The following is a 72,089-nucleotide window of genomic DNA, read 5'->3' as shown; positions in this document are numbered from 1 at the left end:
CGTCCACCGTCTCGCCCATGCCAAGCAACCTCAGGTAGGAACCAGGCAAGAAAGCAACAGTGCACCCAAACACATCATCCTGTGCCTATCCTGTGGCGGACCACACTCGAGAGCTTCGTGCAGATTCAAGGGTGCCACCTGCAACAATTGCCACAAGAAAGGCCACATCGCCAGAGTCTGCCAGGCTGCACACAGCTCAGCACAAAGGGTTCCTTCCTTTTCCTATTCTGGATCCCAAAGTCAAGTACTAAATTGTCACACTTGCTACCATGCTAACCACACCTGTCATTCCATTAGTAAAATCACACTCTCCATTTTATTAGAAGGTAAACCTTGTCGTATGGAGGTTGACACGGGGTCAGCGCTCTCAATCATCTCTTGGAGCACACTCAAGAAGATCCAGCCCAGACTATCCAGAAACCAACTCCAAAAATGCCAGCTCACCTTGAGGGACTATCAAGGGAAGGACATTCCAGTACTCAGCAAAGGCAAGTTCCTTGTTAATTTTAAAACTTTCAAAGGCCACCTGCCTCTAGTGGTAGTTAACGGCAACCTCCCTAGTCTCCTGGGGCTTGATTGGTTCCCCTACCTCGGCCTAGGGGTAACAGGAGTCCATGCTGTCTCAGCTTCTGACACTGACTCCTTATTCACTGACTACTCTGACGTATTCAGCGATGAGTTGGGGTGTTATAACGGTACCCCATCTCATTTGCAGTTGACCCCCAAGCAGTTCCCGTCTGGCTGAAACCACGTAGGGGTACCATTTGCCATTCGGCCTAAACTGGACGCGGAACTGGACAAATTATTAAAGCAAGGGTCATTGAACCCACAGACTTCGCCAAATGGGAGACACCAATTGTCACACCCCTTAAAAGGACGGCAGTCTGAGAATTTGTTCTGATTACAAAACAACAATTGACCGCTTTCACAAGTTAGCGCTACTCCAGTCCCGGTCATTCAACATTTACTGCACACTTTTGAGCCTGGCACCATTTTTGCCAAATTGGACATGTCACAAGCGTATCAACAGTTCCCTGTTGACAACCAAACAGCCGAATTACAAACTATTATGACTCACAGGGGTGCTTTCCGTGCAAGCGCCTCCAATTTGGCGCAAGTGTTGCCCCTGGCATCTTTCAATCCCTAATGGAACGAATACTACAGGGCCTCCCTGGTGTAGTACCCTACTTCGACGACATATTGGTCTCCGCCAGGGACAGACCCCAACTCTTCCAGAGAGTCAGAGCAGTGTTAGACAGGTTCAGACAGCATGGCCTCAAATTAAAAAGGAGAAATGTGCCATTGCCACTAGACAGGTGGACTTTCTGGGCTATAGAATTGACGCATCAGGCATCCACCCCTAGAATCCAAAGTCAAGGCAATCCATGAGGCACCCACGCCAACCACTAAAGCCGAGCTACAAGCCTTTTGGGATTATTAAACTTCTATGCGTCATTCCTACCTCACAAAGCGTCAGTAGCAGAGCCTCTACACAGACTCTTAGATAAAAATCACCTTGGCACTGGGGACACAAGGAAGACACCGCCGCGCAGAGTCAAATCACTGCTCACATCAGACGCAGTCCTTATACAATTTGACCCACGTCTTCCATTAGTACTAGCAGCTGATGCATCCCCTTTGGGATTGGAGCTGTCTTAAGCCACAGACTACCCAACGACTCCGAGGCACCAATCGCTTTTTTTCCAGAACGCCTCAGCAACAGAGCGTAATTACAGCCAAATTGATAAGGAGGCTTTAGCCGCAGTCGCAGCGGTAAAGAAATTTCATGAATTCTTTTTGGCCACAACTTCGAACTGATCACTGACCACAAACCTCTCCTGGGTCTTCTATCCGGAGACAAGCAGACCCCCAAGTGTTGTCTCCCAGGATGACGAGATGGACCTTGTTCCTGCCGGCATACTCGCATACAAGCTCATCCACCGCCCAGGGAAAACGTTAAGCCACGCAGATGCCTCAGCCGCTGCCCCTGCCAGCTCCAGCTGAGGATCCGCCCCTGTCCATGCCATCTTCGATGTCACCGAGCTCGACCTTCCTGTCACCGCCCTCGACATCGCCACCAAATCTAAGGCTGACAAAACAATCGCCCAGGTACTGGACTGGGTGAGGAGGGGGTGGCCGGGCACTAACCTTGCAACCGAGTTCACACCTTTTAAGACCCGGCCAACAGGAACTATCTAGCTTGCAGGGCTGCCTGTTGTGGGGCACCAGAGTCGCCATCCCGGCCTCACTTCGCACGCCAGTCTTAGAGGCACTGCACGAGGCCACCCAGGCATCGTCCGGATGAAGGCGTTAGCTCGTGAGTTACGCCTGGTGGCCTGGCTTGGACGACGACATCGTCAAGTGGGTAAGCTCTTGCCAACCCTGTCAGGAATCCAGACCATCCTCCAGTCACCACCCCCACAAAGTGGGAGAGCGCCAACGCCCTTGGTCAAGACTTCACATTGACTTAGCCGGTCCAATACACGGCAAAACCTTCTTGGTGGTCATGGATTCATACTCTAAATGGATCGATGTGGCCCAGCTATCCACGACCACCACGCAAGTGGTTACCAAGGCCTTGACCCATCTATTCGTGACACACGGTCTACCAGATACTATAGTTTCAGATAATGGCCCCCAGTTTGCCTCAACAGAATTCAGCCGCTTTGCCACCAATCTTGGCATCCGACACATCTTCATGGCCCCCTTTCATCCTGCCAGCAACGGATTGGCAGAGAGAGCCGTTAGGTCCACAAAAGAAGCGTTAGCCAGATTCAGCAAAGAAGACTGGCATCACAGACTCTCCCGTTTCTTACTAAGCCAACACTCAACCCCATGCATGGTCACCAACAAATCCCCAGCTGAACTCCTGATGGGTAGACGCCTAAGAACTGTGTTGGATAGGCTCCACCCTCACTATTGCCCTGACACCCCTCTTGGTTCAATGACGGGGGTCAGAGATTTTGTCTTGCAGGAACATGTCTTTGCAAGGAACTACGCCAGAGACCCACTGTGGATTCCAGGGGAGATTGTAGCCATCACCGGTCCCAGGTCGTACCGAGTCCAGCTGGAAGACGGCCGCATCTGGGGAAGGCACCTGGACCAGCTAAGGAAGCGCCAGGGTACCCTCGCCAGTGCTGGGTCGTGGGCACAGGTCAGCCCCCAGGTGCCACACCAAACTCTCATCGCAGACCATTCCAGAGGCTCTTCGCCACCATCACCCGAGCCAAGGAGCAGGCAGTAGACCGAGACTGCCCGATGGGTCCTCCGCCTGAACCATCTGATGGAGCCACGGCATCGCCGCCAGAAGCACTTCACCGGTACCAGCTCAGACCTCCGAGCAAGTCCGCACTCCATCACCAACCCTACCTGCTTCTTCGAACTCTGAGACACTTGGTAACTCGCCTGAGTTATGACGCTCGGGCGCCAGCACAGACCACCCGCTTATTTAAATGACTATACGTGTTCGCATCTGGGGGGAAGGGGTGTTATGTCCCTGGAACTTGCCAAAGTTCCCACCCAGGTCCGTTCATGCTGCGGGGGCGTTTGCTGCCCCTCATTGGCTGGCTTCCCTCGACAGCTGGCTATAAAAGCCAGCTGCAGGGTTCGGTCAGCCACTGTTCGTTGGAAGCCTGCTCCAGGCAGAGCTAACACGTTCAGTCCTTTATTTCCCAAATAAAGTCTTGTTGCATCTATGCCCTGGTCTAGCCTCTCATTGCTCAATCTACAACAGAATCCATCACAAGATCCCTTCTTTACACAGTAATCTATAGGGATTCTCACGAAGTCAGCCTGCCACATCTGGAGGCCTATTGCTCATTCCACTTAGTGGGGCCTAACCTTGAGATCATTGGAATTGCATCGTCCTTTATAACTAGGGGATCCAAAGTGGGTGTGATGAGAAGCCGGGGCAATTTACAATCATCTTCTAAATTTGTAAAAAGCTTTGCATCAGCTTTCTTGAACTGGTATCTAAGGGGCTGCCATAAAGAAGAGGGGGTCAAAGCACCTGAAGGCAAGACAAGAAGCAACGGATGGAAGCTGATCAAGGGGAGAACCAGCCTAGAACTAAGGAGAAATTTCCTAACAAAACAATTAATCAGTGGAGCAACTTGCTTCCAGAAGTTGTTTTTTGCTCCAACACTAAAGGTTATTAAGAAGAGTTTGGACAACCATTTGTCTGAAATGATAAAGACCCGTTTTAGGAAACCCCACATATAGGGTGTTTCCTGCTTGAGCACAGGGTTGGACTAGAAGACTTCCAAGGCAGAGGTGGTCTTCAGCAGGTTTTGACCAGTTCTGGAGATCCGGTTGCGGAAATTTTGAGTAGTGCAGAGAACCAGCGAATCCCACCTCTGACTGGAGATTTTACAGTATCCTTCCCCTGCCACACCCACCTAGCCACGCCCACAGAACCGGTAGTAAAAAAAAAATTGAATCCCACCACTGTTCCAAGGTACCTTCCAATTCTGTTATTTTGTTATTCTGGTAAATATCTGATGTGATGGTAATCATCTCCTGTAATTCCCAATGAGCATTACAGATTCTTTTCTATGGTATTGCGGTACCCTGATCCAGTAAGTAGTTTGTATCAGTAATAAGATTATTGCAATAAAATATAAGGGAAGGAGGCTAAAACTGATTCAGAGAGGGCCTAAGCAATCGGTAGAGTCATCCCTGTAAAGAGAGCTACTATTTTTAGAAGTTGGTAATTTACTTTGCAACATGATAGCTTTCCGAGTTTTGTTTTTAAATTAAGGGGGTTTTAAAGAATAAAATAAATCAGCTAGAGATATAGAACAAGTTGAGAGCCAGACATTATACTGGCTGCAGGCTTTACCTTACTTACTATTTGTCCGTTGTTTTAAGACTAAGGCCTGGCCTTTGAAATGTAAAAGGTCCAGCTTTTTCTCCAGGACCAAAATAACACTACATTCTGCAGCTACATTTAAAGCAGTGGTCGTCAACTAGTGGGCCGGGAACCACTGGTGGTCTGCGAGAAAATTTTGGTGGTCCGTAGAGAAATGTCACCCCCAAAGCACCCCCCCAAAGCAATTAATCCAGGCTGCAAAGGAACACAAGGCTGCGCTGCCCATATGGCCCACAGGAACACAAGGCTTGCATCGCTTGCATTGCGAACAACACGAAGTAGTGAAGGGAGTGGGGGAGGAACTTGCCCGATGCGCCTCGCCTGGCCCACTGGGCTGCTTCTTTCCACTTCTCTCTTCTTCTTTTGGCAAGGAAAGCAGCACTAGTCTTTCTTTCTCTCCCCAAACTCCGCCAGAAATGAGTCTTTGGGACCCTGCAAGACTCATTTCTGGTAGAGTTTGGGGGAGGGAAAGAAAGACTTCTGCTGCTTCTGGGCCTTTCCTTGCACGAAGCCAAATCTCTCTCTCTCTCTCTCTCTCTCTCTCTCTCTCTCTCCCCCTGAGAATGGAGTTGGAGATGGTATCCTGCAATCCCAAATAAAGAATGATCAATTGATAGGAAAACGGGGTGGGGAATTTTCCTGCAGACTTTTTTGGGGGATTTTCCCTGGGTCTCTGGTCCGTGGGATTTAAAAGTATAAGTTTGGTGGTCCCTGAGGTCCAAAAGGTTGGTGACCCCTGATTTAAAGGACTAATTTCAAATCTGGAAAGAAAATTGAAATAGTTACTGAAGCAAATATCGAGGAAACAAAGTCCAGGTCAGACATTGCTAGAATGAAAGCCAGCCCCAAAGGTCTAACTGTGATGTCTCCCCAGGATAGCCTTGGTAAATTATTGCTGCAGCAGCTGAGATGCCAAAGGCTTGTGAAGGTAATAAGCTTTCTTGCTGCAGGGGCTATAAAAATATATACTAGGTTGAGGAACTGAAGCAGAGAATCATGGGAAGAAACACAAAAAGCAACTTTTTTAAGGTGGGGGGAATGATGACAAGCAAACATGTTTCCAGAAAGAGCTATCATGCTCTTTGGGTGCATAGCTTCTTTAATTGGGCCCAGGGCCAAGTTAATAAGTTCTAAGCATTCTTTTCCAACGATGCCAAGGATCTGTCCCTTGAACACTTAGACCAGGGAATTGTCTGAGAATTCTGGGAGTTGAAATTCACAAGTCTTAATGTTGCCCAGGTTGGACACCCTTGGTTTAGATCAGTGGGATGGGGGGTAGGTAAAGACAACAGAATCCTGGATGACATTCCTATTTTCAGAGATTCAACCAGAGCACTTAATTAGATATTTAGCTGAAGATATGGAGGCCAAACAATGGAAAGGCTCTTCAGAAGCTCATGTATCTCATCTTAATCATTTAATGATGTGTGTGTGTGTAAGAGGAAGATGTTTTTGTTAACAAATAGCAATATACTGGAAGAAAGGATTGTAGCTAGGTGATTTAACACAACAACTTCCACCTCTAAATGGTGTACAGGTAGTCCTCAACTTAGAACCCCAATTGAGACCAGAATTCATGTTGCTAGGTGAGAAATTTATTAAGTGAGTTTTGCCCAATTTTATGACTTTTCTTGCCACATTTATTGAGTGATTAAATCCCTGCCCTTGTTCAATTAGTAACACGGTTGTGTTGGAAGAAATAGCCATCTGGTTCAGTTCCTAGCTGGGAGAAAGACACTGGAAATATGGAGGCTGACTGGAAAGATGGTTTAATGATGAAGCAGAAGCACCAAGTACATGGTCCTGGTGCTGCTGACCACATGGAGTTGAGAGTGAGCTGTTTTTATACCTTTCCTTGGGCTTTGCACTTGAGCTTCCTGTTCCTGTGAAAGAACGTGTATTCTAGTGGCTGTTGTCAGACTCCCATGGGGCCACGTAGGGGTCATAGCTGGCTTTGTAGGTTGCCTGAGAAATTTGGTTGAAGTTTCTGAGGATGATGCAATGTCCTTAAGAGATTGTACAATGCAGTGAGCTCTGTGTCTTAGTGGCTTAATCTTATTATTTCCTGAAGTTTTAATCCCTTCACCATGTAGGTGAAGGTCTTTTCTTTTGTAGAAAGGCTGGCCCAGTCTTTCTTAATGGGCACAGAATATCTGCTGGGGGCAGGGAGCTGGGAGTTTCTTTCTCCCTTAAGATTTGTTATTTCTCTTTTAGGGGAAATATAATATTCTGCCTTTTTAATATTCCCTAAAACGTTTCATTCTTCTAGGAGAGGAGTGGGTGCTAACTTTCTACAGTTGTTAAGTGAATTGGGCTTCCCCATTGACTTTGCTTGTCAGAACATTGCAAAAAATAATCACATGACCCCAGGATACGGCAACCATCATAAATATGAACCAGTGGTCAAGCATCTGACTGTAATTCATGTGACTGTGGGGGATGTTGCAATGGTCATAAGTGTGAAAAATAGTCATAAGTTCAGTGCCATTGTAACTTTGAATGGTCGATAAATGAACTGTTGTAAGTCAAAGACTACTTGTAATACCCCCAGCTGAGAGTTGTGGCTGTAGAACCAGGGGTGGGATTCTACCAGTTTGGACCGGTTTGGGCGAACTGGTAGTTCCGGTGAGTATTTGGCCCCACCCACCCACTCCTACTGTTTCCTGTGCTTTATTTCATTGTTTTAGAGCACAGCTGATTCACGTGGCTCAGCTGTTTTATTCACAAGGGCTGCAGTAGAAGGTAAGTATTAGAGCTGAAAATGAGCTTTTCAAATGGGAAGCACGCATGCAAAGCATGCGGTTGGTGAGCAAAGCACACTCTCACCAAACCAGTTGTTACACCGGTTGAATCGCACCACTGTGTAGAACCCCAGCAGCAGAACTCTGTATGCAAAGTAGGATCTTCAGCAGGGATCCAGAAAGATTGTTTGCATAAATGAGTGACCCTGCTTGAGTTGTGGTTCTTGAGCCATCTTCAACTTCTGTTAGAGTTCTTTTTCAGCAGCTGTCCAAAGGGACCAAAAATCATTCAAAGCAGGAGACGGTGGTTGCATTAGAAAAAGGAACTGGAACAACAACTATTTTTTAGTGTTCAATCAGGCTGAAAAAAGCCTGTTGTGATTTCTTGCAATCCACAGAAGTTTAGTCTACCTCAGGGGTGTCAAACTCGCGGCTCACGGGCTGGATGCATCACGTGCTGGCCCTACCCCTCACCCGGTTTAGCGAAGGGGAAAAAATGTCCTGAGACATCATGTGACGATGCTGTGATGATGCGAGTTTGACATCCCCGGTCTACCTCCTAGTGCAGATAGAGCTGAATTGAAATGATGCTGGTAACTGTCACGGGCACTAAATAAAAGGATGTATTTGCTGTACTGTAACCTTATTAGGTAGGCAGCTACTCACACACAGCAACTGAAACAAAAAGTAGATATGGCCAGATTAAGATAGATTCATTCATCATACAATGCACATTTTTCATCTTATATAGCAAGGAAAATCCATACTTGCAAATAACGCCAAAACAGAACTGCATGCATAAATGGGTAGAGAGATGGATAGGTGCGCGATTGATAAATACATTGATTTTTTTTTAAAAAAAAGAACAAATTGCCCATTTTATGGTTGCATAGTCTTGCAGACAAAATATATCAGCAGCAGAGGTAAGTGAAAGGTGGTCAACCAAGGCAAGGCAAGGATTTAAAAAAATGCCTCAGACACTACCATTGATGGTTCCAAGTGCTAGAATGAATTAGGAAAATTCATGTAACAAGAGAAGAAGGGAGTAGCCATACTTCTATTGAACGACCTTGATTATTCTTCAAAAGAGTCCTCAGAGATTTTCTAGTGGCCCTTTATGGGAGTGGAATTTTTTTTTTTGAGGGTGGGAGAGTTTATTTAACTATGATATGTCTCAGTGGTGGGATTCAATTTTTTTTTACTACCGGTTCTGTGGGCGTGGCTTGGTGGGCCTGGCAGGGGAAGGATACTGTAAAATCTCCAGTCAGAGGTGGGATTTGCCATTTCTCCGAACTACTCAAAATTTCCTCTACTGGATCTCCGGAACTGGTCAGAACCTGCTGAATACCACCTCTGATATGTCTGCTTCATGAATCAATACTTTCTTTGTTTCCCCAACAGAAATGGGAATATTTAGTTTTCAACAAACTTGCTGAGAAAGATTTCTACAGGTTACAAAACATAGAATCAGGGGTTGCACCTGGTTCTAAGTCCACAAGTTGCCTATGTCTAGATTAAAGGTAGTTCCCCCACCTTAACAGTACATCAGCATTCAGGCAGTGACGTCCATTTAAAAGGCACTATGGTTAGGAAAGACTATATTTTGAAGCCAACTAAATGACCATCTTAAAAGTAAGATAAGATCCGTAAGATAGTTGTTTTCTTCTGAAAGCAGTGCCAACATTGTTTAAAAGGCCGTCACCTGATTTTGCAGACTTCTACAGAACGGGTGGAGTTTCCAAATAAACAATAACAAATATACATATTTTGACCACGAATTTCCTGAAGAAATCTTTTCATCTCTTGAGGAAGAAGTTTGAGTATTGTCCTTTTCATAGTTTTCTGCTGCTGAAGGTTGTAGATCATGATAGTACCCAAGATGTCCCTCACTTGAGGCATCCTTGGTGGAAAGCTGACCCTATGAGCATTCTCCAACATTCCCACAATTAAGTGTAGAATGTTTTTGTGGGGAGGGAATATATCTGTATAGGTCTGATGTTAGTCAAGATACCACATAGAGCCAAGGTTTTCTATGCATAAAGCAATAGGCTTGATGCTGTACAGAGGTGCCTCTTTTGACCTGACACAAGGCAGCTGTTTGTTGTCATTATGGTTTAATGGCCCAAATGGGATCAGTTTACAGATGGAGATAATTAATTTCCACCACTCAAGAAGGGCAGGCACAAGGGAGAACAGTGTATATAGCAGAAGGCAGTTTGTGCCGGAGCTGGGTCTGAAAAGGAGACAGACACCTTGTTTTTCTGATCTCAAAGAAAAGCGGGGATTATATCAAACATTGTCTTGGTGATGAAAGGAAGCAGGAACAGGATTTGAGGGTCAAAGTTTAAAGTGTGTGCATGTGTGTGTGTGTGTGTGTTATCCTTTGAGTCAGTCTTGACTCCTGCAACTGCCTGGGTGAGTCTTTGAAGTTTACGTGACAAGATTTCAGAAGTGGGTTACACTTGCCATCTTTTAGGACTGAAAGAAGAACTGGCCCAAAGCCACCCAGCTGCCTAAAGCAGGACTAAATGTCACATTTCTGAGCTTCTAACCTGGTGCCTTAACCATCCCATCATGAATCTGGCTTCCCCATTGACTGGTTGTCCAGTGGGCAAACAAAGAGCCTCAATTCAAATGTAAGCTGTTATAAGAACATGAAGAAAGTCATATTCTGTTTGGTGGCATGTTGGTCTAGACCTAGAAAATCTAGAACTACACTGCCTTCGGTCTGATCTAAGTATAGTATATAAAATCATACATTGCAATGTCCTACCTGTCAATGAATACTTCAGCTTCAATCATAACAATACAAGCACACACAATAGATACAAACTCAAGGTAAACCACACCAAACTTGATTGCAGGAAATACGACTTCAGCAACAGAGTGGTCAATGTCTGTAATACTCTACCTCAGGGGTCCCCAACCACCAGGCCGCAGACCGGTACCAGTCCGTGGGACATTTCCTACCGGGCCACCGGTTTGCTGGGCGCTGCCATCTTGTTTGATGAGAAAGTGCTTCCGGGTGAGCTTTTCTGGTTGGAAAGCGGTGTTTGGGTCCTGAAGGAATCCTCGTGCCTTAGTTTCATCGAAAGGGGGGGGGGGCTTCGAATGTAACTAAGGCAAAAGGATTCTTTCTGCACCCAAGGCAAGGCGAGCCGAGTGACCGTCCCGAAGCGAAGCCCATTGACAAAGGTACAAAGGAGGAGTTGAAGGTGGCGGGGAGAAGCGGGGGATGGCTGGATGGCTGGTCACTCAGCTCGCCTTGCCTTGTCATGTGTGCTGATGCTGGTACCGGGCCGTGCATCTTTTTGTGATGCTGGTACCGGGCCGTGGCACAAAAAAGGTTGGGGGCCACTGCTCTACCTGACCTTGTGGTTTCTTCCCCAAACCCCCAAAACTTTAACCTTAGACTATCTACTATTAACCTCACCCCTTTCCTAAGAGGTCTGTAGGGGGCGTGCATAAGCGCACCAACATGCCTACCGTCCCTGTCCTATTGTTTCTTTTTATTTTTCTTATTCGTATCCATTTCATGTATTCATAACTATGTTATACTTATACCTATTATCTTGTAAGCGATTGACAAATCAAATCAAATAAAAATAAATAAATAAATAAATAAATTTACTATTAATCATTGAATGATAAATGGATATTAATTTCCGTGTGTCTTAATTGAATCCAAGTAGATTGTAATACATTCTTCAGCTTAATAGACTCACATACTTACACACATAGCATGCTTACATACTACTACTACTACCCAATATAACCTCCAAACATCTGGAGCACCATGTGAATACTATCGGCATTGACAAAATCACCATCAGTGAATTGCAAAATACTTCTTTGCTTGGAATAATATGACGGTACATTTAGCACCATCAAACATAAACATCTGCCTATCCCAGGTCGTTGGGAAGGACTTGATAGGTAGATAAAAGTTCCCAATCCAGCCTGAAGATCTGGCTGACTGTGTGATGAATAATAATACCCAACAAAGGTCGTGTCCTCAGAAGAGGAGGGGAAAGATAAAGTAAACAAGGTAAAACAATTCTTGCTATGTTTCTATCATGCTCACTTTTGAGAAGCAGGCTATTCAGGAAGACACAGTTGATGATACAAGAACTGATAACTGAGACTATGGTGGGTCTTGAGCTCTTCCTCACAAGTTAGTTACTGATGGCTGCTGAAAGGAAGATGAGCTCCTGCCCAAAAAGGCACTGAAGCAAACCGAGATTACACCCCTTAAGAGGTTTATTATAAAAGAAAAGCAAACAAAAACTGTACTGTAAAAAATGGTGGTACGGAACTGGACTGGACAGCCATGATAGTTCAGAGTCTCTTAAGTGAAGACTCAGTCTGTCAAACGTTCACCAAGATTTGATAGATAAACTCATATCCATTTTCTCCTTCAGCGTTTGGCTAATATGATCTACTATAAAAAGAAAAAACTCCTATTTAAAACGGGCCAGAGCCAAAGTTCTTCATTAGCCAGTACCAAATATCTTACATTTAACAATATTACTAAAGCCTATATCATTATTTTTGAAGTCAACACTCTAGATACATTTTTAATTTCTAAAACAACAACAATACAGCGAAATATTCATGCCAGGTTTGTAAATTCACAATTTGAGGAGTTAACATGCTGTGCCTAAATATCAGAATGTACTTGCTTTCCTTCCTTTCTCCGAACCCAATTTGTGCCAGGAAGCCAAGGAACTATATGACTCTTGCCAAATAGTTGGGGTCACAGTCTCCTCTGAGAATATTGCCTTCTTAATGCTACCCACTGTCATTTGGGCATATTATTTTCATCTAAATTGTTTGTTATTTTAAGAATGTCAAGCTCAAAACAGCCCAGAGGTGCAGGAAGGTTATTTTCAATTTGGTCCTTCTTGGGTTGTTTGAGTTCTTTGATGGTTCCTAAGAGAAATAGCCTTTGCTTATGAATTATGTAAGAGCAATAATGTTTTGCTTGATCAAACTAAGGTCTACCTAGTCAGGGATCTTTTCTAAAGGCAACAAAATGTATCTAGAAAGACAGAAAGGGGTGGAAATAGAGAATATTCTATGTATCATTTAATGAGCAATTAACTGTCATGATTATTTATCATGATTAATATTTCCAATTAATTTGGAGATGAAGAACTAGATTTGATTGGATCTAGCCCCCATTTGCTCAAGAAGTCTAGATAATGTTAATGAACAAGGCTTGTGGAAAGCTGTGAAAGCAAATAGATGACACCATCTGTTTCTTCATTAGAGATAGGAAGCTATTGCTTCCTGTCTTGTCCTATCTGCAAGGCTGGTTCTGACCAATCTCAAGCATTTTGTCTTTCCCCTAACAATCTCCAGGACAAAAAGGCACTTGTGGACCCTTGAGCAGAATGGGTCTGTATGTTAGTGGTAGTGACCTTGGGTTCTTTGTATTTCCTTTAAGAAAGATGTAGAAGGATTGATTCAAGATGGACATCTCTCACTGCCGATGTGATTCTAAAGATGTTGGCTATCTTAATTTCCTCTTTGGGGAAAAATGACCACCATTACAGCTGAAAGGAAGTAGATTGAGAGACAAAACTTTGTGGCGAAAAGGAAGTCTCAGTTGAGATTATATAGACCAGATTGGCCAGCCTGAGGCACCACATCTGTTTATCATGTCAATATATCTCCTGCCTATAGGGAACTGATTAGGGGTGCAGGCTGAAGGTTTTCCATTAGTGTATTTATGAATCTATGTAGAATCACAATGGATATTGACATTATATAATTAGTTAGTGACATTCAGCTTCCACAAATCTGGGGAAACTCAGATTTCTGATTTTGTTTGTTAGATGGCAATAAAGTAGTTCTCTTACTTGGGACCAGCAGAATTTTGTAAACTTTCATCATATTCTTTAACATTTCATGGTTGAAAATAGGAACTCTTCTATACAGGTGAATCAGGAAAATAAGAGAATCATTTCACTGAATTTCTTCACTGAGCCCAAAGCCCACTCTATGTGAGTTAGGACTTGAAAAGTAGCTTATAATATATAAACCCCAGCTCCATGTTTTTGCTCTCCTGATAAAGTAGTGGAAACAGAATGGAGTCTTCTTTGCGTTGTGTGCAGTTAGAAGGTTGTAAGTGTCTCAGGCCCAGGTTAAATCCTAGTTTGACCAAAAATGGCCAGGACGGAAGGAAGGAGAGCTGAATTTCAATCACTCACCACAGCCCATGCCCACGTTGTGTTTCTCAGGCAACACAGACACTTGAGCTGTGGGCGGCAGTTAGCAACTGCAATTGTTTCTAAGAAACCAGAAAAAAAAAAACCCACCCTGAGATTAGCAGAGATTTGTGACTATACTTAAGACAAGCTGGTGGACAAGCTGGCTGTTTGAAAAGCAACATTTTAAAAAATGGTGAGGGAACGTTGGGAGAGTCTGTTGGTCTGGAGCTGAACTGCAGTGTAGTGGTTAAAATGTTGGACTACCAACGAAGAACGAAGTCTGGATTTGATCCACCACTCTTCAGCTCTGGAAGTTTAGCTGACTTTGAGGCAGTCACTTTCTTTCAATCTAACCTACCCCACAGGGTGTTTTTGATCTATGATGTCTTGAGTTCCCGAAGGACAGTTGGGATGGAACTATAAGTTAAGTAAGTAAGTAAGTAAGTAAGTAAGTAAGTAAGTAAGTAATACCAGTAATACCGGTAGTTAGAAATTCTGTTTTATATAAAGCACTACAGAGCAAACAAAGAGGAAGAAAAAGGACAAGAAGAAGAATAAGAAACAGGAAACACAACTAAGAAACTCAGAAATGGGACTATTATAGGAGTAGTTGTTGAGTGGGAATGTTGGAATACATGTTAGAATCAGGAGTAGGATTCTACAGGTTTGCACCTATTCACTAGAACCGGTTGTTAACATTCTAAGCAATTCGGGGAACCAGTTGTTAGAAGAACTTACTGGTCTAATCCTGTAAGGAAGGCAGGAAGGAAACATTCTGGTGTTGCTTACAGAAATTGCCTCTCCGTTAACCCTTATTACATTCTTGGCAGGACTAGACTTCCTGTCTCAGGAATGTCTCTGGAGTTTTTTCCCCCTCCTTTGCTGGTTCTTTGCTTGTGTGGAGTGACCATTCAAAGTTACAATGGCACTGAAAAAAGTGACTTATGACCATTTTTCACACTTACGACTGTTGCAGCATCCCCACAGTCACGAGAGGCCAGGTAAGGAGATGCGTGCCTCGATGTGAGTGATGTTGAGTTGGCCACGCCCAACCAGTGACATTACCACCAAGCCACACCCACCAACTAAGCCACGCCCACAGAACCTGTTGTTAATAAAATTGAACCCCACCTCTGGTTAGAATGTATTCCAACATAAACAAATAAACAAACAAAAACATACACACACAATACACACATAATACATACATACATAACATTTCTGGTGAAAGGAAACTTTGTAGCAGGGTGAGCTCTCATCCTCGTGGGGCCTGGCATCTTTTGACAGTTATTTTGTTATATGGCTTTGCATATAATACTATTTTTCTGCTTTCTCCTGCCCCAGAATAAGGTGATTATCCTGGTTGCTGTTACAATGAACTGTGTGAAGTTTGATTAATGATCTGACGTATAAACCTTGAGGCTGATCTAAAAGCAGGGACTCCATTGCACTGCAATCATTCTGGATGCAGGCCATGCTGTTTCAACCAGCTGGCGAGAAATGAATTATTATTTTTTGGTAAGCTTCAAGCTAATTAGCAAAAACTCTGGCAGAGATTATTTACATCCTTCCTTTCTCCACCTTCATCCACCACATTGGCTTGATTTTTAAAATTATTATTAATTGAAGGGGAAGAAAAGCAATATGTGCTTGAAATTCCAGGAGGGAGGTCAAAAACTAGAGTTGTTCTGGAGTTAGAATTTGCTCAATCTAGTAAATAAAAAACCGAGTTAAGAATTAGCTACAAGAACTGAGAAGCCCCACTTAAAGCAAGCCAGGGAAAATGCTTTGGATTAAGAATGAGGAGGATGAAGATAGTTATGGAGACCTCTTATGTTAGCTTAGTAAATGTAGAATAAAATGTAAAGCAAAAAAAATTTGCGGAACAGGTTTTGACACCTTGGCTTCCTCTTCCTCCATCTTGGCAACTGGCATGTATTTATGAAGGTTGCAGTGTCCTGGGGTTATGCAATTACCTTTTGTGATCTTCTGACCAGCAAAGTTCTTGTGGAATCCAGATTCACTTAACTCTGTTACTAACTTAATTACAGTGATTCACTTAATGACTGTGGCAAGGAAGATTATAAAATGGAGCAAAACTCACAATAACTATCTTATTTAGCAACGGAATTTCTGGGCTCAATTGTCATCATAAGTCAAAGATTACCTGCGGTAGATGATGCATCAGAGTTAACAGTTGCATAAAAGCCTGAGAATTAAAGTGTTAAAGAAAGGCATGGGCTTTCTTTGAAGTGGCCTCATTTGCACAGCGTAGTATCTGTTTTCCAGACAGGGAAAACAACAGCTGCTTTTAACTGAAACTGGATTGTGTAGTATGTATGTATGCTAAGCCTGAATTTCTTGGAATATATGATATAAAAGCTCTGGCTTTAGCATTCTAGAAAAAAAGCAAAACAATCCATGATGTTTAAGTCTAGATCAAAACAATAATGCATTAGATAGGGAACAATAATTGGCACACATAAGAATGGAAATCGTAGAAGGGATGAGAAGATCCTACAGAGAGAACCTGATTTTTTTTTAGAACTGCCAGTGATTAATCCGTAGCAACGAACAATAGCATTAAACTCTTCTTCAATCAAAGGAGAGAGATGGTTTGGAATACAGAATACAGAAATGTATTCTTGATGAAAATAAGCTTGCTGTTTATGTAATGTTTATATTGTACATTATGTCCATTATGTAAGGCATGGGCAATTTAGTGACAGTGTTGGATTTGTTGTTGTGGGAAGCACCCCCCCTCCAAGAATGAAATGTTTTGGGAAATATTAAAAAAGGCAGAATAAAAATATTTCCCTTAAAGGAGAAATGAACAAAAAAAAAATCTTAAGGGAAGCATAAACCAGCCCCAGTTTCCCTGCCCCAAGCAGAAACCGAGGAGGCCAGCTTTTAGAAATGCAGATTTGGTAATTCATTCAGAATGACTGAGACAAGACAGAAACTCAGATAAGCAACACACAAAAGGTTGACAAAATTAGCTCAGTCAAGCACCTCCTATGATTTGCATTTCCTCTTTTGCCTGTAGAATCAGCTGTGACCTCTATATAAACCCTACATGACCCCAGAGGAATCCAGAAAGTATAAAAACCCACCAACTCCATTTTGTCAGCTGTTCAGAATCACATGTGGTTGGTGGTTCTGTTTCATCAATAAAGAGAACCTTTCTTTTCAATCAGCCTCCATTTTGTTTCCAGTGTCTTTCTCCTGGCTTGGACCTATACCTGGATATTTCTTCCAACTTGTTAAGATCTTGGGATTTAAGAGCTGACCAGCACTAATAGCTGCCAGATGTGGCTGATGAAATGAAGGTGATTCACATAGCATGGGTATTTCCCTTTAAGACTGGGGGTGTGTTCTATCTCTTTGAGAGATGTTTATATAAGAGACAGACATTAGAGGGCATGTCCTCTCTCCTTGTGTTCAGTATTCATTGCAGAGTTCTCCTTGTAAGAGTTAAGAAGTTGTGCTTGCTTGTAAGTTACTTTGCCTACCACGTATATTTCTGTATATAATTGTTGTAGATAAACCATTGTTAACTGTCTAAGTCTCTGTGTGCTGTGTTTTGCTCCTGGGTTTTTCTCATAATGGTAGTCACACTGTAAATGCTCTGACACAACATTGTTATGATTCTATCACTCACCACTCAATGGATGTTTATTATGCACTCCTAAACTCATTTGATGGACTTTGAAGAGCAAGATGGAAAGAATATTGATGCTTTTGAACTTTGGTGTTGGAAAACATTCCTGAGAATACCATGGACAGTCAAGAAACAAACCAATGGATCATTGAGCAAATCAACGCAGAATTATCACTCAAAGCACAAATTACCAGGCATTACTTAGAAAATGTTATGCAAGACCTAGCTCTGTGCTGGAAAAGCTGAAAGGAAAGAGAAGATGACAATCGGGAGCAAGAAAATTACAGTGGTGATTAGTGCACCATTGGAAGATCTAAAAAACCATATTAGAGCTAGATCGTCATAAGACAAAATCTGTATGGTTTCTAGGCGACAGAAACAACATAAATACACAATCAAACAAAGTCATTTGAATAGTAATATTGTTATTCACATGTCCATTCTATCAGTGTTGCTTATTGCAAGCCAAAGGAGTGGGTGGGGGAGAATTTGATATCTCAAAGAAAGAACAAAGATAATATTTCACAGAAAACCACAATGTTTCAAGAGCGAAATTTTCAAGAATGAATTCCTTGAGGATAGTGAAATGAATAGGACTATAGTTATGACATTTTCACAATTCCTATGAATAAATCTGTGAATAAATAAAGTGGTGCTAGGCAAATGAACTCATGCTGGTGACATTTGACATGTGTTTTGCCCCAAATATTTGACCCATGCTGTTTTTATATGAATGTCATCCTTTCTCCTGTTGTTAAATTTGCATGAAAAAAAAACCACATCTATATAATTAATAAAACTTCCAAAGCAGGCATTTTAAAATGCAATGCGAAAGTTTTCTGAGTAGAACTGTGTCATAGCATTCAAACGCTGGTGGATAATTAGGTGCTGATCTGTACATCAGGTCAGGTAATCTACATCACTTCCATTCATAAGAGTTTGTAATGACTGCATTGCTTTTTTCAAAGCTAGTTCAGGCTGAGCAAATCTAGAAAGCAAATCCCACCACAAATAATAGCCAGTTCTGTTCTTCACTCAAAATAAGCAGCAGGTACGTGGAGTCTTCTCCCACCAGCTGCACAATTCTGGTTGTTCCCCTTTGCTAATTGCATCCTAGCAACAAAGTCCTTGCCCTATCCCTATCTAGGTAGATAAGTGCTTGCCCAATAGTAACCAACTGGTCTTTAATCATCCGTTAAATAGTTTGCTCATCTTGAGAGGATAGGGTGTCTTGTGATTCTATAACATACAAAGCATATGTATACAAGACATATACCTGTCAATGACTACTTCAACTGCAATAATAGACGGGCAAACAATAGATACAAACTCAAAGTAAACCACTCCAAACTCAATTGCAAAAAATACGACTTCAGCAACAGAGTGGTCAATGTCTGGAATACTCTACCTGACTCTGCGGTTTTTTCCCCACACCCCAAAACCTTGAACCTTAGACTGTCTACTATTGACCTCACCCCTTTCCTAAGAGGTCTGTAGGGGGCCTACATAAGCGCACCAGCATGCCCACCATCCCTGTCTTACTGTTCCCATTTATCCATTTATTCGTACTCATTTATTATGTATATGCGTATACCTGTTTATACTGATATGTTTATATAGTATGTTCATACTTAAACTTGTTTTCTCATACATGCTTGACAAACAAACAAAATAAATAAGTATACAAAAAGAGAAGGCCAATTAACACGAGACAGACAGACACAGAAGAAGGTGGAGAGACATCAAAAATTCACTACAACAGCATCAAATAACAATGGTTGAGGCTGCCAGAAGAGCAAAAGCCAGAACTTGTTCCATACTAAGCAGGCTTGTAGACCTGCAATCTGATTGGTCCGTGAAACCCAGGCCGCGATTGGATGATATGAACATCTCTGATTGGTTTGTACAGGGCTTGCCATGATTGGTTGAAACCAAGCGCAGCAAGCTTGAAAGACTGTCATAGGCTGCCTAGCCGCAGCCGGCTCTATATAAAGGGCTGCCGCGGCTGGGTTTGCCGTCTCAGAATCTGCCTCCTGAATAAAGAGCTGTTGTTCACTACTCAAGCCTCATATCTTAATGGGACCCACCGACTGTACTTAACAAGAACATTGTATCTTGAGGAAGAGGAGGAGGAGGAGAAGGAGGAGGATTTTCTATTAATTTGAAATTGAGAACTAGATTTGATTGAATCTAGCCCGTATTTGCCCAGGAAGTCTCAAAAACATTGATCAGCAAAAGCAAATAAATGACACCATCTAAGCCAATAGGAAAAAAGTCTAACATGTAGATTAAAACTAAGAGGAAAAGGAACATGAATTTGGAGTCCAGCATGATCTATTCCAAACAATTATTACTTTGTGATATAAAATAATCCATTGTGTGTGATATTTCTAAAATTTTTTAAAACTTCTCAGCATTATCCAAAGAAGTATTCAGCTACTTTCTGAATACACACACACACACACACCACTCATTTGTGTGTGTATTCTTGTCAAGAATCCTTTCTTGGGATGAAGGGATAATTACATCTGCTTGTTCTCCGATGATTATTGCTATATTCGTTTGCTCAGAACATATTTGACCATGCATCAACCACGTTGCCTCTAAGACTGTTGGGAATTGAGATTTCAAATTCTAAAATACATAAATGTTCAACCATTAAACCCCACCTTCTGCCCATCAGTGATTGTTCAAACAGCCTAAGTAGCTATTAATATCTCAGCAGGGCACAGCAAATGTTTAGTTTGATTTTTTTAAAAGCGTGTTCAAAACAGCAGGACTTATATTTATTATTGTTGACACTTTCTGAGGCCTAAAAGCAGATTACAGCTCTTTTTGACCCAACAAGAAACTCAGTATTTTTTTTACAGTAGATGAGAATATTTGTCTATCTTGCACACCATTGTTAATTTTGATTGGAAGAGGACCCTAGATAGGAATTTTTCCATGATTAGTTGATATTCTTTTTTTATATAAATATTTTTACTGTAGGCCTAAAAGCAGATTACAGCTCTTCTTGACCCAACAAGAAACTCAGTATTTTTTTTACAGTAGATGAGAATATTTGTCTATCTTGCACACCATTGTTAATTTTGATTGGAAGAGGATCCTAGATAGGAGCTTTTCCACAATTAGTTGATATTCTTTTTTTAAGAATATTTAAAATATTTTTAAAATATTTTTACTGTACTTTTTTCCTTTTACAAATCTCAATCATCTTTAACAGTACTGAGGCATCGTTGTTACATACACACATTTCCATACATTTCTAATTATTCATATACATTTCTATATCTTCTTCTAGTCTCTACAATTCTTATTCCTATTGTCCATCCATTGATACCAATTTTCCCAAACCGTATAATATTCAGAGTCTTCCTTTCCTTTTAACTTTAGAGTGAGTTTATCCATTTCCACACAATCTAAGATCTTTTGGATTACTAGACCTTCTGGCTATGATATAATATCCTTTTTCCAACACTGTGCTAGTGCGATTCTCACTGCTGTGGTTATATGCAAGATCATGTATTTTATCTTTTTATTATATTTCCCCTTAATTATTTCTAAAAGGAACAATTCCACTTCAATTCTATTTGACATTTTGCAATTTTGTACAACCATTATTGTATTTTAATCCAATACTTTTTAACTTCGGGGCATAGCCACCATGAGTGAAAGAAGATATTTCCAACAACTTGGGTTCAGATTTGGGCACATCTGATTAGCTGATATTAGGGCAACAGGCTAAAGTCAGTCAGGTGCCTGTGAGTTCTAGTCTCCCCTCAAACATGAAACCCAACTTGATGATTTGGGACCAGTCATTCTCTCAGTCTAACTCACCTGACAGGGTGGTGGTTGTGGAGAAAATAGGAAGATGAAGTATTGTGTTTTTTATCAGGCTATTTATAAAAATAATAAAGGTGGCATATACAATTAAGCAATATTAAAACTGGGAATTTCTGTAGGCAAATTTGGAACCCGCTCTAAACTTCAATCTCTTCCTGAAATCTTAACAAGCCTACATCTTTCCCAAGATGTAGGCTTGCTAACAATAATTGTGATCGCTTGTAAATTTTGCACATGCATATACAGAGAGCAGTTCTCTCTCTTTTTCAATTGGAAAGAGTGTGGGATGAAATTGAAGTCCCCTTTCAACTGGCAAATAGAACGAGAGGCAGCATGCCATGCCTGTCTGCTTTGAGGACCTAATGTTAGTCAAAAGCTCTGCACGAAGAGATGGCATTTTAAATAATGTATTGATGTGGGAGAAGCAGACTAGAATTTTGAGGGGCCTTTTCATTTGATGGGGAATTGCTGGGGAAGTTTTGAGATCAGTCCTTTTTTTGTGCTAAGTGGGAGAGACATTGTGAGGCAGAGATGGGACCAGACATTCAAGAAAATCAGCAACGTGGCTAGGAAAGACATGATGTTCTTGATTGCATAAGTTGCCAGATGGCAGGTTGGCCTCAAATACTACTTAGGTTTGCACTGTGAAGGCATTTGGAAATTATTAGGTAGAAGATGGTGAAAGGCTGGCTGCTTGCTCATAATTAATGTTTTCTTTTTATGTCATAGGTGTGCCCCCTTCCCCTGCCATGTTTCCTTCCAAGGCAAACTTCATTTCTTCCTTTCTTTCTGAGAAGTGGTGATGTTTAGTCAAGACACCTAAACCCTTTGATCTCCTCCTTTGAGAAGGAGCAGAAAAAAAAGACACTGAGCTGGTGAAATATGAGCAATGGCTGTTACTCCTGCACAAGTGCTTTGCATATTTTAGACAGATGAGTTGATCGGTCCTCCGTATTAATTTGACTTGGTAAGCAGGCATGAAACATTTAGGCTCTGTATGAAATATTCAGGTTCCTCCGTTACAGTTTTTGAAAGGCTTCATGCATAATTAAAAGATTAATGTAATAACACCAATACCATTAAAAGTAGAAGTGCCTAGGCTAACGGCAGATGAAGGAAGAAAGTAGGGAGAACTGGAACGATTAAAAAAGATGCTTAGATGTTTGGTTTTTAAAAAGCCTCTCAGATAGATGGAGATAGATGGTGGACCAAGATCTTAAATCCATTCAACATTTTCAAGCCAAATGAGATCAGCTAGATCAATTATTTTCAGCCAACTGCTGGACATTGTTTTTTACTATATTATACAGGTAATCCTTGACTTACAACCACAATTGAGCCCAAAATTTCTGTTGCTAGGTGACATAGTTGTTAAGAGGATTTTGCTCCATTTAAAGACTTTTCTTGCCACAGTTGTTAAGTTAATCACTGCAGTTTATCACTAGTAACATGTTGTTAAGTGAATGTCCATTGTCCATGTTGTTAAGTGAATGTCCATTGTCCATTGATTTTGCTGGTCAGAAAGTTTAAAAAAAAAAGAGGATCACATGCCAGCAACCCTCATAAATATGAACCAGTTGCCAAACACCTGGATTTTGATCACATAACCATGGGGATGCTGCAACGGTCATAAGTATGAAAAATGGTCATAGGTCATTTTTTTTCAATGCCATTCTAATTTTAAAGGGTCACTAAATAAATGGCTGTAAATGGAGGACCACTTGTAATTTAATTTGTTCTTTTCCCTCCAAGACTTCCAAGCATCAGACATGGTATCATCTCTCTTTATCTTCAACTACCTTATGTGAAGTGATTTGAAAAGTTGAGAGATGTCAGATGACCCTCAAACTTTGCAACTAATGAACACAGACATATGGTTTTATTTTGTTAGTCAAACTTCTTTCTTTAAAGGCAGGATTAATAACCATGACAGGGAATGTGGTATAAGCACAAAAAAAATGGAAAAATGGTTGAATTCTACTAATTGTTTTTTGGGGGGGATAACTGCATATAACTCACTGCCAGTTAGTAAACAACACACTAGGTGTAACAATAATAGAAAAGAATACTTTTTGTAGATGTGGCAATACCTAGAGACAGCAGAACTGAAGGAAAAGAATAGGGAAGAATTACAAAATATAGAGGTGTACTGATTAAAATGGATAGATTATATTTAAAATATTGGAAAATTATTCTTATCAGTACATTAGGTAGAATATCAAATAGATCAAACACATTTTTACAAGAACTAAATATATTGCCTTTATCAACACTGGATTTACATCTTGCTTTACATCATTGGGTATGATGTTACCCAAATTATTCTTAGATTCCTGGCTGGGAATCAGATTCCCAAACAACACTAATTAAAAACATGTGTTCTTGCATTATGTTATTCCTTGATAAATAAAAACATAATTGTCATCATAATCACCATAAAAAGGGCACAACAAATTTGATTAGCGAGTTTGGTTAGCAGTAAATTTCACAGAAGATCACTTTGAGGTCACCTTCTAACAAGGCCATCATTAAACCCCAGGGTCAAATTAACCAGCCCTTGATCCATATTGCACAAATAATATGTAGCAAACAAAAATGTCTGTATTTTTTCCAAGAGAGTGGACCAATTATTCATGCAGAGTTGAGGAAAATGGAATTCAAATGCTTTATTTCTGTGCAGAAGCAGAGGGCACCTCTGTTGACAATTTCAATAAACTTCAACAAAAGGAAAGTGAACCAAGAGTCAGGTTTATATCACATTTTTAATACCATTTGCATAAAGAAGCACAAGTTTGCATTTTCATTCATTGGCTATTTACCACTCCCTCGGGCGTTCTGGCTGCGCACACACTTAATGTAGCATGTGAAGACCAAGGACTAAAAGTACTGGGCCTTCATTTTGCCATGTTTATTTCTCCTCAAGTTTCCTTATTCCTCATTTATTTAGTGTACAACATAAAATACCTGGACAGCAACAGTAGAGATATATGAAAAAATGCATAATCATATGATACACATAAGATGGAGATTTATGGTCGATTCTGTAAGGTATAATAAAAGATTCAAGAAGTTTTATATTAAGTTACAAATTACATTTTAAAATACACTGCTTTAAATTAAAACAATTTTAACATTGAGTTTTAACAGTTTTAAAACAATCATCCTCATTAAATTGTTCTTATTCAGGAGCATGAAAGGTAGAAGCAGAAGAAACAACAGCATTTTTCCAAAGCATTGAGTTCTGTAGCGAAACTTCTTAATGCTTCAACCATTGATTCCCATGGTCAAAATAGCATTAAGATGGGCTGTGCTGGAAAGCAACATGAAGCAAACTCCAAGGGGTTGAATGAGCTCCATTGCTGATCTGGAATTTGAACCAGTGCCAACTTTCTAACCAGTAACTGACCTTGATGGTGAGAGATAACTGCCAACTCTTACAAGCCAAACTGGTGAGCATTGGAAATGGGGCAGAGCCCACAACACTCTAGGTTAAAGTTGGGAAATGATGTCCCAATATTTTGGGACATGTCTCATAGCAAATGTTTTCAATTCACTTCTGAATGATGAATACTTTAAACAGTGCAAACATACACTATAGCAGCAATGGAGAGACAGAAGGGAGAAATGGTTGGGCCTAATCTTTTTGCCTGAAATAGGAATGAAAGGAGAGACAGGCTAGGATTTTTTTTTTCTATGGTTGGGTACAACTCAAGTCAAGTATCAGTCTTCATGGCTAGTTGCAAACCTAGCAACAGACAAGCAACTGAGCCAAGAATGCCACCTTTGCTTTTCCCCCAGGTTTCTGATTGGCCAAACCAAGGCAAGAACTGGACATTTTCCATGAATATTTCACTCCCTGTAATGGGAAGTGAACTCCAATGACATTAAGGCCTCAACATCATCATTAGCTCTGGTGACCTTGTTCTTGTCATAACATTCAGCCAAGAAAAGCAGATTCTCTCTTCAACAGACTGCCTAGTAGATGCTTAAACATCCCACTCATGGGAGGATGTGACCTTCACAAAGGATGAGACAGCCATATTAGTGAAGCATATGCAGAAATGCTGCGTTTGATTGGATTCCCCCTCCCAATAGTTGTAGGTTTAATAAGACGCCAGAAGCATCTGTTGCCATTCAGAGTCACTTGCTGATCTAGTCTTCCCCAATCTGGCATCTACTAGATATGATGGACTACAATTCCCCAGAATTCTTAGAGGGTAATGTTGCCTGGATTTTCCGGGAATGGCATTTCTCATACAGGAAAACATCAAACATGTTTCAAAATCTGCAGTGCCTTCATTTGTCACAGATACCTGTTTTGAAACTGTCTCCAAAGATGGGAAAATAATGTGCTGTCTAATGTACATGCAGGATTTCCATCCTGAGATTGGCATGTAATCTTTAAAAGTATAAATTGGGAAATTTTTGTTCAAATTTTCCTTCTTGGGATATAAAGTATGTTATCATCTATTCAGCTGCCTTGTTTTTCTAGTATGCCAGGCGCTTATAATTCTGGCCCATTCTACAGAGTTGTTGTAAGGATGAGAGAGAGAATGGAGGAGGGAGAGTCAGTCACCGCATATAAAAAAGATGTTGAGACTCTGGAAAGAGTTCAGAGAAGAGCAACAAGAATAACTAGGAGGCTGGAAGCTAAAATATGAAGAAAGGCTGCAGAAACTGAGTTTGTCTAATGAAAAGAAGAACTAGGGGAGACATGTATTTAGTATTCATTTGATTTGTCAATCGCTTACAAGATAGAGGTATAAGAACAAATATAGTTTTGAATACATGAGATAGATACTTATAAGAAAAAAAAAAAAAACCAATAGGACAGGGACTGGGTGAGGTTAATAGTAGACTGTCTAAGGTTAAAGTTTTTGGGGTTTGGGGAAGAAACCATAGAGTCAGGTAGAGTATTCCAGACATTGATCACTCTGTTGCTGAAGTCGTGTTTTCTGCAGTCAAGTTTGGTGCAGTTAACCTTGAGTTTGTATCTATTGTGTGCTCTTGTATTGTTATGATTAAAGCTGAAGTATTCATTTGCAGATAAGACATTGCAATGTATGATTTTATATACTATATTTAGATCGGACCGGAGGCGGCGTAGTTCTAGGTTTTCTAGGTCTAGAGTTTCAAGTCTGGTGGCATAAGGTATTCTGCAATGAGTAGAGAAGTGGAGAACTCTTCTTGTGAAATATTTCTGGACTTTTTCAATTGTGTTAATATCAGATACATGATATTCAGACTGATGTTCCAGACTGATGAGCTGTATTCAAGTATAGGTCTAGCAAATGTTTTGTATGTGCTAGTTAGTAGTGTGATATTACCAGAGAAGAAGCTACGTAGATTAGATTAACAACTCTTAATGCCTTTTTGGCTATGTAGTTACAGTGGGCTCTAGCAATTAGATCATTTGAGATGAGTACTCCAAGGTCCTTGACAAAGTTTGGATCCTCAACAAATCTTGACTATTTAGCTTGTATTTTATTTTCTGATTTTTTCTGCCAATATGTAAGACAGAGCATTTATTTGTTGAGATTTGAAGTTGCCATTTGATTGACCATTCTGATACATAGTCAAGGTCTTTTTTGAGGGTAGTAGTATTGTCTGTGGTGTTGAATAGCTTTACATCATCAGTGAAGAGAACGCAGTTGCTTTTAATATGATCACAGAGGTCATTTATGTAGAGTATGAAGAGAGTTGGTCCTAAAACACTGCCTTGGGGGGACACCACTGTTGACAGGTACAGAATTTGATAGGATGCTCCCAATTTTGACCATTTGTTGTTTGTTTGACAGGAATGCTTCTATCCAGTTATGTAGGTGTCCAGAGATACTATAAGACTTTAGTTTTAAGAGTAGTTTGTTGTGTACCACTGAATCAAAGGCTTTACAGAAGTCTATGTAGATTGCGTCTATTGCTTTGCCCTGATCGAGTTGTGTAGTCCATATGTTTTTGCAGTGTAAGAGTTGCAGATTCCTGAAACCAAATTGTTTATTAGAGAGTAGGTTGTTTGTCTCTAAGTGGAGGATAATGGATTGGTTAATAATTGATTCCATGACTTTATAGGTAACACAGCATAAAGAGATTGCTCTGTAATTTTCAGCTAGCCTGGGGTCTCCCTTTTTGAATATGGGGATGATCGTGGCTTGTGACCATAGTTTTGGCAAGGAGCTGGTCCTGAAAGATTTTTCAAAGATTATGCTTAGAGGCTCGGCTATGGCAGTGGGTAGCTTTTTAAAGAAGAAGGCACATATTCCGTCCGGTCCAATAGATAGAGACAGTTTTAGATTGCACAGTGCTTTTTCAACAATGTCTTCTGTAAAATTGATATGTATTAGATCATTGTAGTTGTCTGTGGTTCGACTAGGAAATACTGGGCATGATCCATTGCTGTTTACAAATACTGAGCCAAAGAATGTGTTAAAGAGATTGGCTTTAATGGTGTCATCGTTGCAGTCTTTACCATTTGGTTCTTTTAGGGTTGGGGTGGACTTTGAGTCTTTTAGTTTGTTGTTTACAAAATTGTAGAAAGCACGGGTGGAATTGGTGTGTAGAAGGTTTTCCTCTTGTTTAATGTGATAATTAGTGCATTCAGTTTTTATCTGGCGGCATAGATTTTTGTATTGGCTTTTGAAGTTGGCAACGTGACCAGATTTGATGACAAGCAGTGTTCTAATATTTGAGGGGTTGCTACAAAGAGGAAGGGGTCAAACTATTTCCCAAAGCATCAAAAGGCTAGACAAGAAACCATGGAGAGAAGCAACCTACAAGTAAGGAGAAATTTCCTAACGGTGAGAGCAATCAACCAATGGAACAGCTTGTCTTTAGAAGTTGTGGGTGCTCCATCAATGGAGACCGGACAGCCATTTATCTGAAATGGTATAGGGTCTCTTGCTCGAGCAGGGGGTTGGACTAGAAGACCTCCAAGGTCGCTTCCAATTCTATTAGTCTATGTTCTATTACCAGCAATGCTTTTCCTTCAGTGATAATCTCCTCTCAGGAAGAAGTAGGGAGGGAGAAAGAAGAGGGATGTGCAATGCTGTGACTAGACAGAAAACAATATTGTACAGAAAACTTGTTCTGTTGATGCCAGAGGTTTTGACAGAGGTCTCTTTTAGCCCATCTTCTCAAAGGCATCCGTTTTATTTTTGTAAGATTTTATAGCGGTATTGCTTAAAAATGCAGATCATATACCAAAGGAAAAAAATGGTTTACAATGTGTCATTTCTGCTCCATCTTTTAGCTGCCAGAAATGAAATGAACTGGAACTTAATGGGGACTGGGGACTGCAATACCCATCTGTCCAATCTGATGTCTGCAAAATTCATCAGCCTGAACTTTACTGTGCTTTTTTGGGGGGGTTGTTGGACTAAAACTGATAGCTGAGGGAGGGAGAGAAACAGAGGCGTATACATTTAACACTGGTATGGAAATAGGCAAAGAAAAGGCTTTAATAGAGACTTCATTATACATTCAAAATTAAACTTGCTATGATCCTACGTGGGTTCCCTGATGCAATTTGCAAGAATTATGCAAACATTTTTTCCAGCCAATGACTAATATATGGATTAGTAAGCTATCATAGTTGTCTTTATGTGGCAGACAACCTTTAAATCAGATAACAACAAGCAAGTTACACTGAGAGAGGCCTGCCACCTTATGAAAGAACTACATTATTTGTTAGGCATTAACCACAAAAGTCTTAACTTATTATCCATATGTCATAAATACGCACAAAACTGGCATAGTGTATATAGATTTAAAAAAAAAAAAACTTGAGGGACACGGGATTAACTTTGCACTCCAGATTGTCCATAGGATTTTCTGGAACCAGTTTATAAATTGGAATTTAAGTTGCAACTATATATGTGATAATAATAATATTGGACCTTCTTTCAGTGCGACCATTTAAGCATGACTAAGGCCCTGTATATAAAGCCTTAAATGTGTTAGATAAGTGCTAAGTGAGCGTCATAATGTGTACCACATTATGTACTCCCATAATTACAATATTCAACACTTGCACAGTTCAAGAGCTTGCTTCCAGAAATTGTACATGCAAGGCGACTTGGGTTAATCAAGCTTTAAAGAACCACAGGAATCCTGGCCTGCTTTTCTTTTCTTTTTTTAAATTTCATCAGTGTTTCTGCAGCATTTTGGAGGCCCTGAAGCTAGTGCCGGCTATTATGTCCCCCTAAGTATGTGTGTGCGGTGGCATTGTTCCACAGCTTGGAATGAGAAGAATAGGGCTGTCACTTTTTATTATCCAAAAACCCTACCACCACTATTAAAAAAAAACCCTACACAAAAACCTTGTACTTTCTCTTTGAATGTACAATGCTTTCCTTTGGGAAGAACAGCGCTTGAACCCAGAGACCACACAGACACATTCCACAATGCAGCCTTTCCTATCAGCCTTTAACTTTGAGAAACAGCAACTTTTATTTTTTAAAAAAGAACAATATAACCAAAGTTAGGTGCCTTGAAATATAACCCCAAGCCCCCTCCCCCTATTCCCATATTTTAAGACAACCATTCTATATAGGGTTCCAGCTGGAAGATTTTATTTTATTTACAAGTGTGTGTTTAGCAGGGAGGATATTTTAGGGTGCTGCAGCATGCAGGGAGGAACAGTTAATTAACCCTCCCTTCTCGCTGCCATTTCCCTTGAACAATTCAAGCTAAGCTTTCCAAGAGTATTCCTGGCAGTGCTTTTGAAATGGCCATAGGGAGAAATATATTACAAAATACGATTGCCTTCATAGAAAGCGGGGTGGGGGATACTCTTTCTTCTGCATCTGTGTCCCCATAATTTTTTTCCTCCTACATCAGCTAAACTTAAATAATATTTTCCTTGGGTCTAGGACAACTTGCCATGGCCAACTTGCCACAGCCAACTTACCACAGTCAATTTGTTGTGGCAAACTTGCTGTAAGACAACTCGCCACAGCCAACTCGCTGCAGGACAAGAGTTACACTGATATCAAAGAAGGGGTGGAATAGAATCATTAAAGAAAAGATGCAAAAGGAGGGACAAAATGAAATGAGAATGACAAAAAATAAATATTCTGATTATTTTAAATATTTGAATTGTTGAATTGCCCCCCAGTGAGTTGTCCCACAATGGGGTTGGCTGTGGTGAGTTGGCTATAGCAAATTGACTGCCCCAAATTGTCCCATTCTGACCTTCTCTTACTACTATTATAATAAGCCCATCTGACCCATAGGAGAAGAGGATTCTGGAGATTGTAGTTTATGGGGGAAAGGAATGCTTAACTCTTTCTTCTACAGCTTCAATTCTCACTGAAAAGCACAGAACCTAAAAAATGAGTAAAGTAGGCCCAGTTTGCCTTTAGTCAGTAAGATGGGACAGTTCAATTCTGCACAATAATAGAACCAAGACAAGTCTATTGTCCTATGCCCAGCTACTCTCTGAGGAAGAGAAAGAGAGCATTTTTAGCTCTGTGTTTCTTGTTCTGACTCAAGGGTATCCCACTTCGGTAACTATAAAACTTGCAGACTTCAATTCCCAGAATGCCCCTGGCTGAGTATGTCTGAGAGTTGAAGTTTACAAGTCTTAAAGTTGCCAAGGTTGGACACCCCTGGTCTGACACTTTCCTTGATTTCTCTATGGTGCAGAGGGATTTACTCTTGGCCCTTCAACTGGCAGAAGACACTTGAAACAAAGGGACTCTTGAAACAATTCTTCCAATGAGGAAGAACAAAAGAAGGGAGACATATTTGGCTTCACGGTTTTTCCCATGGCAATTTAATTCAAGTGCTTTCAGTCCAGAGGAACATGTATCCAGGTGGAAAGATGCTAAAGGACAAATGGCTGAGCAACCCACTCAGGAAATTTCATATCAATGGCGCAAGCATCTTTTTCTTTAATATTTTGAAAGAAATCACAATTAAAAAAATATTTGTGGATGCGTCACACTTCTGTCCTGGGAGTGGGGTGGTGGCCATTTATTTATTTGTAAGACAATGTAGGATTCCCTTGCAGAAACTTTTAAAGCTTTTTTAAAATCTCATCTTTATTATTATTTATATATATATGTGAGCATGCCTAATATCCTTCCTTTTCCTATTTTCTCCACAAAAACTACCTTGTGAGAAGGGTAGCTGAGAGGCAGCGACTGGCTCAAAGTCACCCAGCTGGCTTTCATGCCTAAGGCAGGACTAAAAGTCACAATCTCCTAGTTTCTAGTCTGGTACCTTAACCATTAGATTGAACTGGTTCTCAATATTAATCTTTATATAAGGCTGCAGCATTTTTGCCTAACATTTTGCAGTGGTTTTTTTTCAGGCAACAGGTAGATTATTTCCATAAGGACTGTACGCCTTAATACTGTATACTTAGGCATTAAGTTTAAATATTCACCTTTATTATAATTGCTTGCATCTGATGAAGAGTAGCCTTGGGAATAGCCTAATCATGTGCAAAGTCCTGGCTAAATTGAAATGGCAACCAGAAATTTCCTTGGTTGCTCTTTGATGCACTGGCTGAAGTCTCAAGTTTTACTGGGCAAGTAAATATAATTCAAGCGATAATAGATAGATGAGATCATGGATTAAATCAGAATCTAATGGCTTCTGTAGTGGTGATGGGGATCTGGGATAATGACAAGATGGGGAGAAGGTGAAGATGGAAAGCAAAACAACTGAGTTGGAAGGCTGCTCTTGATCCTTTTCCAGATTGCTAAAGGCATTCCAGTCTGGAGCTCAGAAGTTTAAAAAAAAGAATAAAAATATGTCAGTATACCTAATATTGGAATTGGATTGGCCTTGGATTGACCCTTCTCAGCAAGGGAAGATGCTAGCTAGAGATTATGAATGTATTCTGTTTCTTGTCGAGCTGTCTGCTGGTGGCATGTCCCATGATTTGTAAATATGGACTAATTTCCTGCAAAATGCCCAAGGTCAAGGCTACACTTGAACCTAATCCAACCTGTAGCGACCTCATGGACATAGACTTGCAATTTTCTTGGCTAGTGTTAGGGGAGTGATTTGTCATTGTTTTCTTCTGGAGTATTTTATTTTCAACTTTCCAATTTACTCAACAACCTTGGAATTCCTAGATGCTTCCAATTCCAATTGCTGAACTGAGCCAACTTTGGTTAACTTTTGAGAACAAATGTGCTAATTTGTTGCTGTTGGCATGATGCACAAATGTCCTTCTCAAATCAACTTCCCCAACATAGTATTTCCCAGTTATATTGGATCAAACTTCTTGGAAAGGATGAGAGCTGCAGCCTTTGGAAAGAGCCCACATGCTGGTTAACTCAGCAAAATAGAGCATCATCAGTAGCCCAGTATCACCAGTTAGACTGAAGGAAAGAAAGTCTCTTGCTTTTTTTTTAAAAAAAAAATAGCATTCAACTAATTTGTCATTCCCTTTATTCCACCTAAAAATAGTGCAACCAGAATGTAGCAAAGGCATAGCAATTATGAGCATCCACAGAAGAGGCAAATGAAGACAAATGTGTGATGACCACACACAATTGGGCCAAGGGTATAAAGGCAGTGTTTGTGTGATGAGGTCACTGCCTGTGTGTCATCATCTTGGTGCCAGCAGCTTTCTGCAGATGCCACTCTGTAATGTGTCACAAAGGGAATTGCAAGGGAGGAAAGTTTTGGCAAATGAACAGAGCCTGGTTCAAAAACCCCACTGCACAATGGGAATGCTATATAGAGGAGAGTTCTCTACGTGACATTTGACACCAAAGTCTTTTCCATTTCCATACAATGAGAGATATCCTTGGGCATCCTCTCTAGCCAGACATCCCTCTCCTTCTCCTTCATCTGCCAGGCTACCAACTCTGAGCACATTCTCTAGCATTATAAAGACCTGCATATCTGCTGTGAATTTAATTGCTTGGGATTTGTTTAAAAAAATGTTGGCAAAACATTAAGGACATTATCAACCGGTCAATCATCTGGACAGCGGGTCAGGGAGTTGTCACTGTAGTCATCCAGAAGCATTCCGAAACTTTACAGAGAAATCAAAGTAGGAATTATAATTAAGTGTCCTTCAGGAAATTTTCCAAAGCTTCAGCTTTCCTTCTTTTCCACTCGGGGTTGCTACATTGGCTAAATTCTGGTAACATTCAGACCCACAGCCTGCAAAAAGTAGAGAATGTTTTAGTACAGTGACATCCAAGGGTCAAACTTTCCCTCCTGGTTGTAATGGTTTGAGTAGGTATATATAGTAGGTATACAGTAGGTAATAGTAGGTAGTTGTAGTAGAGAAACTGTATAGGAAGGCTTCCCCATATAAATGGGAGAAAGCAACCTGAATACAATTTTGTATGTGGTCAAAGACTCTGCTTGAGGAAATTGGTGGTGTGGGAGACTGTGACTTGTTAGGTCCTGCTAAACTACAACCTCCATCAACCCAAAGCACCCAATCAGAGGTGAGAATGTAGTTTAGCATCACAGGAAAAGCCACAAGTTCTCCACACCTCATTTAACTAGGGGGGCAATGTGTCAGATGGTTGGGAGTTAATCTGGCAAGACATAGTGAGAGTAGCAGTTGAAGCTGAAAGCAATAAATTGCTATTTCTGCTCTCGTCACAAGACCCTCCCAGCAAAGACAAAGATCCACAGGAAATAACTATAGGTTTGCTTTTGCCAACCTCACAAAACACCGTGGTCAAGGCAACAGGGGATGATGGGAATTCAACACCTCTAGAGAGTGTTTCCTAACTATTAGGTTCATGCTTTGTCTGAAGTCTGCTGTCTTGTCTTCTTCCTTCGGATTAAAGCTCATTTTTGACTTACCCCTCCCTGCGGCAAACAAAAGGCATTTACAGGTCAATTTACATCTACACGAGGATTTCTCTGGCTAAAATATAAAGGCTTACTGTGCAAAATGGCTGTGGCAATGGTCTTAATCAATATCTGGCTGATGGATGGCTTGCCAAGACTCTTTCAAGCACATCAATTTGACTGCTAGATTTTCTGCTTGCTCGTGGCTTAACAAAATAAATAGAGATGAATCAAGGCATTTAAACACTGAGCTCCAGCTCAGGGTTTTGGCTGTTCAAAATGCATTGCAGCTCCTGGAGGTTCCTATAAAGAAGATTAAGCTCTGGGTTGTTGTTGTTATTTTAAAAAAATCCCTCTCTGTGTCCCTGTGTGTGCGCTCAGCACAGAACTACAGTACAACCTAAATATAAGTCTGCTTGGGTAGTAAACCACTTATAGAAAAAGGAAATTGGTTCTGCTGTTTGAAAGAAACTATTTTCAAAGGTTTTGCTTTTCAAAGGAAAGCTGTTCCTGTAAGATTCACGAGCCCTGGTTTCTTATACTAATAAAAGCCAGAGGAAGGCATGGGAGGAAGTGAGAGAGGTGGAGAGGAAGGAGGGGGCAGGTACAAATCCACCAACTTAATCTCATTCTGCCATTGTCCTATTTCATGGTGGTGTGGGAAGAAATATCCATCTGGTCCAGTTCCAAACTGGGAGAAAAACACTGGAAACATGGAGGATGATTGGAAAAAAGGTTTAATGATGAACAGAACCACCAAGCACATGATTCTGGTGCAGCTGACAAAATGGAGTTGAGAGACTTTTTTAAAAAATAGCTTCTTTAAGCTTTGCACTTGAGCTTCCTGTTCCTGTGCAAGAACATGTATTCTATTGGCTGTTGTCAGATTCCTACGGGGTCATGTAGGGGTTATATAGGGGTCATAGCTGGTTCCATAGGCAAAAGAGGAAATGAAAATCCTAGGTGCTTGTCTGAGCTAAGTATGGTTGAAGTTTGGACTGCTCTGAGGGTGATGCAATGAAGGCTTGTGTTCTGAAAGGGTCTTGGGTAATTCCTATTGTGGCTTAATGGCTTTTGTCCTGTTTTGGCTCTTGGATGAGTGTTAATCCCATCACTCTACCTTTGTTCAGACTTTGCTGCAGAGAATTTCAAAATATCCTGTCTTGAATGGATTTCTGCCTGCAATATTTGCTTTGCCTATGAATAGAGATATCTAGTTCTCAATAAGTTCTTTATCTCTTAAGTGCTGATATCTGCTGTGAGCTATTAAGGAAAGTGGGGGGTACTTTCTGCCTCTAAAAACATGTTTCTCCATTTCTCCCTTTGGGAAATACAATATTCCACCTTTTAAAATATTCCTCAAAATATTTTTCTTCTTGGGGAGTGGCTTCCCACAATGGAAATTGGTCCTCCTTGTGTCACATTCCTCTGGAGTGCAGCAGTTATGTGGTAGCACCCATCAGATCTTCAGCAATTAAGCAGGTCAGATCAAGTTAATTCTTGGATTGGAGACCACTTGGAAATCTCAGAACTCTTATGTAAATGAGGAAGTGAGAAAATTCACTCCCATGTTGTTACTTGGAAAACAACTCAAGTTGAGCTAAGCTTAACAGTCTCTTTTTCCCTTGGGGAAGGCAGGAAAATGCTGGAACTGCAGTCACTGGCCCTTAAGGCAACTGCAAACCTAAGCATAATAGCAATAGCATTTAGACTTATATGCTGCTTCACAGCTCTCTCTAAGCGGTTTATAGAATCAGCATATTGCCTCCAACAATCTGGGTCCTCATTTCCCCCCCTGGAAGGATGAAAGGCTGAGTCAACCTTGAGCCACTCAAAATCAAACTCCTTGACTGAGCAATGAGTTAGCCTGCAGTACTGCACTCTAACCGCTGTGCCACCATATTATTTCTGCATTGTAATCCATGTTTGAACTTTAGTATGGTAGCCACCATATATATTAAACCAGAAAGAGATGTCAATCTATGTTAAAATAAATAGCTATTCCATTCTGAGGAGGAGGCTTGCCCAAATGAGTGCCATATTAATTCACCTGTCCCTGATCAGAACATTTGTCTTCTATTGGAAGATTATCCCTCCGTCCACCATCCATGGGTGAGTTTATCAACCCTAAACTATGCAAACTATCCATACTCCAATTCTAAAATTCTGAAGACAAGAGCAACAAAGAAGGTGGAAGGCCTTGTGGGTGAAATTCTATGAAGAACAGTTAAAAAACTAGATATGTTTAGCCTCAAGAAGAGAAGGCTGAGGGGAGGCAAGAAAACATTTTTGTTTTAGTATTTGAAGGACTTTTACAAACAGGAGGATGTGAATTGCATATCCAAAATTCCTATGAGTAGGAAAAGAATTAATGGATAGAAGCTTTCAGAGGGAAATTGAAATTTGAAATGAGGAATTTTGTTACCTAAGCCCCTAAAAGACCTACTGTTAACTCATCTCAGCTGATCTACTCTGCAGAATCCATAGTGCTATGGAGAAGAGTATGGAGGAGATTACAAGAGGAGAAGGCTAGTTTTAGGCAAATAGTTTTGAGGGGTTGTCACAAAGAAGAGGGGTGTGTGTGTGTCAACCTAATCTCCAAAGCACCTGAAAGCAAGACAAGGAGCAACTAACGGAAACTATTCAAGGAGAGAAGCAACCTAGGACTAAGGATAAATTTCATAACAGAGCAGCTTGCCTTCCCAAGTTGTGGGTGCTCCATCACTAGAAATTTTTGAGAAGAGATTGAACAATTTGTTTGAAATGGTATAGGGTCTCTTGCCTGAGCAGGAAGTTTGACTAAGAGACCTCCAGGTTCCTTCCAACTTTGTTATTTTATTATTCTATCCACAAATTGTGAGTTTCCTAAAAAAAAAAAATATTTTCCCTCTGGCCTTGACACCTTTAGGTCTACACCAATAGGAACAACAATCCTGCAAGCCATACAATCCACTGATCCTGATCCTGACAGGTTAACCAAAGTAGAATAGCAGGAGCCTAAGTGTCTTAGATTTAAAGAGAGTTTGATTTGTTGGGATGCAGCCTCAAATAACACATATGCAATATGTTTTTGTATATAAGTGGATGAAGCTTCAATGTGAACATTTTAAAATGTCAATTTATTTCAGAAGAAAAGATTATGCTATCTTTTAGAGTAGGGCTTGACGTGCCACAAACCCTAAAGCATGTCCTTAGGGCTCCTGAACTTTTAGAGAGGATATTGTCCTCCTGCTACACAAACCCAGAGTTCGGTCTATTTCACCGCCTCCATTACAACCACTTATGTGTTTCCAACTTGCTGTTCATTCCTCAGGGGAAGTTTCTACAAATTAATAGCCCTCACTCATAAAAGGCCACTGGCACTCATTTATAGTTTGGTTGTAAGCAAATTCGAATCAATTCCACGGAGTTAATCCATGCACAAAAGCGCCATCTCAGTGAAAAATGTTTGACTTGCCAGGGCCTGATTGCCTTTTGCTATTGAAACGCATTGAGAAAATGCCAGCTCTTCATTTTTGTTGGCGGTAGCACAACCATGTCGTTCTATCAATAAATTCTAATGGAATCTCCTCCGGGTTGTAGTGAATTCCTAGGCTAGGAGGAAAAGGTCATGAAAGGCACAGATGCAGAGGTGTGTTGCTTTTTCCATCAAGAACAGGAGAAAAGGAGCTCCCGAACCCACCCTGAAATAACTAGGGGCAGTGACACCTAGTAAGTAGGCAATAGTGGCAAATATCTCTATTGACACCAAACAGCACCAGTTCAGTTGGAGCAACATAAAAATCACCAGCCATGTTACCACCCGCCATGCTTGTGAGTCCATTGAAGCCTGGCACTCTGCAAGCAATTCCACCAACAGACACATTGACCTACAACCAGCCCACGAACCCCTCAGATTTACAGTGGTGGGATTCAATTTTTTTTACTACTGGTTCTGTGGGTGTGGCTTGGTGGACATGGCAGGGGCAGGATACTGTTAAAACTCCAGTCAGAGGCGGTATTTGCTGGTTCTCCAAACTACTCAAAATTTCCACTACCGGTTCTCCAGAACTGGTCAGAACCTGCTGAATACGCCCTCTGCCTCAGAATCCAAACTAACCAGACAGCCAACCAGAGACATTAGCAGCCCCTAAAGTCCACTGAAGATGTTACCTAGTTTGGTAATGAAACGTTTGGAAACCAACCCACAAGTTCGGAGAACAAAACTTCACCCTCACCTAGTAAGAAGCCATGTTATATTATCCTTCTGTTGCAGAATGTTAAGAAGGGTGGGGCATGATGGATTAAGAAGAATGAGGCTATAAAAAGTTTTTCTTTAGAATAAAATAGTTTCATAACCAGAGTTTCTCCATGCAACAAAATATAGATAGTCTCTGACTTACAACAGTTCATTGAGTGACTGTTCAAAGTTAAAACAGCACTGAAAAAAGTGACTTATGACCATTTTTCATATTTATGACCATTGCTGGATCCCCATGATCATGTGATCAAAATTCGGATGCTTGGCAACTGGTTCGTATTTATGATCGTTGCAGTGTCCTGGGGTCATGTGATCCCCTTTTGCGGCCTTCTGACAAGCAAAGTCAATGGGGAAGCCAGATTCATTTAACAACTATGTAATTAATTTAACAACAGCAGTGATTCACTTAACAAATGTGGCAAGAAAAATGGTAAAATGGGGCAAAATGTTACTTAACATTTGTCACTTAACAAATGTTTCACTTAGCAACATAAATATTGGGCTCAATTGTGGTTGTAAGTTGAGGACTACCGATAAAAGTAAGTTCTCAAGAGATAGACAACTGTAGATTGCTAGTGGTATATGCTAGCTTTTTGAAATATTGGCTTTAGGAAGCAGGGATTTTTAAAAATGTATTACTTTTATCAGCCTTCTATTATTTTAACTCAATAACTCAAGCCAATGAACATTTTTGTTCTGGTGAACTGTCATTAATTTATTTGTAAGACAATGTGTCAGTGATGGGATTCAAATTTTTTTACTACCGGTTCTGTGGGCATGGCTTGGTGAGGAAGGATATTGTAAAATCTCCAGTCAGAGGTGGTATTTGCTGGTTCTCCGAACTACTCAAAATTTCCGTTACCGGTTTTCCAGAACTGGTCAGAACCTACTGAATACCACCACTGCAACTTATGGTTTCCTTGCAGAGTATTTTTTAAAATCTTCTAAAAAATTTCTTTATTATTTTTATAAACATACCTAACACACCTTCCCCCTCCTATTTCCCCTATAACAACAACCCTTTGAGGAGGGTTGAACTGAGAGAGAGTGACTGGCTCAAAGCCACCCAGCTGGCTTTCATGACTAAGGCAGGAACAGATCTCCACAATTTCTTGGTTTTCTAGCCTGATGCCTTAACTGGAATTTTGGTAGTGAAATGTCCCAGAATAGCACTGTGAGCATTGGATTGGAAGATCCCTTCTTCTGAATTGGCAATTATTTTTGAATAATGGGATTTTGGATCACTTTTCCAGACATTGGGAAGAGGACTTGAAATTACACCAGGAACTGAATGAATGAATGAATGAACGGGGGAATGGTTTCATTCCATTTATATTCTGCCTTTTCTCTGGGAGTTTCCTGAGGTAATTTTTGTAAATTTATTACTATTCAATGTCTGATTACCAGCATTCCACAAAGTTCTTTTATTCAATAAAATAAAATTTATTGAAACAAAGTCTAGTGCTAAGAGTAGCACAAACTGATGGGTGTTTTATTTTTTCTCAAGGCATACCACATCTGAGTAGCTAAGATCCAGACAACCACTAGATGTCCTGAAGAAATTAAAATGTTCAGCATCTCTTTGCTGCCATCTGGAGGTCATTTGACATTTTGCATCCCAGGTGTAATATTCCTTTTTAAAAACTTCAAGTCATGTGATTATTTCTCTCGCTCTTGTTAATTCCTTGCATCAGGGAATCAATATCTTTACGGGAAATGGGCAAACAGAAGGCAGGAGAATTATTTTTAAATTAGTCAAAATGCTTTAGGAACACCAGTGCTTTCCTTGGTGTATTTTTTCTTTTGTCCTATGGCTGATGTTGATCAAAATAAAGAAAAATCTATCAAGTTTGTTTGATCGGAAGAAACAATCAAACAAGATGATTAGGGGAATGGAGGCTAAAACATATGAAGAGTGATTGCAGGAACTGGATATGTCTAGTTTAATGAAAAGAAGGACTAGAGGTGACATGATATCAGCCTTCAAATATCTAAGGGGCTGCCACAAAGATGGGGATCAACTTATTCCCAAGGCATCTGTAGGCAGGACAACAAGTAACAGATGGAAACTAATCAAGGAGAAGAGCAACGCAGAACTAAGGAGATATTTCCTGACAGTGAAAACAATTAATCAGTGGAATGGCTTCTCTCCGGAAGTTGTGGGTTCTCCATCACACGAGGTTTCTAAGAAGAGATAGGACAGCCATTTGTCTGGAATAGTATAGGATCTCCTGCATGAGCAAGGGATTGGAATAGAAAACCTCCAAGGTCCCTTCCAACTCTGTTATTTTGTTAAGAGTGTTGATATTGTGTTACTCAGCATCCTTTCAGCAATCTGAAAAAAATTCACCCCCTCCAAGAGCTTAATGTGAATTCTTCTCTGTATTGATTTCCCTGGCAATCAAGCCAATTCCTCTTGACTCGTTTTCTCCTTTAATATGCACAAATCAACCTTTGTGATTACTTGGGCTAGATCCTTTAATATGCACCAATCACAATTTCCTCAGTGGATTGTCTAGCCTTCCCATTCAGAGAATAATGATATTCTTGCCAGCTGCAAATAGCTCTTATACAACAGCAAGGCCATAATTTTACAAGGCATTTTTCACATTCTGTGCAAAACCACAAGCTAAATAAATCAATGGATTGCTTTCTTGTTTAGCCTGCTTCTCAAGGGAAGTGGCTTCTACATGATCATTTGTTTTAAATCCCTTTTTAGATCTGTTTGGCCTTTTGTGAGAAGGACTAGCGCGAGTCATGATAGAAGACTTATAACTGAGGAACTGTTTCAGAGAAGAGGGAGTTAACCTGTTCTCCAAAGCACTTGAAAGCAGAGCAAGAAGTAACGGTGGAGGATCATTAAAGGGACATCTAACCTAGAAGATAAATTTCCTGACAACCAGTGGAATGGCTTGCCTCCAGAAGTTGTAGGGATTTTCAAAAGGAGACCTGACAGCCATTTTCTGCAGAATGGCATAGGATCTCCTGTCATGGACAGGGGGTTAGACTAGAAGATCTCGAAGGCTCCTTCCAAACCTATTATTCCACGGACCCAAATGCACCATCCTCTAAGTTAAAGCCTCTACAATGAAACTATTGACTCTCTTGCTTTTAGAGAAAGTGATTTGGGAATGTTTTTGTTGGTTCTTCTCCGTGCATGCAGAACATCAATCTCCATATCACAGACAAGCAACTGGCAGTCCTTCATATATTATTAGATTTTAGCTCTTATCACCACAGAGATTGTTCATGTTGACTGCGGGGAAATGGAGTCAGCAACTGCACATGATAATTTCTGAATCAAAAGATTTCAAAAGGGAGAGTAGAAAATATTGTGGTTGAGAAGTGCCAATTTTTTTCCCCCCAGGAGGACTGAGGGAGATTGGAGAATGGATTTATTATAATTAACTGGAAATCACTTCTATTTGCAAATTGTGGGGAAGATAGACCTACTGTGGAGACTGAATTTATTGTATCTAATTAGATAACAATTGATAAGAGATGCCATTAAAAAACGAACATGGATATCTGATCCAGGATGAAATACAGTGCATTTAACATTTAGGACATTTGAGATAGAAAAGATGCCATGGCAAATTTTCTATAAGTTGATTACAATAAACAGTTGGTTAACACAGGGTTTTGAAATTTTAACCTTGTCTATTTTTATTATTATCGTTGTTGTTGTTGTTGCTATCACAGTCAGCCAGATGGGTTTGGCATTTTGTCTACTATGGAGTCCTTACCAAGGACCTGGGATAGGCAAATCTGGATGTTTGATGGTGTTACAGATATCGCCGCAGGATGGAAGCTGTGCCAAGTAAAGCTGCCTTCTGCAATTGACTTATGGCAAATTTGTCAATGCTTATGGTGTTCAAGCGGTGCTCCAGTTGTTTTGGGACTGCACCCAAGGCACCTATTACTATTGGTACTACCGTTGGTTGCCTTTGCCATAGCTGTTCTATTTCTATTTGTAGGTCTCTGTATTTTGTTATCTTCTCCAGTTATTTCTCTTCTCTTCTGCTGTCTCCAGGCACTGCCACATCCACTATCCAGAATTTTTGGTCTTTCTTATCAACAACTGTTAAGTTTGGGGTGTTATGTGGCAGGTGCCTGTCTGTCTGGATTCTGAAGTCCCAGAACAATTTAACATTTTCATTTTCTATGACTTTTTCTATTTTATGGTCCCACCAATTTTTGCTTACATGCAAATGATATTTCTTGCAGATCTTCCAATGCACCATTGTTGCTACTTTGTCATGCCGCTGCTTGTAGTCAGTTGTGCAATCTTCTTGCAGCAGCTTACCAGGTGGTCCACTGTTTCTTCAGCTTCTTTCCATAGGCGTCATTTACTGTCTGTCCTTAAGGCTTGGTCTTGCACAGCCAGAATTAATCTCTCAGTCTCTTTCTTTAACTTTCCTGCTCTTAGCCATTGCCAGGTCTTGTTATTATCTGCTTTCCCTGCTATTTTTTAATGTACTGGCCATGTAGTGCCTCCATTCTGTTCTTCATTTAGTCTTGCTTGTAGACCAGTTTGGTCTCTCTGGAAGTCAGCAACCCTTCCTGGCATATTAACTTCAGTGCATCTTCTTCATTGTCCTTCAGATATTCTTCCAAAGCCTTTTTTTCTTCTTCAACTATCTGATGTACTTGCAACATTCCATGCCCACCTATTTGCCTTGGTAGGTAAGAGTCTGTCAATGTCGCTGCGAGGATGAGGAGCATTGTTGTTGTTGTTGTTGTTGTTGTTGTTATTATTATTATTATTATTCCTGGTAACTATTTTGTCATTAATACAATGTACTTTTTAATGTCTTGATTGTTTTGTGTGTGTTTTTTGAGTTTTGTATTTTACCTTCCCTTTGAATAAAATAAAAGAATAGAGAAAGGAAAATCAACAGCCGTTTGTTCTTTCCATCATAAGTGAAGATTTCTGTTTGAGGTTATTTACTGAAGAATCTGAATCCAATCAAGAGATAATTAATCCAACATGGAGTATTGATCTCAGAATTGGCTTTTAATCATTGAGAATTCTGTTATGCATTGATCCTGTACACAGCCATCAATAGTCTTATTTATTCTTTTATAGGGAGAATCTAAGAACCTGGATCTCCATTGATTCACGTCTTCCACCCTGATAGTCAGATAATCAATATAAATCAGATTGAGAGACAAATGGCAGGTCAGTGGACCAAGATGAAGTGGCTCCTAGAATGACAAATGAGGCAAGTGCAGAGAAATGCTCTAGAGTAGGCCATTAAGAGTACAACTGGCAGGAGTGTCAGTTTCTTTCAATGAAATAGGAGAAGGGATATTTTCTTATCTTTTACAGCAAGCATTCAAATATTGTACTTGGCTGACCTCGAGTCATGGTTTTTGATCTTCTTAGTTCTTCAAACTCACTAATCAAGAAAACTTGGCAGGCCATTAATTCTCCAGTGTCAGCAACTCCACTAAAAAGAGGTAGAGCAAAGGAAAGGGCAGCATCCTGGCTGTATTGTAGAAAGATGGAGCAAGACAAAGAACTTTTATTAACTATAGAGCTATAAAATCCCTACTTACATAGGCTCCAGTTTTTAAAGGCTTCCAGGCCAATTATATTGTGAATACTGTCCCTGATTCAATCTCCCATAACTCAAAAGGATAAGAGAGTTGGAAGGGACTTTGGTAATCTTCTAGTCCAAAGATGGGGAACTGTGGCCCCTTATGACTTCTGGACTTCAGCTCCCAGAATTCCTGAATCAGCATGACTAGCTCAAGAATTCTGGGAGTTGAAGTCCAGAAGTCATAAAAGGGCCATAGTTCACCAGCCCTATTCTAGCTCAATGCCTGCTCAAGTAGGAAACCCTATACAATTTCAGTCCAATCTCTTCTTAAAAACTTCCACTGTTGGAGCATTTACAACTTCTGGAGGCAAGTTGTTCCACTGATTAATTGTTCTACCTATCAGGAAATTTCTCCTTAGTTCTAGGTTGCTTCTCTCTTTAATGATCTTCTACCTGTTATTTCTTATTCTGCCTTCAGGTGCTTTGGAGAATAGGTTGACTCCCCTCTTCTCTGTGACAGCCCCTCAAAACAATTTAATATTTTGACGTTAAATTTACCGGTTTGGAATTATGTACATTAAAGACTACTGCATCTGGAGAGTGTCAGGTAAGAAAAAAATACTCCTAATTTCGTTGGGATTCCATTGTTGGATGTTTTTCCTCTTTGTTTTAAACTGATATTAGATCAGGAATGCTCAACACAGCGTCAAAGACATGTGTAGGGATCATTTGCCTATATGCTAAGTGACAATGTTGACGTAGATATGCTGGTGTCTTCATAGGTTGTTTATCTTGGTTTATTTCATTTTTCAAGCAAGTTGCCTATATCAATTATGACACAGAAAAGCAGGGAAAATAAATAGAGAAAAATAAGAAACGAGAGAAGCAAACTTGTTGTTTCTGCACATCTCCAGTTTTCTCCATTGGAATTTCCAAACTTTCAACTATCAAAATTAGCCTTGTGTATAATATGGAACTGAGTAGCTGCTGGCTTCAAAATCTTGCTCTCTTTGAAATGTGTTGGGCAGTGATTCCTATCATTTTAACATGGGAGTTTTAATCCAATATACTTGGAATACACCATATCATAGCTGTTGCCAACCTGGGGGAGACCTCTCTAGGCTTGAACAATGAAGAAATAACACTCTTCACTGAAGCCATAGAGGTAATTCCATATAGACCCAAAGCTGATCTTGCTGGTGTCTGAATGGGTAACTTGCCCCTCGTAATGTGGACAGTTCAGTGACTGAACCTTCAAGCGATGCCTACCAAACATTAGGCAGAAGATAATAATTGCAGTAGCATCATCGGCATATTCCTCTCTGCAATCCTGGTTACATTTTGGGTGGGGGAATCTACTGGATGCTGAGACCAGTGTCCTACTCTTCGCATACCTTCACCTATAGAAACTAAAATAAAGGGAGAGGAGTGGAGGGATATGTGGGCTTCTCCATAGATTGCTGTACAACTCCAATAGCGAGGAATATCTGCAGTGTGAGAAGTTCTCCACCCCTGCTCTGTGGAAAAATTTGCTCCTGGTGCTGTTTATTTCTCCTGACTTAATGAACCGTTCTGCAATGAGATCTCTTTGGTACTGGGAAAGGTACAGAGACTTTCTTTTCAGCCAAGTGTCTTTCATCATGCGAATGTTTCGCCATTATTTCTTGTATTCTAAGGAATAGACTCGATAAGGGAGGCCTTCTACATTCCCCATGTGGCTTGCTAAATTCTCAGATTTCTTCCCAGCATACTCAAGAGTCATCTTATTTATTTTCTCACTTATCTTGATTTCTATTCTGTTCTATTTTAGTCCCAGGAGCCTCAAGAAAACATAATAAAGAACAAGAAAAAGGGAGGAAATAAAAAAGGCAGAACACTACTTTATTTCATGTGGAAAAAAAAATAATGCTGACGCAGTTGAAATTATGCATTTCGTGAAAGGCTATTTTGCTGGCAAAAACGTTCACTTGCCATAACCATTCCATTGTCAGAAAAAAGAGTGTGTGCGTTTGTATATTTTCTCTTCCTCTCTCTTTTCTTACTTATAGTATATAGTATTAATTCAAAAATACCTTTTCTCATTAGCAAGGCATTATACAAAATATCCTTTGGAGAATATGCTCTTTCTCTCCAAAGCCTTTCATAGCGCTCAATCCTCATTTTGATATTCCCCAATATTTTCTCCAGCGTTGCAAACCATCTCAAAGGAGATGCAAAAGGGCTCTTTGGAGAGGTTTTAAGAAGAGAAAATGACGAGAGCATGAGTGAGAAAAAGATCATCCCTCGACTTCTTTCTTAGCTCCAACGGGTGCATTAAAGATTGCAAAGCTCACTCTTTTAATGCTGAGGTCATAAGGCCTTCTTCCCACATGGACCCTTAACAAGGCCAGAATTAATTCTGGTGGGCAGCCAAAGAAACGGATGATGCAACTGAACTGCAATCATCCCAAACATTGAATTTTTAGAATAAGAGGACTGTTGTAAAGTAAGCAGCAGCAATCACAAGAAGCTTTGGACATGGGATAAGAGATGACAGAGATTAGCAGATTTGAGATTTCAAATGCCAAATGTTCATGGGACGGAGGCCGTTGTCTTTTCAGATCAATCTGTAAACATCCTACTTATTGTTTTTTAAAATCCACATTATTACATTTACCAAACCGACTCACGTCATCTTGGGGTTTCCCCCCCTATCTTTCTGAAATAATCTTATTACCTTTTTTTCTGGGATTATTTCTGGTACAGGTGATGAATTGTTCTATCTCATAATAAGATTGAAGAATTTCAGAAACAAGGGGAAGTATAAGCACTATAATGTGCCTAAACTAATGAATATCCTTTAGATACATATTTAAAACATGAAAACCTTGCCATTTCATCATTATCACAATGCCCAAGGAGGTGTATAAGGAGTTAAAAACAGTATCCAAGTACATGATTAAAAATGACAGAGATATAAAAGGAGCAAACAATAATTCGAATTTCAGGGAGAAAAAATTGAATAGTTTCAGTGGAAAATAATTCAGTAATGTAGCAACAGATTTCTAGACTACTGAAGGAAAAAGTACAATCCAATGGTCATATATATAGTGGTATCTGCAGATTTTTTTAAACAAGGTATCTGTGTGGTGCATGCAACACATATTACATAGTAGGAATAAGGAAACACACAAAAAGAATCCAGCATACAGGGGTGGGATTCTACCTGGTCAGTCCAGTTCTATAGATTAGAACTGTTAGAATCATGTTATGATTCATGTTAGAATCAAATCATGTTATTTGCTCGGAAAACCAGCAAATCGCGCCACTGGCTGGCCCCGCCCCACCCCATCCTGCCTATTCACTCCTTACCTGGCATATGTGCCCCATTAAACTTGCCTGCGTTTGGTAAGTTGCTATGTTTCCTCCCCCCCAACCCAGCAATTAGCTGTTCTGCTGTGGCAGGAGATTTAGATTAGCTAGAAAGTAGGAAATCATTGGATTTCTTGCTTTCTAACTAATCTAAAAGCAGAGCTGAACCTTCCTTAGGACTGAAGTTTCTATTTTTTAGTGCAGACTCAGGTAGCAGATTGCAGAAACATAGATCTCTAAGCGAATCCGTGATTCTGTGAGCAACTCAATCTGTCTGCCTACTTTGGCTGATTTGGGGTAAAAGTTGCTCTTTTTTAAATAAAAAAATTCAGTATTTACATAAATATTTATAATATTTACATACTAGCCATGCCCAACCAGTCACATGACCACCAAGCCACACCCACAAATTAGGCCACGCCCACAGAACAGGTTGTTAAGAAATTTGAATCCCACCCCTGCCAGCATACGATAATACATTGCCACTTAATCTGGAAACCCTAGTGAATTTCAGTCTGATATGACGTAATGGAATGTCTGAATGCTCTTGGAGAAAGAGGGGAAGAGATACAACCTAAGAAACAATTAGACAAGAGAACCAGGAGCCCCCAATGGCTTAGGAGTCAGAGAAAGAAACTTAGAAAGGACCCACCAGAATGTAAGAAAGTGGGGGTGGAAATGTGTGCCTCCAGACTTACAGGGTTCTATTGATATAGCCTTACAATAAAGTAGAATCAGTTCATCTAGTTGTGTTTCCTGTCTCACTTATCTGGGAGGCCTCACACCATCACAGTAGTACTTGTGCTGTTTGAGAAGAACCTATTGGGTCATAGCTATAACAGCCTATCAAAAGACACATGCCTCACCCAACAAACTAATGGACGAATTAAACATTTGCAAAATCCATTATTATTATTATTATTTTATTATTATTATTGATTGCCATTAGAAGAAATTTGAATGAGGCTTGCAGTTTTTCATTTAGAAACCAAACCAGATAAAATGGTAGCCGAAAGGCTGAAAGGAGAATGTACATCAGTAGCAGAAAAGTCTTCTTTCTGCAGATGTATTGGATACATTAGATGGGATTGCTCAGCTGCCTCTGTACATGAAGGAACGCATCCAAAAATCTCTGAAATTGAAAATGGTTGAGTGCACTGTTTTTCAGCATGACGAAGATAAATATTAGAACATATTCAGTGCAATGAGTATTTCAGAAATTCAATTGCAAACAAATGTGTTGCTAAAGTTCAGTCAGTTGTCATTGTCAACTTCTGGCTTCCGGCAATGGCTTTTCTATTTATATAAGAGAACCCGAGCTGAGTGAAGATGTAGCCTTGTCTAAAATTTGTCCGGTTGGGCAGTAACTCTTGACGAATCACAGTGTCAAGGTCCATATGGAATTTTCATAGTAACGCAGAGCATTGCCCCAGAAGTGAGGGATTCTAAGTGCTTTTGCTTGAAACTGGACCACTGCTGGAGTGCTAACTCCCAACTGCCCAGCATTGACCCTCCAATGGTCCCTTCATTGGAATTTATTGTATTAATCAAAATTTGTTTTACAGTAATTAAATTGTTTTATATCCTATGATTTGCCACCTAGAGTCTTTCCTAAACTACCCTGTTTCTCATATAATAAGGCCGGGTCTTTTTTGTTTTTGAGCCCCGAAAAAATGGCTAGACTGTCTTTTCGGGGGTGACTTAATTCCCCTCCCTTGCATCTTAGGGTGGGCAGCGACGGCTTGGATGTTGACCTTGGCGTTGGTGGGGCACTTTGTATCAGGGTCAACACAGGCAGCACCATATCCAGGTGTGCAACAAAAGTACTTCCTAACAGCAAGCACCCCCACCATTTCCCCCCCATTTTGCATGTTTTAATATAGGCCTTAATTTGGGGGGGAGGGGCTTAATTTCATTTCATGCCTATAAAACATGCTGGGGGAGGCCGTATTGTTGGAGAAACAGGGTATAAAGCAGAGAGAAGGGGGAATAGATGGGAAGTGGGTAGATGGATGGAAGATATAGATGATCTCACCCTCTTTTTCTCTTTCTCTCTCTCTTTCTTTCACTATCACTATCTCTCACTATCTCTATCTCCAGGTAGATAAGCAAGTAGGTAGGTAGTTATTTAGGTAGATAGATAAATTGGTAAGTAGATAGGAAGATTCATAGATAGATTGATAGGTAGACAGATAGCCATCAGTATGACATTTGAAGCAAGGACAACTCAAAACATTTTGCTATCCTACATTCTTCCCATCAAGACCATTCAGGTCAAATTTGTCTATGAAGAACATCGCAGAAGTACTTATCTCTATTCTTCAAGAAAAACACAATCACTATCACCAGTGTCTAAAAACGTCCATGATTTCCCACATATGATACCCGAAGAAGCCCCTTCATTTTATCTCCATGAAGACCTGGTTCTGTTCTGAAGAGAATCACTTTGTTTTGAAGGAAAAAGATGAGTGGCAGATATGCCATTTCTCCAAGACAGAGAAATGTTTGTTTGTCCTTTCTGTTTATTAATCATTTATTCCAATTGCTTTGTGAGGCCAACCTGAAATGCCTTATACAAAAGCATCCCATGAAAACTAAACATAATTTATGCCACCAGATAAAAACTGAATGCACCAATTATCACATTAAACAAGAAGAAAACCTTCTGTGCACCAATTCCACCCGTGCTTTCTACAATTTTGTAAACAACAAACTAAAAGACTCCAGGTCCATCCCACCCCTGAAAGGACCTAATGGTAAAGACTGCAACGATGACACCATTAAAGCCAACCTCTTTAACACATTCTTTGGCTCAGTATTTGTAAACAGCAATGGATCATGCCCAGTATTTCCTAGTCGAACCACAGACAACTACAATGATCTAATACATATCGATTTTACAGAAGACAATGTTGAAAAAGCACTACGCAGTCTAAAACCATCTCTACCTATTGGACCGGATGGAATATGTGCCTACTTCTTAAAAAAGCTATCCACTGCCATAGTCGAGCCTCTAAGCATAATCTTTGAAAAATCTTTCAGGACCAGCTCCTTGCCAAAACTATGGTCACAAGCCACGATCATCCCCATATTCAAAAAGGGAGACCCCAGCCTAGTTGAAAATTACAGACCAATCTCTTTATGTTGCGTCACCTGTAAAGTCATGGAATCAATTATTAACCAATCCATCCTCCTCCACTTAGAAACAAACAACTACTCTCTAATAAACAATTTGGTTTTAGGAAAAAACTATTCTGTAATCTGCAACTCTTACACTGCAAAAACATATGGACTACACAACTCGATCAGGGCAAAGCAATAGACGCAATCTACATAGACTTCTGTAAAGCCTTTGAGTCAATGGTACACGACAAACTATTCCTAAAACTAAAATCTTATGGTATCTCTGGACACCTGCATAACTGGATAGAAGCATTCCTGTCAAACAAACAACAAATGGTCAAAATTGGGAGCATCCTATCAAATTCTGTACCTGTCAACAGTGGTGTTCCCCAAGGCAGTGTTTTAGGACCAACTCTTTTCATACTCTTCATAAATGACCTCTGTGATCATATCAAGAGCAACTGTGTTCTCTTCACTGATGATGTAAATCTATTCAACACCACAGACAATACTGCTACCCTTCAAAAAGACCTTGGCTATGTATCAGAATGGTCAAACAAATGGCAACTTCAAATCTCAACAAATAAATGCTCTGTCCTACAATTTGCCAAAAAAATCAGAAAATAAAATACAGGCTGAATAGTCAAGACCTTGTTAATTATCCAAACTCTGTCAAGGATCTTGGAGTACACATCTCAAATGACCTAAGTTCTAGAGCCCACTGTAACTCCATAGGCAAAAAGGCGTTAAGAGTTGTTAACCTAATCTTACGTAGCTTTTTCTCTGGTAATATTACACTAATAACTGGAGCATACAAAACATTTGCTAGATGAATATTCATAGTATGGAACCCACATTACGTATCTGATATTAACACAGCTGAGAAAGTCCAGAAATATTTCACAAGAAGAGTTCTCTGCTCTTCTACTCGTTGTAGAATACCTTATGCCACCAGACTTGAAATTCTAGACCTAGAAAGCCTAGAACTACGCCTCCTTCGGTCCAATCTATGTATAGTATATAAAATCATACATTGCAATGTCCTACCGGTCAATGAATACTTCAGTTTCAACCATAACAATACATTAGCACAAAATATATACAAACTCAAGGTTAACCATACCAAAATTGATTGCAGGAAATATGACAGAGTGGTCAATGTCTGGAATACTCTACCTGTCTCTGTGGTTTTTTTTCCCCAAACCCCAAAAACTTTAATCTTAGACTGTCTACTATTGACCTCACCCCTTTCCTAAGAGGTCTGTGGGGGGCGTGCATAAGCACACCAACATGCCTACCGTCCCTGTCCTATTGTTTCTTTTATATATTTTTTATTTTTCTTATTTGTATCCATGTATTCATAACTATGTTTTTACTTATACCTATTATCTTGTAAGCAATTTACAAATAAAAATAAAATAAATACATAAAAAAGAAAAAAATATATCCCGTAAAGTCTTTTTCAGTGAAGCAATTGCTTTTGCAGGCTCCTTTCTGGAGCAGATATAGTCCAGACACCGGCTGTGACTTAGATGAACTTCTTTTGTTTAATAGTGTTAGTTTGCGTTGGCTGTGTCTGTGTGATGATCTGATTGAGAGATCCCACTCAAAGACAATTGGATTGAATCTCCAAATCAAATTGGCTTTTGGAACTGACAATCTGATCTCCGTGCAAGCTCTTTCCCACCAATGCAATCAACCTGATGATTTGATTCAGAAAACAGTTCGGCTTCTAAAATCAATAAGATTTTAATAGAATTGTTCAATTTTATTCAGTTCAATTTTTGTTCAAGAAGTAAGTTTGCCTTTCTGAAGCAACCTGAGGATTCTGTAAGAGTTAGTTTAAATGGGATCAAACCTGCTCCACAGAGATTATGCTAAATACACCTCTTCAGCCAAGAAACATGTTGAATGTCAGGGCTTAAACCAAGAAATTGATGAAGAGGCCCATTGAGGTATGAATCAGGTTGCATTCACTTGTCAATATTTCATCAGATACTGATGACATACAGTATATAAGTTAGGGATTTATTTGGGGCCCTTTCTTTGCCTATTTTGGGGTCTTATCTTGGCTCAAAAGATCCCAAATCATTTTCTTTTGTTTCACTTCCCTGGCCTATACATCCATGTATATACACATATGCATGTTTTGACTATTCTTGTAGGAGCCAGGTTTCCCTTTTCCCTATCATGTGTTTCTTTAAATACATCTCCCTTCTGTTCTCGTTATCAAATCTGCTTCTTTAAGCATTGCTGAGGCCAGATTCCTGCTCTTAGAAATGATGACATGGACAGGCAAAGGGCTTTAATCTTCAACAGGGAGGTTAGAACTTAATCTGGGAAGTGTTTAATTTCTGAGGAGAACAAAGATCCATTCTGGAATTCTCCTGGAAGAAGGAAGGGCAGGGGCCATACTTCAGTTCTGCTTCTTGCTCTGGGTGATTTGCTTGCATTGCTCAGGAGTGCTTTGCATTCTGGGCTCCGCTCATCAGATTTTTAGAATGTTGCAAGCAGAACTTCCAGTTCCATCTTGTGAAGAGGTCAAGGACAGGAAAAAAATGAGGCCGGTAGGATAACCACATGTGTGCAGCAATGGCACTGCACAGTTCCATTCCTCAGCAATCTCAGCAGGACATAGTCGAAAAAGTCAAGGTGTAGTGGTGCAATCAACATTTCAACTGGTTTTTTTTTTTAACACGCTGTGGCATGATCACACCATTTATAGCTGCCATTCTGACTTCTTTGACTACACCCAGTAGACACCCCTGCCATCTTCTGCTCCAGTTTTGTGTGGCGAGGGCTCAGAGATGAGTAGCTTGAGAAGCAGGATGACACCTCTTAGCAGATTCCTAACTTTTAATGACGTTGTCTGGCTAACAGAATCCCTTCTTCACCATCCCGAATGGGGTAGACTTCCTTTCTCTGCTGGAGAAGTATAAATTTTTTTAAAAAGTAGCACTTTAGATTTTGGACCTCAAGGGGAGGCATGAAGTTGGCAACCCAGCCAAAAATATTGGAGGAGGGAGATGCAAATCCTCATATTTCAGTTTCTGTATGCCTTATTGAGTGCTTTCTAGATTAGTCTCTGGCTCAGAGTAGGGCAGCATTCAGCTCACATCCTGCATCTCTGCCTGTAATGGTGGGATTTATGCAAATATAGTGTGAGAGGCAATCTTCAACTAGGCTGATTTAATTTCTTTTATCTGCAGAAGGAGATCCAAATATGCTCTCGACATAAACTCAGAAATGATACCGCAGCTGAATGTAACAGTGCTGGGCTGAGTTGCAAACCTTGAGTGTTTATTGTCGGTAAGAATGGGCTGGTCAAATTATGCTCTTCGAGTTTTATCCAGTTTTTCAAGCAGAGGAAGATTTTCCTAAGAGAAAGGAATCGCACAGGAAATGATCTCCTTGCAATCTTCCAGAAACTCTGCATATTTTATCTCTGAAGTGAATGCTGGTCAGAATTTTCAGAAGGGAAATGAGAAAGACAAGGTTCTTGCATAGTCATGCATAGATGTGATCCAGATTTATGGCCAAAGTAATTATATACTCTAGACTCAGAATGGGAGGCCTTGGTGTGGGTGACTCATTCTCTCATATCATTTAAAGGTTGATCTATTGCTGCAGTGTGTTATACATGGGGTTGCCTCTGAAGACTATTGGCAAACTGCAATTGTTATAGAATGTGGTATCCCAATTACTAGCCTGCTAGAGTTGCAGCAACGATGCGGTACAGTTTCATAGGGTTGCCAAGAGATTCCAGGTCCAAATGCTGGTTTTTTTGACTCATAAAACCTTACATGGCTTGGCTCCTAAGTATCTCTAAAGTGGGATCTGCTCATCCTGTTTTTTCAGCCCATGAGATGTTTTGGATCTTCTCTCTCTGATAGGGATTTGGTAGCAGGGTTTTCCCATTGGAACAGTCTTCTTATGGAGACCCACATCGCTCCAAATCAGAGGTGGTATTCAGCAGGTTCTGACCAGTTCTGGAGAACCGGTAGAGGAAATTTTGAGTTGTTCGGAGAACCGGCAAACACCACCTCTGATTGGAGATTTTACAGTATGCTTCCCCCGCCAAGCCCACAGAACCCGTAGTAAAAAAATTTGAATCCCATCACTGCTCCAAATATATCAGCATTCAGAAAAGCAGGAGCAATGATCCCATTTCACGGAGTCTGCTTTATTGCTTATGGACAGGAATTGCCAGTTGGCTGTTTAATAGTGATTTGTATTTTATCTTTGAAGTGGATCAACTTTTTACCTATTACAGATCATTTTAGGGAATGAGAGTCGTATGGCTGTATTATATGCTGTTGTCCTTTTTATATACCTGGAGTCATTTTGGAACATGACAGCATAGTCAAACTGTAACCAATTAATATTATGTGCTTTTGATGTGCACATTCTCATAATGGTGTACATGGGGAGCTTTAAAGCAGCGATGGCCATCAGAATCAAAGAACTGGCTGTTGAAGCAGAGTTTGCTCAAATGCTCTGGCAGACATGCGGCATATTAAGTGATCCATCTCCAGTTCCATGCATCTAACTCCATGTGAAATATCTACCTCCATATGCTAAACAGAGGTGTCAGGAAGATTGTTTCCAATTGTGTACAGGAACTGTGCTCCATGGCAAAAATCTGAATTTTTTGAGGTAGCTCTTCCAATAAGGATTTAATAGCTTATCAGAGGTGATGGTGTGGCTTATTAATGTATGGCTTCTTTCTAAAGTGAAAATCCAGTTAATATTATAGTTGTTTCCTAAATGCTTCAGGTGGATGCAATGTCCAGTTTTGCTATGTTGTGTTTTGCCTTCCTCTATTGCCACCAGGGGGCGATGTTTACTTTTGTTACCACAATAAAAATTTGTGCCTCCTTTAGAAAGTTAAAAAGAGCGAAAGGAATTGTGACTCCTTAAACCAGAGGTCTCATTCTCGTGGCCCGCGGGCCAATTGCGGCCCTCAGGACTATATCCTGTGGCCCCCACCGTGATATGAAAGTATAATATTTGAGGATATTTTTTAGCAACGTTTTTTGTGGAATCCCTTATGTGGCCCAGCCTCACCCAGACTCTGCCTCCAGCGGCCCCCAGGTAAACTGAGTTTGAGAACCCTGCCTTAAACCTTTTCTTTCCTTTTCCTTTTGTGTGTGTATAGTGGACAGTAGCCCCAGTATGAAATATGTGGATAAAAAAAACCCTACCTGGATCTTCGATAAACTCCTCATTCCTTGACAGATCTGTTTTCTGCAGGGTGTCAGTCAATCAGATATTTCATCTTATGAGTACTGAGACACCCTAGTCAATTCTGTCCTCCAGTTTTGTGAGTTTCCTTTTCCAACCAACATTCTGGACTTACTGGAGTGCACATACCATGTTTGTTCTTCACTGGGTTAATTGGTGGCTGATTCCCCTCCCCCCCACCTTGCTTTTTGAGTAACTTGTACATTATTGCTCATGCAAATTTTGAGGTTGCCCTGCGTGGTATCCCTCCCTGCTGTTGTTTATTGTACCTCTTCTGCTTCCAATCTAGTTGGCATGGGAGGCCCTTACTTTGCTATTACATTTGCTACCCAACCTAATCAAAAATCAATTAAAAGGTTGCTTTTGTTCCTTGGCTAAATTATCTAATGTTTTCTCTGCAGTATTATTGTTCAATTTTGATGCCAAGTCCAATGAGCAGAGGAGGCCAACTGGTGAAGAGACAAGTTTATTTAGCAACATAGGCCAGATCTGCAACAGATTACATCAGCAGATAGTTGTGCTGGAAAAGTCCTAGTCATAGAGGGAGTGTTCTACTTACAACAGGGCTGTCAAATTCAAGGCCTGCAGGCCAGATGTGGCCTGCGGGGTGCTTAGATCTGGCCTGTGGGGCCGTCCTGGAAACAGTGAAAGACTGGCCTGCAGTTCCTCTGCCAGTGAAAATGGAGCTTGGGAGGGGCACGTGTGGCCCTCCCAGGCTGCATTTTTGGCCACAATGGCCACCTTCAGCCCTTTGCCAGTGAAAACAGAGCTCAGGGAGGCCGCATGCAGCTTACCTGGGCTCCATTTTTGGCTGTCCGGGCTCCGTTTGCAGCCTCCCCAAGCTCCATTTTCACTGGCAGGAGGCCATCACAGCCGAAAACATTTCATTTTTTTCCCACCTCAAGCACAAAGTCCAGAAGTGGTTTCCAAGTAGAAACCAGTAATTCCATAATCTATAAGACTATGTGTGCAACTCAGTTATAATACACTTTTGGCTTAGACAAAGTTAAGAATAAAATAAAGATGCTTTCTCTTTGAGCTTGACTCCTGGTCACCATAGAAAACAACCATACAATTTTCTTGATAGAAATATAGAAGTGATTTGCCACTGCTATTTTCCTATAATATGAACAGAGGGATGAAATCATTTAATTAAGACAGTCATCTAAATTAATGCGATTGCCTTGAATTATTATAAACAGAACCAAGACCACAATGTTCTTAAGGAGTCTGATATTCCATAACTAAAAATAGATATTAAAGCATAAGACATCAGTTGACAAAAGGCCAAAATGACTGCCTACATCTACAGGAAATGTCAATAGTTGAAAGGAAAATGGGAGGGAGCATTATGGGAGAACTGCAGAAAGGTTCAGAGCAATTATTAGTGTTTTCAGATGCTGATGAGAACAGAAAAGAAATACTGATTTAACAGCATTTATAATATGTTTGAGAATAATATCTTCCCAGTTCCCTTCTTATTGAGAACTTACATGAAAAATTGCAAATATTGCAAACTTCTGTAGCCATTTCTGTTTCTCTATTTTTAAATGAGTTGGTCAACCAATTGATTAGTCAATCCAAAGCAGGAGTTTTCAGACAGTTTCATGTAATGTAATTTTTAAAAAAATTAAACAACAACAAAAAAAAAAGGAAGCCTGGATCTGTTAAATGGCAGCCATGGAGATGTTTTTTTCTATAGGAGAACCTATCCCGTGCCTTTACATTTATATCTTTTAAAAATGCTCTAGGTGACTTTAGTCTCTCATCTCATGATCTCATGGAACTGTAGGGTTCTGTGGAAGAAAATTTGAAAAATCCTGGCAAAGCTCTAAAATTGAGTAGTCTATCCCTGATTTAATACATATAATTGAATGTTCCCTTCTGCAACCTGTTTGATGAGGATTTCCCTTCTCTTCTTTTCCCCATGAAATATTCTTAGGTAGTTTACGGTTCCCCCATTAATCTCCATAGCAAAACCACTTTGTCAAATTTTACCTCTTCCCGTACATTTATCCATTGGTGGCATATCAGCCAGACAAATCTGGATGACCACTAAATAGCATCTTTCCCTTTGCTCCCATCTAGTGGCCAAATAAATGACCAGCCAGCTCACAATTACAAGGAATAATAATAAAAAAATGTTCCCTTGGCATGAGTAAAACAAATGAACAAAAAGAAGAGTACAAACGCAGTGCACTGAGCATATCAGTTGTAGAGCATCAAAGTTGTGGGCTTTTCATGTGGTGGGTGATGTTGGCAAGAGGTGGGATTTCAGAGAAGGGAACGAGGGATGTGCATAAGCGCACCAATCGTGCTCACTGTCCCTGTCCTATTGTTTCTTTTTATTTTTCTTATAAGTATCCATCTCATGTATTCAAAACTATATTTATTCTTATACCTGTATCTTGTAAGCGATTGACAAATCAAATAAAATGTAAATGTTAACTACCAAGTCATGTTCCCTGGACACGTGCTGCATTAATGCTGCATGGACAGCAGTACGGCCTAGACTCAGTTTGGGTGCAAGCTAAGACTGGACTAGGGAAGAGGACAAGATTTAGGGCAGCTCTGGGGGAGAAGCACAGGAAAGCAGCTGCATGGAAGTGAACTATGTGTAGGAATGAACTCATACAACTACTCAGTGGCAGCAGAGAGACTTCTCAGATGTGTAATGGTTACTTTCAGTTGAAAATAAACAAAAGAATGGGAGGAGGAAGGTCAGATGGAGTCTGCTGGAATTCTAAACCAGAACATGATGTGCTACAATATTTTGGTACAGGTCTCATATCATTCCTAGGATGAATATTTGAAAGTTCCCACCTGTCCCCTTTTATATATTGATGCAAGCTGCTCTCCATCTGCTATGCGCTGACGTTATTTATCTCCTATAGCATGACCTGTACTTTTATAAAAGGCAAAATTTAAGTTTTTCATTAAAGATATATTGATATAATCGGGATTGTCCTAATATATCATCCTAAAAGTTCAAGACAAATTGGAGGAGGAGGAGAAGTAGGAGAAGGAGAAGGAGAAAAGGAAAGAAGAAGAAAGTAGAAGAAGGAGGGGACTTCATGTCAGGGAAATCATTTTGAGGAGCAGATTGCCACTAGATGTGGAAGAGATACCTCCATCTCATGTGATCCATATAAAAACGGAGTGTGGCTATCTATAATGAAATAAAGAAAAAATGGAGCTCATTCCATAAATTAGAGTTTGGTCTTCTGCATTTCCCACCTGGGTGAATATATATTCTCCCGAAACTCCCCTCATCCACTGACCCTGCTGAATAGGGATGGTAAGAAATATACTTTTTAAAAAAATATCTAGGGACATGAGGGTGATTTGCACAGAGGTCCATTAGAGGTAAGAAACTTCCCTCTCTTGCTAAATGATTGGACTCTTGATTGGGCCTTTAGACCTGAAGAGATGGCCACATCTTCAAATAACTATTTATTTGCACCTCCAGTTTTCCCCTAAAAGAAATAAAAACAAAATAAAACCTCAAAGAACAGGATAGAAAATATGTTTCACAGCTGGATGCAATTGTAGGGTTCTAATTCCCACTTCATGAACAGAGGCACAATTATATTTTATTGAAAGGTTGGAGACAGTTTTTCATAACAATTTCATCAGGGGGGTCATTATTTGTATATACATTACTCTGAGCAAAATTACATACAGAAATGTAGATAATGAGAAAGGGGAACAAAAATGAATATAAAATTTCGCATTAACAGTTGAAAGCTGTTGCAAAAACAGACACAAATGAAGAACAGATTGAAACAAGAATTAATTTGAAAAAAATTAACCTTTTTTTCCTTAAAAAACAAAAACAAAACCAAACAAACACAATGCCCCAAACAGAGACCTATTCAGGGTGATTACAAGTCAAGGAGGAAGAGCAAAGTATGCAATGATTGATTTGGCCTCTAGCTGGGATAAATTGACAAGGAGTTTGAAAGCTTATTGACTCATTTACTAAATGTACAAAATGCTACATGCTGTTTTCCCCACTTTCATGAAAAATTCATTTTCTCTCCCTAGTTCTTAATACATCCCAAAAAGAAAAGCAAGAGTACACATTACCCCAGTGTTTTTCAACTTTAGCAAGCTTAAGATCAACCAGAACAGCTGGAAGGGAAGTTTGAGGTCTTTTAGTCCAATCCCCTGCTCATCCAAGAGACCCTATAGCAGAGGTATCAAACTCACATTGTCAAAGTGGCGTCATTGACATATTGGGACTTGCCCCGCAACTTTGCTAAACTGGACATGGGTCTGGCCTGCACGTGATGCATCCGTCCTATGGACTGGGAATTTGACAGTCCTGCCCTATACCATTTCAGACAAGTGACTATGCAGTCTCTTCTTAAAAACCTGCGGTGATGAAGTACCCACAATTTCTGATGGGAAGCTGTTCTACTGGTTAATTGTTCTGTTCGGAAGTTTCTCCTTAATCCCAGGTTGCTTCTCTCCTTGATTAGTTTCCATTCATTGTTTCGTGTCCTGCCCTCTGGTGCTTTGGAAAACATGTTGGCTCTCTCTTCTTTGTGGCAACCTCTCAAATACTGGAATACTGGAATATTGCTATTATGTCCCACAGGGGTGGGATTCATATTTCTTAATAATCTGTTCTGTGGAGTGGCCTAATTTGTGGGTGTGGCTTGGTCATGTGACTTGGTGGGCATGGCTTACTTACTGGGAGTGGCTTGGTGGTCATGTGACTGGCTGGGCATGGCTTGTATGTAAATATTATAAATATTTATGTAAATATTGAATTTTTTTATTTTAAAAAGAGCAACTTTTACCCAAAATCAGGCCAAGCAGGCAGCCAGATTGAGTTGCTCACAGAATCACAGATTCACTCAGAGATCTATTTTTCTGCCATCTGCTACCTGAGTCTGCACTGAAAAACAGAAGTTTCAGTCCTAAGGAAGGTTTAGCTCTGCTTTTAGATTAGCTAGAAAGCAAGATATCCAATGATTTCCTGCTTTCTAGCTAATCTAAATCTCCCGGCACAGCAGAATGGTCAGGGGGAAAAAAAGGAAAAAGAGCAACTTACCAAACGCAGGCAAGTTTGATGGTGCGCATGCCAGATATGAGTGGGTGGGGTGGGGCCAGCCAGCGGCACAATTTTCTGGAATCCATGACTGAGCGGGACATCAGGGGTGGATTCTACCTGGTCGTACTGGTACCATAGAACCGGTTGTTACTGTTCTATGCAGTTCAGAGAAGGTATGGAGCCCTTATAACCAGCAACCCAGTCATGGATTCTTTCCATGACTGGGTTGCTGGTTATAAGGGCTCCGTACCTTCTCATTTCCCACAATTCATTATATCAGGGACAAAGGAAATGTGACCTCCTGGCTGTTGCTCAACTTCAATTCCCAGCAGCCCTTGGTAGATGGGCAACAGTGAAGGATAGTGAAAATTATAACTCAAAAACATGTAAAGGTCATAGTTACCTTCCCTTGACATCCTGATAGTTAATGCAGACACCCCTGCATTTTCTGCTTACTTCATTACTTGTATTGGCTACCCACCATTTCTTGAGTGCAGGAACAGATGTGGCCATCTCCCACCTTTTCCTCATCCACTAAGAATGCACCCCCAACCCATGTTTCCAAGCTCTGTTCTGCTTCGAAGGTATTGTTTCAGCTATTATTTTCCATCCTGAGGCATCTTAAGTTCTTCTGGATGAATAGTCAACTGTGCTTCATTTTAGTCTAGCAATAATCCTGCACAGATTGGCTACAATGCCTAGTGCATCTCTTCCCTTCCAGTGACTGGTTCATGTCTTGTATTATCATTTTATCCTGGATTGCCATAGTCTTATCTGATCAGGAATTTCCTTTCCCTTCTCTTCTAATGGATCCAATAGTGTCCCACACAGCCCCCGGAGCCCAGTAAAACCTTCTGCTCATATTTTTGCCCTCACTTTTCTGTCAGGATACTTCTGTCCAACCCATACATCTCACAATGTGTCGGAGGAAGAAAGGTGTAAACCTCCAAAATGAATGTTACTCCTTTGCTTCTATGAACCTGAACCATTAGCTCTTCATTGTCATGAAGTTTCTAAGCATTTAAAGTGCAATAAAGGAATGAAGCAACAACTGTTCCTTTTGCTTTTATCATTGGAGCACCACAGCAATGAGGGAACAAGTAAGGAAGGCAACAAGTAGGGAAGGCAATATGGAGGCATCTGTGTATTCCATCTAGTCAGGTGTGGGATTCTACCGGTTCTGACCAGTTCTATAGCACCCCTTGTTAACTTTCTAAGCAGTTTGGAGAACCGGTAGTTAGAAGAAATCTCCTTTTGTTTTTTTCTGCCCTTATCACATTCTTGGCAGTATGTCTAGGCTTACTGTCTCTGAAGGATGTTTTTCTTTTTTTTCTTGATACTTTCTTAAAGGGGAAGGGTTGTTTTAAGCTTTTTACACTGCTGTTGGGAGGAAATACTCCCTGGAAATACTTATTTTGGCTAGCTAGAAAGATTGACATTCAAACATGAGTTTACATACCCTTTCTGAGTTTTGGTCTAAAACTGGTTTTTGGTGAAGTTTAATTCTGTGCTTGGTGACATTTATTGATGGGATAATTTTCCCTATTCAGCTTTGTTTGGAAGGAAAAAGATTAATCTCTGTTCCTGAAAAGAAACTGGGTTGAGAAATCTGGCTAGTTCCCGTGTCTATTTGTTCTGGTTTAACAAGGAACTGCTACTGTTGTGATTTAATAATTTGTATTGTGTTTGAAGTTTTTTCTACCTCATGGTTCCTTTTTCTATCTGGGGAGGGGGTCTTCCTTCACTGCTTTAGTGGTATCTGGCACTGTCCTTTTGGGGTGTACTTCCAAGAGTCAGGATGCAAGGTTGGCACTATTTTTTTTAATGCCTTTCTGGGGGGCATGTGACCTTTCCTTAAATCTTGATTATTTCTTTAGGATATCTTGTGAGATGAGTGAGACCAGCTGGTATCTTTAAGTGGTGCAAATGGATCTAAGGATTGCTTTTCCTGGGTGTGCTCTTTCTGGAGAAATTAAATGACCTCTCTGCTAAAGGGTTTCACTTTATGAGCAAGAGTTGGCTGCATTTTAACTATTTTCATTTCTCAAGGTGCTCTGGCACCCTGCCTGATTTGTAACTCCGGCTTGCAGGTATTTTTAATCTAATGATTGGTATTTAGGGCAGCTTTTTGCAAGCAAAGAAGCTTTTTGTATTTTTGTACAGGTAATTATTGACTTACAACAGTTCATTTAGTAACCATTCAAAGTTACAATGGCACTGAAAAAAAGTGACTTGTGACCGTTTTTCAAACTTACGGCCATTGCGGCATCCCCACTGTCATGAGAGTCCAGAAGCACCCCTTGATGTGAGTGATGTTGAGTTGGCCATGCCCACGCAGTCACATGACCAACCCACACCCACCAACTAAGCCATGCCCACATAACCGGTTGTTAAAAAATGTGAATCCTACCCCTGCATCTAGAAAAGCAAAGGAAAAGGACTGGGATTAATGAGGAGGGAACTGTCCCTAAAAAGAAAGGACAAGGAAGACTTACCCACACGGAGCGGAGGCCATCTGCATGGATTGGAAAGGCAGGAAACAGGGAAAGGATCAGGCAAAATTAAAGCTGAGCAACAACTGGCTGGCCCCATTGCCACTGCGCTCCAGACAGGAATTTATGGAGTCACTTTGCGAAACAAGCAGGAACAGCACAGGAGACAAATTGTTTTGGCTACTGTGCAGAATTGCCCTGAAAGAGTCCTAGGGCAAGGCATGCAATAAACCCAGTCTGAATCTCACCCTGATTCTGCCTCAGTCCCTCCCGTAAAGACAGAAAGATAGAAAAGCCCAAGCCAGCAGTTGTAGAGGGCATTTCCTTTTTCCTCATCCTTGTGCTATAATTTGTAACAAATCCTTACAAGACAAGGAGGGAGGGCTGGTGAGAAGATAAAAAGAGCAGCAGGAAGCAAAAAATAAACACCAAATAAACCAAGAGAGGGAGAGAGAGAGAGGGAGAGGGAGGGAGGGGAGAGAAAGAGAGGCCAACTACTGCTAAAAACTGATAAAACAATCCCACTCTCATCAGAGCACGTCTTTCTTCTTCACTATTTTTATCTTACTTCATTAGTTGATCATTATTGTTTTCACATCTCCTCCCAACTCATGTCATCTTTATTTATTGACTGAGCTATTGCTTTTTTCTGGCTATATTTCCCTTGTTTATTTGGCCCAGATACAAGTGATTTGAATCCCTGATCCGTTTACTTGAATTGCAAATAATTTCCTGTATGTTTTTTTTTTCTGTGTAAAAATACATTAAAATATTATATGCGCATTCAATAACAGGCCCAAGTGCCTTTCCTCAGCAGGCAAAAGCCGGACCTGAAAGAAAACGGTGTATATGACATTTGGATCTTAGTTTGTTTCCTGCCTCAATACACTATGTTAGGAAATCAGTGCACCTAATTTGTAATTATAGGGGTCTGTGTATAGTAGGAAGATCTAGAAGTTCCCTCTAATTACAAATTAAATGTTCTAACTTCCTAATACATTTATCAAGGCAGGAAACCAAGCATAATTCAGGCATAATGTGCAGTATGTTCTTTGTCATTTATAGTTTTGTTGTATGTGTGCGGGGGTATACACACATTGCCAGTTAGAGTGAATATAAATAGATGTAAAAAAAGAAGAAGAAAAGCCTTTTTTTAGTACTACAACAAAAACTGAACAGCAACCTTTCATATTTAGAAACAAACAGCAAAAGAGATTTAGAAATGACAAATACAAGAGACCATCCTTTAGAGTTGATAGAGAACTTTTCAGATTTCCCTGTTCTTGATTCCTACATGTAAGGTTGGAAACCGTGTTTTGAGCTTTAATTTTAATACTTTAATTTGTCACATGCCAAAAGACACTAAGATGCTTCAAACAGACATCTGTCCCCAGGGGCTTACAATTTAAACTGCACAATATGCCTCCATTGACTATATTGCAACTAAGCCATGCAATTAGTGTTGCAGTAATCGAGAGAGTTTACTTAATGTGGTAAATTGCTCCATCCTCTGAACATATATTTATTGCCTCTTTGGCTGCTTTTAAACCCTTTTAAAGGCATCAGTAACATGGTTCCTCTCTCAAACGGATTAATTTCTCTGCAGTGCAACTTTTCCCCATCTCTCTGTGACAGCAGCTTACAATTTCATTTGTACACATTTGTAATCTCCACTGTTCACTGTGTACCACAAATCTTTCCCTCTTTTGATATTTACTCAAGCCTTAGCAATGCATCACAGTTGCCCTTGGGCATTTCGCCCAGCACATGAAAAGCTTTTACTGGGCCAGGCACCTAGGTCTTGTGTAATCCCAGAAAAGTGAATGTGTAAGTCTGTGCTTTGTTGTCTTGACCGTGGGTTATCTCAGTGCTCATGCAACTAAAATAAAAAACAAAAAAACACCCCACACAACATAATTAAATGTCAATTCCGTTTGTCTCTTCGTTGGAAGTAGTCTTACTGCACAAAGGAAAATAAATATTAAGGATCAAATTGAGGGTACAGAAACAGTGGTTGTGTGCCTTTACAATGAGAAAGCTGGATCTCTCCAGATGTTCCTGAAGCACAGTTCCCAGTCCTGAACATACTATGAACTGGAGGCTATCCTGACTAGGGTTTTGCAGTGCTTCAGACATGATTGAGAAGTGGTGTTGTGGAATTTCTGACTCTTCAAAGCAGCCATGTCTATTTCCAGGACTGCAGTTGTTGCAGAAAGACTTTTCCTTCCATCGCACAATGGTGATAAAAAAAAATGCAGCTGCTTTAATGTGTTGCGAGCAGGTGCTGGCTTCATGCTTTCTCTCATCCCAGAAGACCTCTTCCTAACTGAATCAGAAGCATTGCACAAACCCCAGCAAATCAACAACATCTAGATGAAATATCTCAGAATAATTAATTCAGTTGAATGACTTGCCTCCAAAAGTTGTGGGTGTTTCAACACAGGAGGTTTTTGAGAAGAGATTGTACAGCTTTTTGTCTGAAATGGTCTGGGGTCTGCTGCTTGAACTAGAAGACTCCAAGGTCTCTTCCAACTTTGTGATTCTGTTAAGGCTCAAAATTCTGCTCTCCACACTGCTTTAACAATAAAAGTAAGTATAGAAAGCTATAAATGATGTATGTAGTTTATTGAGGATAGAGGACTGGCCCATGGACAGCAAAGGACAGGGTAATGCTACCTCCCTCATGCCATACACAAGCTGATTTAGCTAAGAGTTGAATCCTACCTTAATAATAGCAAAATGTATAAGGAAATATGATAGATATAATTTTCAACAGCTTAATTTCTTGGGCCTCTTTTGACTTTTGTCTTCTCTCTGTAATACAGGCCCCATATTTGTTTACTCCTCCAAATGTACTCACATTTTTTTTTGCTGTTTTCATCACTGTCCCTTTGTTTGCCTTTAATCTGCTCAGCAGTTCAAGCTTAAAAGTGAATAAACAGTGTTTTATCATTCAGAGGGTAGGAAAACAGAAACAAACAGTGGAAAGAACTCAACAGCAAGGTGAAGAGACAACCAGAATCGGCAATGACCCCTTTGACTCAAAAGGCTTGACAGGTGCCCAAAGGTGGTGTAACTTGGCCTTGTCCCAAATGGTAGACAGGATCTGAGGACGCAGATTATTTTACGGCAAGATTTGGCTGAAGTATTTGGACTAAAACTGTCACAAGCCCAGCAGGTAGGAATACTAGATATTGAAGGCCAGGGGTATCAAACTCGATTTCATTGAAGTCCTCATTGGGTGTGTTTGACTTCAGAGGGCTGGGGTGAAAGTGGCCAGGGTGGGCATGGCCAGCTTGACGTCACTCGTGTCAGGGGCACCTGTGGTGACCCGAGTGCTCTATCAGCGAAAATGGGCTCCCGAGTTCCGTTTATGGCTGCAACAGCCTCCTGCAACCCTCTGCCAGTGAAAATGGGGCTCAGGAAGGCCGTGCTGGCAGACGCTCCATGGGCTGTTTTCACTGTTTTCAGGGCGGCCCTGTGGGCCAGATCTAAGCACCCCAATGAGCCAGATGCGGCCCACGGGCCTTGAGTTTGACACCCCTGTTGTAGACCAACATGGTATGCTGTGATGGCCACACTTGCTATTGGCTGTTTTGCTTCACACCTTTCAATCCGTCTCAGTCTCTTTTCAGTGTGGGTAGTTATTAAAGTTGTCTCTCCAAATGACTGATATTAAAGTACTACAGTTTAAATCCTGTGTCCATCAAGGAATTCCCACTGGAATCGAAGTCAGATAACAGGTAGTCCTCAGGTTAGGACTAGAATTGAGAATGGAATTCCCATCCCTAAATAATACAGTTGGAGAGTGCAATGTCATGTGACCATATCACATAGTGATGGCAATTCCTGCAGTTGCTCTTGTAACTTTAACACGCCTGGCTTGTTAATCAGGAAGTGGTGGGGTCATAGGTAAGGTGAATGGGGTCCCATGTGGGGGCGGGAGTGATTAGAGAGGGCTGGTGTACATGATTGGGGAATGGGGTGTGTGTGTACTGCAGTGAACTAAAAAAAGCCAAGGAAAGACTACACTGTGGCTCAGGGCAGTGGGGATATTCAGCTGGTTCACCCTGGTTTGGCGAACCGGCAGCAAGAATTTGGTGTGAGTTGTCAGTAGTAACTTCTGGCTGGCCACGCTCCTGACCCAGTCGCCTGGTCACCACTCACTTGCTTGCCCCACCCACTCAATGCTCACTTACCCCACCCGCCTGATGCTAGCCCGCCCAGTCACTCCTTAAGGTATTTCTTTTTTCTTCCTCCGGACAATCAGCTGTTCCTATGATCAGCTGTGCTGGGATTCTCCTCACTTACTTACTGGGAGGCTTCCCTGAGGCCCAGGAAGAAAAAAAAAAACCCTCTGCCCCCCTCTCTATTTTTTGCCTTCCTAGGCCCCAGGGAAGCCTTCTGGGAGCAAATCGCCCCTCAGGAGGCTTCCTTGAGGCCCAGAAGGCCCCAAAACAAAATGGTGTGTGTGCTGTGCATGCCCTCAAGGTCAGTATTCTGCCTTCCTGAGCCCTAGGAAGCCTTCTGGGAACAAAAATGCCCCTTCCCCCAGGAGGCTTGCCTGAGGCCCAGAAGGCCCAAAAACGGGGGGGTGGGGGGGTGTTGCTGCAAAAAGCAAAAAACACAAAAACCCACGCTCACCTAGTCACATGGCCATGCCCCCTAGCCACGCCCACAGAACTGGTAGTAAAACAATTTGAATCCCATCACAGCTCTGAGGCTTTTTGCAGACCTAGAGTCGCAGCACACCGGGATCTCCTTTGTGCTGTATCGCACAGCCCAGGCCCAGCTCCAGAGCCATGATGCGCCAGGAAGTCCCTTTGCACTGCATGAAGCCCAGCCCAGTCGCAGCCCAGCCTAGCAGCATTGCATAAAACCACTGTGCCCTAGGAAGCCCCAGACATCCCAGTCCAGCCCCAGCTACAGCTACAGTCTCAGCAGGATCAAGGAGAGGACAAAGGTCAGCTGGGGCATCAGGGACCGCAGAGCGCAGGGGGGCAAAAGGGCATAGATGGGGCAACAGGCAGGTTGAGGGAGTTGAAATGCCCTTGTAAGTTACAAGTGGGGTCAGGCTATCAAAGCACCCAAATTTTGATCATGTGATAACAGGGGCATTGCAACGGCCATAGCTTTGTGATTATAAGTTTCTTCATTCAGCACCATCGTAGCTTCAAATTGTTGCTGAGTGAATGGCCATAAACCTGACAGTTACTGATATTTTCCAAATAGGGTTGTTAAGTGAACAGGTCCTAGAGCTCTCATGTCAGGGAGTTATGGGAGAAGCCAGGGACATGAGTAAGCAAAGAGGTAGCATTAGAGTGCTCTGCAGATGCTTGGATTACTACCCCTGTAGTTATGCTGGCTGGACATCCTTACCGCAATGCTGAAATGAATGTGGCCTGAAATCAGGAAGAAACAGGAATTAATTCACCATGCTAATTTTGTAGGAATTTTGCACCTTTTATCGTATGATTGAAGGGTGACAATTGGGACATCGGGATGACCTCTGCAATAAACTCACAGTATTTCTCCTAATTTCCTGTGGCATGCATACACTGGGGAAATGTCCACACATACGCATGTGAAACATGTCCTTTGAAGGAAGGTGGAGGGAAATCCCCATCTGTACCTCTGCAAGCTTTTCAAATGCTCTCTTGACCTGTGACGGATCTGTAGGGACAGCCATTCTGGGGGAAAAGATTGGAATAGAGAAACAAGAGACTATAGGAGCATGATATGTTCCCACCCATTTTGTGCTGCATACCTTCCAGTTGTAGCATCCCCAGGCAGCTTTTCAATGATGAAAAATTACTGGATCCAATCTACACCCATGGATCTCATCCTTTGCTACCAAGGGTAGAACTAATGAATGAATAGCCTATGGTCCTTCACCTGTTGGATTCTGAATCCTTAGCTAGCATGGTGAAGAGTCAGCAGCACAGGCAACTGTGGCACCACAACGGAGCCCAACGTTCATGTTGCTAAGTGAGACATTGGTTAAGTAAGTTTCGCCCCATTTTGCAACTTTACTTGCCACAGTTGTTGAAGTGAATTACTGCAGTTGTTAAGTTAGTAACCTGGTTGTTACGTGAATCTGTCTCCCCCACTGCAATTTGCTGGTCAGTAGGTCACAAAAGCAGATCACATGATTCCTGGGACACTGCAATTGTCATAAATAGGAACCAGTTGCCAAGCATCTGAATTTTGATCATCCACAGGGATGCTGCAACAGTGTGAAAAACGGTCATAAGTCACATTTTTCAGTGCCGTTGGAACTTTGAGCGCCACTAAATGAACTTTTGTAACTCTAGGATCACCCGTAATGGAGTTTCTGGTTCAACAATATCTGGAGCACTGAAAGATTCCCACCACTGAATGTGTCTTTCCAGGATTGTGTGAATGCCTCCCCTCTCCTGTACAAATTTACACAACAATGATCACGGGTCCTTTATCCTATAAACAAAGTAGAGCGTTATTATTTAATTTACTTTGTGTCCAGATTATTTCCTTGCTGCTGTACTCAAAAACAGCCAAAGAGCCACAGCGTAATTTTCTGTAAATCCAAGAATCTCTAGATGGGATGCACTGCATCTGTCCATCAGCATAGCTAGATGGGAACCTCACAGAGGAGTACGAAGTTACTTGGTTTGGACACTATGGAAACAAAAGAGGTGAGTGTGCTTGAACTGGAATAGCATTTCGGTTTTAGGTATTTTCTCTGAATCAATGGGAGTTTCTTTTCACAGGAAGTTCTCAGTGTACCTTACGCTGGAATATTGTTTATCATTGACTGATAAGACAATCCAATCAATGTTTGTTGGGAAATCATGTTTGTTTAGATCAATAGCCCGCGACTCCCGAGCAAATACAAGAACATTTGTTGCATGAAACTTAAACCAGCTGACTCTAACATTTTCATATAGTTTAATTTTCACAATTGCCTTATCTATGAGTAATCCAGGGATTATCTATTTGTTGCATGAAACTTAAACCAGCTGACTCTAACATTTTCATATAGTTTAATTTTCACAATTGCCTTATCTATGAGTAATCCAGGGATTATCTATTTTTCATAGTGTTTGGGTTAAAAATTTGAGGGTCAGTTTGTCTGTGGATGGGTTTATCTGCAAGTATACATACATACATACATACATACATACATACATACATACATGGCAATACTTTTTATGAAATATCCATATACCCCATAAATACTTGTGTGCATAAGTCCGTTCACAAACTTGATGAACCCATTTTGGGGGAAGTACTTTGGTAGCTCAAACTCTCAGCTAATTCCCCAAAATAAATGGTAATAAAATCATACAATATAAAATAAGTACACATATATTGGATGACATGTTGCTTGAGAGTAATCTGTTTTGATCAATTGTCAGTATTCAATGTTTTCAAGTCTGGCATCGGTACAGGAAATCTTGGTAGCAAGAATTTGGACTGTTCTTACAGGGGAGGGTATTTTATTTTGTTGGGGGCTTTATTGGTGCAAATATTTGCAGTTCGAGAAAAACAGTCTTTTTGTTGGTTTGCTTCATTCGATGCATTTGTCTGTCTCCTTGCAAGCAACTCTGGGTGGCTAATTTAAACAACGGCAATAATTACGAATAATAACAATCCAGAGAGGGAGAGATACAGTAAAAAAAAAAAGCATTATTACACACACACACACCTGTAGTGCTGGGGTCAAATCGCTTCACATAAATATTAACACACTAATGGCCCATACAAATCTTGGCCTAAAGCCCCGGACCTTCTTCAGGACCTTATTTAAGGCCATCAAAGCCATATGGATCTTGGAATGGGGTGGGGCTGGCTTTCCTTAGGGCAGAGGCACAGACAGAGAAGACATGCTCCCTGGAGCCTGCCAGATTTAATAGATGGGATCTGGCACAAGCCACCCCATTGTGACTAAATTATTCCAATTCAGAGTTAAATTATAACTGTTAATAAATCCAGGGTTCTTAACTTTCCTAGTATTTCTGCTGATCAAAGTACTATTGTTTGTGCAATCGCTTGGCACTATCCCTGAACAACAGCAGGCTTGGGAGATGCAGGAAGTTAGAACCCCTGCCCCCCCAAAAAGGGGGGGAGGGAGCACTGGTGGGCTGGTAACAGATAACAGATAATCAGATAAGAGACCTTATAGGTCATCTAGTCCAACCCCCTGCCCAAGCGGGAGACCCTACACCATTTTTGACAAATGGGAGTCCAATTTCTTCTTGAAAGTCTCAACTGATGGCACTCCCACAACTTCCGAGGGCAAGCTGTCCTATTGGTTGATTGTTCTCACTGTCAGAAAGTTTCTCCTTATTTCCAGGTTAAATCTCTCCTTCAGTTTCCATCCATTATTCCTTGCCTGGCCTTCTGGTGCTTTAGAAAATAGCTTGATCCCTTCCTCCCCATGGCAGCTCCTCAAATATTGGAACATTGCTATCATGTCTCCCCTGGTCCTTCTCTTCACTAGACTAGCCATGCCCAGTTCCTGTAACCGTTCTTCATTTGTTTTAGTCTCCAGTCCCCTAATTGTCCTGGTTGCTCTTCTCTGTACTTTTTCTAGTCTCAACATCTTTTTTATAGTGTGGTGACCAAAACTGGGTGTAGTGCTCTAGGTGTGGTCTTACCAAGGCTTTATAGAGTGGTATTAGTACCTCAGTTGATCTTGATTGTATCCCTCTGTTAATGCAATTTAGGATTGCATTAGTTTTTTTGGCAGCTGCTGCACATTGCTGGCTCATATTTAGCTGGTTGTCCACTAAGACTCTAAGATCCCTCTCATAGTTACTGCTATTAAGACTGGTTTCACCCAGTCTATACGTGTACTTTTGGTTTTTCTCGCCTAAGTGTAGGACTTTACTTTTCTCTACATTGAATTTCATTTTGTTAGATATGTCCCAGTGTTCTAGTCT

At 40.7% G+C, this 72,089-nt stretch overlaps 1 long non-coding RNA gene across 1 annotated transcript; it reads right to left on the bottom strand.

Moving 5' to 3' along the window:
- Positions 1 to 32,703: 32,703 nt before the first annotated feature.
- On the bottom strand, positions 32,704 to 63,697 carry LOC113448036 (uncharacterized). Its single transcript, XR_015742119.1, has 2 exons — positions 63,169 to 63,697; positions 32,704 to 33,459 (listed from the first exon to the last, which is right to left on the bottom strand). It is a non-coding gene; the product is annotated as an uncharacterized LOC113448036 (long non-coding RNA).
- Positions 63,698 to 72,089: the final 8,392 nt, after the last annotated feature.

Source organism: Pseudonaja textilis, chromosome 2, assembly GCF_049901715.1.
Source record: "Pseudonaja textilis isolate UNSWEBS1 chromosome 2, rPseTex1.2, whole genome shotgun sequence".
Lineage (NCBI taxonomy): Eukaryota > Metazoa > Chordata > Lepidosauria > Squamata > Elapidae > Pseudonaja > Pseudonaja textilis.
This window is presented reverse-complemented; position numbering and strand designations above follow the sequence as displayed.